This window comes from Notamacropus eugenii, chromosome 2 (assembly GCF_028372415.1).
Source record: "Notamacropus eugenii isolate mMacEug1 chromosome 2, mMacEug1.pri_v2, whole genome shotgun sequence".
In the NCBI taxonomy this organism is placed as follows: Eukaryota; Metazoa; Chordata; class Mammalia; order Diprotodontia; family Macropodidae; genus Notamacropus; species Notamacropus eugenii.
The window spans coordinates 25,524,251-25,594,831 of NC_092873.1; the positions used below are offsets into that span (position 1 = coordinate 25,524,251).

The following is a 70,581-nucleotide window of genomic DNA, read 5'->3' on the forward strand; positions in this document are numbered from 1 at the left end:
CCAAAGAAAGGAAGACTGTAATGATGAAAATGAAGAGATAAAGGAGGGTGAGTTGAGTTATGGAAAGACTGATAAATGGCCTTTCTCACAGCAGAGGTGGAGGATGGATGTACATACCCATTATCAGGTCAGGTTCTCAACCTGGTGTTTCTTCTCTGTCCCAAGGGAAGGTTCAATATGGAGGGGTAGGGAGGAAAATGATTCTGAGGTAAGGCCAAAAAACATCAATAAAGCATGTGTTTCTTCTGTTTTGTTTTGAATTCAGAACTGAGATAGTTTCTAGAGCCTCTGGTTAGATCAGGATGTTCCCAAATGGACAGCAATCACTTTGTCAGGAACAAGAGGTTGACCAGATTGATTCAGGTCCAGGGCTGCTCACCAAACTTCCTTTTTCTTGAGGTGCCTGAGGTCCCCCTTGCCGACAGCTGTGTTTGCCTAGATGAGGGAGCAGGGAAGCTGCAGACTTGGGGTTCCCTCTACCTGGGAAATCAGGAAGATCCTAGAACTATTCTTCTCGTGGCATGGCCCTCTCTGGCAGACCAGTGATGATGGGATACAGGCTCTGGAAACCCCCTTGAATCTTCCCACCTGATCTGGCATTCTGGCTCCCTCCCACCCTTGACCCTATCTAAACCCCATTCTCTTGGTTCTTGGCCTCTGACCTCTAGTCACCCCAGCCTACCGGCCACTCCCATCAAGACCCTCCTCCAATCACCCCAGACTACTTGGTCAACCCTAGATCCCTCCGACAGTCTTTCTGTATATAAGATCTATCTTGTTTCCATGCAGGTGCTCAGATTCAATCCAGCCCGCTTATGTTAGTGTTACAAATTCTGAGATTCCTTAAGAGTCTGGCCAATATGGCGAATTTTTAATAAACCTTGTTTGTCTTTGGCTGAAAGAAGGCTTGGGGTCAAATTCATTCGGGCAGGACCTATGTGTCACTATTCTGGGGTTCCAGTATCCCGAAACCTCATCAGTGAAACCCAGGAGCCCCTTCTCACCATCATGTTTTTAAACTCAAATAATCCTAAAAATAAAAATGCACAAAATCACAAAGGAAACTCATTATATTGAAATCCAGTTGTCAAAGATGGAAGTTCCAAGGCTCCCCTGCAAACTACTCACAACCCTCCAGAGTCCCAGAGAGCTCAAGCAGAGACTCCCCCTAGCATGTTGAGTATGGGTGCTGGATTATCTGGAGAGGAGGGGCCAGAGAAGGGCAGGGAGACCTGGCTAAGCTAGCCACTTGGTCAGCTTTTCTGGCACCTTGAAGTTCATCAGGACTCATAAAAGTCCTGAGAGAGAGACAGTATCATTGTTCTTTTTGACAGATGAGGAAATGGAGACTCTAAGGAGTCCCACAGGGAGTGGATGGTGGCAAAGCTCACCTCCAGGCGCTCCCTGAAAGCCACAGGTGGCCAGCAGCCTTCCAAGCTGTCTGCTCCTGCAAGGAGCCTGCCTCCATCCTCAGGCAGGCTCCTGCCAGGGCTGAAGGAAGGAAAGAGGACCTCCTGTATTGGCAACAGCCCCTGGGTCAGCCTGAGCCAGGCCTACTGAGTGGTCAATGTATATCGGCCCTTTCGGTCCAGGTTCCTGCCGTAATGGATGGTCAGCCAGAGGAAGGACGTGAGGAACATCCCATAACCCTAAGGGCAGGAGAAAGAGGGAGTGTTAGGGGCCAGCTCCGGTTTGAGGGGGGTGTCCTGGCCTTCTGTAGAGGAGTGCTGGTCTGAGGTAGGAGGTAGGTCAGAGGAGGAAGGGGAGTCTCTGCCCTCTGCTGCTTGCTCTCTGGGGGCATTCTTGGGAGAGTCCCTCCAGGGTTGGACAGCCCCTTGTAATGGAGGTCCCTCCCACCTCTCAGTCCTAGGAGCTTTTTCTAGGAAGGATCCTTGTGGCCTTTGGCAGGGAGGGAGGGAGGAAAGAAGGAAGCAGCTGAGCCCTGAGCCTCTGGGCAGCTTCCCAGGGGCTGGAGTTGGGCATGGGCCTGGTCGGCCTGGGAGCATCTCCGTTTCAGCTCACTGGCTTTGGAGAAGGTGTCTGGGCCATTCCATTTCTCCGAGAGAGAGAAAGAGAGAGAGAGAGAGAGAGAGAGAGAGAGAGAGAGAGAGAGAGAGAGAGAGAGAGAGAGAATTCTGAGGATTTAGGGCCAAGAAACCTTAGAAATCAGGCCTGTCCTCATTTTACAGAAAAGGAAACTGAGACCCAGGGGAGGGGGTTACTGACTCTGGGTCACACACAGTAAGTGGTCTTCAAACATCAAATCCAGGGGCCACTCACTGGGAGTCAGAGGACCTTATAGCCTCTGTGACTTTGGGCAAATCACATCACTTCCCGGGCCTCAGTTTCCCCACCTGTAACATGCAGGAATTGGGTCTGATGGATGATCTTGAGGGCCCCCAGCTTGTGACTTCTTTGATTTAGAAGCTCTCCCTCAGCCAGAGGGTCCTAACCAAGGGAAGAAGGCAGGCTGAGGAAATGGGGGTGGGCCATGACGGACTTCTTCATAGGCAAGGGGAAGACAGGCCATCCTCTAAGCCCAGACCTAGGGGTCATAGCCCTTTACTCTGGGCCAACAGGTGGTAGGGTGGGTGGCAGAAAGTCAAGGTGGGTACCATGAACGCCAGGATGATGATGAACAGGAGGGTGACTAAACTCAGGCGCTCCCTCACGAAGCTGCCAATCTCCTGGAGGCAGCCCTGGAAGACAGAGACAGGCTGAGCAGAGCAGAGGCTGGCCCACATCCACACCCTGTGGGAGTGGCAGTGCCCACTGCCCTGCCCTCATCCCAGTATCCCAGAGAGGGGTCCCCAGACAGCCCCTGCCCTGGCCTGTGCCAGGCCCTGCAGCTGCATGCCCGCCACCCGCCTTGACTAGGGCCTGGGCACCTGGGGCTGCTGGCTGGCTGAGGCGTGCCAGGCACTGACTGGGCATTAGGTCATCATAACATGTAGTTCCCAGGGCAGAGAAGGCTCTGCGGATTCTGGAGGCTCTTTGGGGGTGGGGCAAGGCCACTAAGCATCAGCAGAGACGCTGAGGCCTTACGTGGGTCATGGGGGGCAGCAGGACTGTCCTGGGGAGGGGGTCAGCCTTGCTCTCTTGGCCCCAGGGAGAGGGAAGGGTGGGGAAGGGATCAAGAGGCAGGCTTCAGCAGGTAGAGTGGCCCAAGCTGGAATGGAGCACCCCCTCCTAGGAGGCCCGGACACCCCTTGGCAGGGGCACCGAAGGGCTGACCCTGGCTCAGACATAGGTCTCTGAGCCCCAGAGAACCTGGGCCTGGCTACGTCCAGCTGTGTATCCCAAGCCTTTCAGGTTTTGATCCTCTCCAGGACACGGCCTGGTGAGGCATGGCATCCAGAGACCTGGGTTTGGATCCTTACTCACTGCATGGCCCTGGACAAATGGCCATGGACAAGTCACTGAAGGGCTTGGAGTCTCAGTTTCTTCATCTGTAAAATGGGAACTGTACTTGTACCCCCTCCCTGGGAGGGCTGTGTGTGATAGTTCTGGACCGGGGCAGCCAGGGCAGGGTCCCCTGCTTCCCCCAAGCCAGGCCCAAGTCTTCCATCCTCTGTACCTGTCTCTGCTGGTCTCCCCTACACAAGTCCTTCTCCTCCTGCCCAAACCAACTGAGAGGCGAGCTCTTTCCACAGCAGCCAAACTGAAAATGGTGGAGAGGCCCTAGTGAGAGGGGAGCTGGGGGGGCAATCTGCAGATGCCTGGTCTGTCCTTGCCGGGTTCATCTTGGCTGGCGGGGTGAGGATAATGCTAGTCTTCTGTCCCCAGCCCTTGTCCAGGCCCCTTCATAAGACCCCCACCCCCACCCCCACGCCTTGAGCCTCAGTTGTTCTCATTTCAGAGGTGGGCAAACCAAGAATGGGTTGGAGAGAGGGGAACTTTGAAGGGTCACCTGGGATTTAGAACAGGAATCCAACCATTTCTGTCATGGACTCTCCCCTTAGAGAAGCTCCCTTCCTCTCCTTCCCAGGTCCCTCCCAGTCTAGGGCTGGTCCTCAGCACACCCCGGGCTCACCGTGTCATGGATGGCTACCAGTCTCTCCCACCGGACGTCAGAGACATTCCTCATTGCCTGTTCATAAGCCAGGTCGTAGGCGTCAAGCATGATGTTCTCCACCTGTGGAGACGCCACCAGGAAAGCCCTGAGACTGGAGACTCCTCTGGTCTTGCCCTCTCCCCCCATCTCTTCCCATTGCTGGTGAGCCATCATCCAGCTCCTGTTATCACCACCAGTGATCCCCATCTGCCCTCAGCGCTCCACAGCGACTCTTTCTATCATCCTCACACCTACCAACGAACTCCATCCTTCCTCATTCTTTGAGACCCAACTTCGGGGCTACCTCCTCAGGGAAGCCCTCCCTGATTCCCCTAGATCAGGACTGGGGAACCTGCAGCCTCTAGACCACATGTGGCCCTCTAGGTCCTCAAATGTGGTCCTTTGACAGAATCCAAACCTCACAGAACAAATCCCCTTAATAAAAGGATGTAAGCGATCTTTCTTGGACGCTGTGGTGGCACCATAGTGCACAGAGTACTCACTGGGCCTGGAGTCAGGCCCAACCCCTAATACTTACTAGCTGTGTGACCCTGGGCAAGTCACTTAAACTCTGTTGGCCTCAGTTTCCTCATCTGTAAAATAAGTGTCATCATAACAGCTGACTCCCAAGATTATTGTGAGATCACATGTGTTTGTAAAGCACTTAGTAAGTTTCTGGCACATAACAGGCGCTGGATAAATGCACATTACTATTATCCCCTCCTTATCTCATATTATACTGATCTGTGTGTACAGCCCATCTTTAGGCCCCGGCTTTGTCCTCAGGAATGGTGCCAGGCACACAGGGGATTACTGACTAGAAGATGCTCCTGGCCAGGCAGGGTTGGGCCTCCTCTGGTCCCTCCTGGCAGCCTCTCTCCCATTAGGAGGTGGAAGGGATCATGCCTGGGCCCTGGGAGACTTCCCTGGCAGGGCCCTGGAAGGTCCTGCTGAGCTTGGGAGGCTATGAGGGCAGTGCCAGGATGGTGAGTGGGGCATTCTGCCTTGGAGCAGCCCCCGAGCCGCAGACACCAAGACTCACCTTGGCCACAACTCGGGACAGTTGTCAGTGGGGGCAAATGAGGGCAGAGCATCTCCCCAATGTCCCAGGAAGAGAAGCCTGGGGCTCTTTCCTTTCCTCTGTGGGCCCCTCCTCAATAGATCAGGAGGGGCAACCCAGCACCTCCCTTTTCTCTTCTGTTCTCCCAAGCCCAGGCAGGACATTTTTACTGTGACTTCTCAGAGATGGCAGTACTCAGGGCAGACAGCCCAGCAGCGCTCCTGCCAGGGGGACATCAATGGGCCAGGCAGCCTGAGGAAGCTTGAGGTGAGAGCCACCTTCTGGGAGCTGGTCTTGGCATTCAAGGTCTGCCACAGCTCAGCTGTTCTCGTTGGCTTCTCTGCCCTTGCCCCTCCATGCTGGGCTCTGGGCCCACACATGCAATGCAGATTCCCACCTCCACACCTTTGCTCACTACATTCCTCTTGTAAAAATGATCAAAAGCCCAGCTTAGGAGCATGGTCAACACCCTGTGCCTAGTTCAGTCTGCTGCATGGAAGTTTGGTGAATGTGCTTAATGCATAATGAAGCCTCTGCAATGTGCCAGGCACTGGAGATGTAGAAGCCAATGACTAAGACAGATCTTTCCCTACAGAGGCCCCCATGCACAGGTTCCCCTCTGACTCTATTTCTCAGTCGCGTTGTTGAGCACGTGGTGGGGACGGCCCCTCAATGGGAACCTGATCTCCCCATCTGGGTTCCTGTGGTCCCCTCTGTCCTTCCCTGCTCTTGGAGACAGAGGGGGCGCAGGGCATGCTTGGGTTTGTCTCCAGCCCTGAGGAGTGACTGTCTTGATCCCAGGATGTGGGTCCAACTGAGCTCCATTTGGGAGGTAAACCTGTAAGGGCTCACGCTTTGTAGCAGTCCACTCTGAGCCCCTGTGCCCAGGCACCGAGGGGGGAGAAGGGAGAGCCAGCCACTCTGGAAGGAGTCTTGGCCCCCTGGACTGAGGTCCGGTAGGGTCTCCTTCCTCACTTCTGCCATGCAGAGTCCTTTCCTCCTCCAGGCCATCCCTGGCCCAAGCTCTTGATGCTGGCCTTGTCTACAAGAGCTATTGATTTATCTGCCACAGGGCGCTTCTCCTCAGTAGAGTGGTAACTCCCAAAGAGTCTGTCTTCATATCCCCAATGCTTGGCACACAGTAGGTGCTTCACCAAACTTTCTGTTGAAACTTACTATAATGATAATAAGGAATAATATCTAGCATTTATATAATTCCCACTGAGTCCTCATAAGAGGCTAGCCAGCACCCTAATCAGGAGCTGAGGTGCTCCCCTTCCCTGGGCCTTCCTCATGTCTGGCACTGGGGACCCAAGGAGGAGGAGAGAGCAGTGCAGGAAGCAGGTGAGGGAAGGCAGAGGAGAGACCCCCTGGAGCCTTTGGGCTCTGGGTCACCGGGTGTAGGCACACAGAGGACCCCTTCCTCTCCCCCTGCCCTCAGTTGGCTTATGTCTACAATGAGATGGTGACCTTAGAGGGCTTCTCAGATCTGTCAGCCAGTTCTCTTGTCTCTCTTATGTTCTAACACACACACACACACACACACACACACACACACACACACACACACCTGCATCATATCACAAAGCCTGTGAAATCCTTCAAGACCTTCTGCTTCTCCCCTCTCAGTCCCTCCCCCCCAAGCCCTAGTCTCCCTGTGGAGCATAGGAGTGAACAAGCCATGGAGTAAGAGCATCTGGGGCTGGGTGTGGCCATGACCCTGATAGGGAGGGAGGAGGACAGGCTGGGGCTCAGCCAGTTGTGATCCCCCCATCAAGTTTATAAAATCCCAGTTGTGGACACAACTAGGGGTGGGTGGGGTGGGGGAGGATGAAAAGTAGCTTCCTACCCCCCTCCAACAAATCCAGGAATTGGGTTCTAAGGGTGAACGGGTCTCTGAGGTTCTTGTTCCAGGCCAGGCTCAAAATTCCATCCACTGGCGGACCCAGAAGTCAAGCCCCCATGCAAGCCTTCATCAAGCCCCTCCTATGTTCCAGGCATCGGGCACCTTAGAGATCACCCAGTCCAACCCCACTTTGTACAAATAGGGAAACTGAGTCTCAGAGGAGGTTCACGACATGGCCAAAGTCCAAGGCTCTATGACCTCATTCAATAAAAATTCATCTTCCTGGAAATTTTAGTGTAGACTTTGTTTCTGTAAATGAAATTGTCCCCGAAGTGGGTGAGTGGGCAGGGAGGGGCCGGGAAAAGCAGGGGGATGCAAGGGCTGAGAAGTGGACAGCAGCCCCAGCTCTGACCAGTCAGTCTGCAGGGTCTGAGGTGTGGCCAGGTAGCTCCAGGATCCCTTCCCCAAGAGCCTTCTTCTGCCAGCTATGGGGGGGAGGTATACGTGTGCCTTGTGCGTGTGATCTAGTGTGTACATATGTTATGTGTGTGTTGTAACACATGTGAATATGTGCATATATTTATATGTGCAAACGTAGTGTGTATGTGCGTTGTGTGTTACATGTAGATGCACATGTTGTGTGTGTGTGTGTATTGGAGGGGGGCAGGGCAGAAGGCCTGCTCACTCTCTCCCACGCTCCTCAGAGAAGGAATGATGGGGCAAGGGTGGGGAGGTTGGCAGGAGGAGACCTCTCTGTGGAAGCATCTTTTTAAAGAGAGTGAGTGTGTCGAGAAGAATCCAGCCCCCAACCACTGCTCCTCCCTCCCCACACACCCCAAGCATTTCCTGAGAGCCTGGGAGGGAGGGCTGAGGGCTTCCCTCCTTCCCTGGGCAGCCCTGGCCCCACAGAGGGCCGCCTGGGCTTGAGCTCTGCTTCCAGGAGACCAGCCCCAGGTCTCTTTCTTCTGGGACATTCAGTCTCCTCTTCCATAAAATGGGGGTTAGGAGTGCAATGAGGCTCAGCTGAGTCACAGCCTCGTCCTGACTGATCCCTGATGTGCTGGAGCTGAGAGCCCTGGAGGGGAACCAAGAAGGCCAAAGGGAACACCGCCCTTAGCCCCTGGGGGGGGGGGGGCGTCCTGCTCAGCAGCAGCAGCCGGGCATGGGAGGCAGTGTCAGCCCTCAGCCTGCCCCGGGCACCCCAAGCAGGAGGGCCTGGGCCTGGGCCCTTCTTAAGTGGCCTCCACTGGGCACAGCCCACCAGGGGACACGGTCAATGTTCGCTTCTTTACATCAAACCTACAATGGCTGCCCCCCCAGAATCCCAGCAATTATTTCTGAATGACTGCTTCATTTATTCATCAAGGGGGCTCCTTGGACAGTGCTGGGCCTGCAGCGAGGAAGATTCAAGTTCAAATCCAGCCTCAGACACTTGCTAGCCAGGTGACTTTGGACAAGTCCCTGAACCACTGCCTGCCTCAGTTTCCTCATCTGTAAAATGGAAATTACAACAGCAGCTCCCTGCGGGGTTGTTGTGAGGACTGCATGAGATCCTAGTGCAAACCTGAGGACCCACCACAAATCTGGTCCTTCGAAGCCTTGCTCTGGGTCACTCTACTGGAGGCTGAGGGGGCAGGGAGCCAGTTCCATGTGCCCCCAACGTACAATCGTCCAGTCAAGCCATGCAAGAGTCGGGTTGTTCTCCGGCTCTGGGGGCTGTAGCTTAGCTGAGAGGGGCCTGCTGTCCATGCCGCCTCTCCGGGGGTACCCCTACCCTTTTCTACAGGTCTGCTAGTCACCCTGGGAAGAGCAGGCACAGACCGTTTGTGGAAGCTAAAGGCAGATTCACCGGCCCAGACTTCCTAGACTTGCTTTTCTGTCTGAAACAGGGGAACATCTCTTTGTCTGCAGGCCCCAGAGCCGTTCCTGGCCTCTGTGGCTCCAGGACCCCTCTGTCAGTGAGTCCTGGGCCTGGTGACCATCCCCCTGAAGGGCAGGGTTGGCTCTTAGCATTCTGGCTGCCTCTTCTGTCCTGAACTCTCCTTTGCAGCCCAAAAGGTTTGCTTCTTGGCCGAGAGGACAGAGGAAGGGGAGAACTGGGGTGCTCTGCTTTCTTCCTCCCAGCCCCCAGCATCATGGTCTACCTCCCGCAGCGGCCCTCCCCTTCTTTGCTCCTCTCTGCCAGGCCTGCTGCTGGTGTCCTTGGCCCCAAGGGCCCCCTGAATGGGGCCACACTCTTGTGTCTGCTGCTGTCACCTCCCCCACTTCCACCTTGTCCACGTCTTTGAGACACACAAAGGTTGAGGGCCCAGCTAGTGGCATCCTCTGTCTCTTTGTTTCAGACAACTTATCCCTTTTCCTCCTTATCTCAATGTGTATCTGGAGCATTTTTTCTTGAGTGCATCCCAACATTCCTGGGCTGACTTTCCCTGGGATCCTGCTTATCCTTCCTCTGAAATCCAGGGCACACGACAGACTGAGCCTGACTTTCCTTTCCTTTCCTATCACAGACTCAGACATGGATGAGGGTGTCTTCTCTACCCCACCCCAGTTTCCCTGATTTCCCCTACAGTCATAAGAGAGAGAGACAAAGAAACAGAGATGGAGAGACAGAAAGGGAGAGACAGACAGACAGAAGGAGAAAACAGAGACAGAGAAAAAGAGAGACAGACAGAAAAAGGAAGACAGAAAGAAGGCAGAGATAGACAGAGTGAGACAGAAAGAAGAGATAGAGACATGGAGAGTCAGAGACGGTGGGGAGAGAGGGCAGAGAGAGAGAGAGAGATGGCTGGATAACTGAAGACTGTTTTCTCTCCTCCCTCCCCCTGCCCAGGACAACTATGCACCCTGGGAGGAGGGGTGACCCACCAGAAAACCTTGTGGCCTGAGCCCACAGCACTCACGCAGAAGCTGCCCTCACTAGACCTGCTCCCTTCGGGTGTGGCCACTCAGTGGAGGGGTCGCCTCTCCCCGTGGCTGCTGCCATCTCTCTTTTCGCTTACAGCCCAGAGGCAAAACTTTAGGTCTTTAAGAATGGCAGGACACTCAAACACTCAGTCATTCTGCTAGAGGACACTTACTTTCTCTGCATCAGGAGGGAGAACCACCATTACCTAAAGCCTTGGCCTGCTGGGATCACGCTCTCTTAGAACAGACCCAGCTGCTAATTAGAGCCCCTTGCCTGACTTAATCTTCTTTCTCCTCCTCCCAGGATGGAGGTCTCCATACCCGGCCTCTATTTGATTTAAGATTAGAAAGTCCTCATGGCTCCTGCTTAATCTTGTAGGGAAGTTTCTAACCCAAAAGTCATTTGAAGGAGCTTTAGCAGTAAAGTCTTGGAGGAACTCTGCATTTGAAGCTCTGTGGTTTGTCCTGATCCCTCAGAAGCCTTTGACCTTTTCATACAAATGAATGGATGAGGGGAAAAGGCAGTCCCACGGCGCGACTCTCCCCTTAAATCTCTATCCTTGTGCCTTGTGGGGCAGCTATGTGGTGCAGTGGATAGAGCACCAGCGCAAGGGTCAGGAGGACCTGAGTTCAAATCTCACCTCAGACACTTGACACTCACTAGCTGTGTGACCTTGGGCAAGTCACTTAACCCCAGTTGCCTCATCCTGGGTCATCTCCAGTCATCTTAATGAATATCTGGTCACTGGATTCAGATGGCTCTGGAGGAGAAGTGAGTCTGGTGACCTGCACAGCCCTCCCTCACTCAAAACAAAGTCAAGTCACGTCATCATTTCTCTGATGGCATGGTCTTCTTCAGCAACAAAGGACAAACACACAACCTTGTGCCAAAGTTCTACCTTCTACATGCAAATGTGGCTAACAACCTGACTTCATGTGCTTAAACTAGCCCCCATGCCCATGTCTGGCATGGCACACCAATCCCTCCTGGAGCCCTAGCCACTGTGATACCCTATGGCTGAGCTGGGCCTGTCCTTTAGCTACGGCCTCTTTTTGTCCTGGGCTATCTTGTATACTTGCCTCTCTTTTCGTCTCTCTGTCTCTACCATGTACATCCCATCCTGGGCCTGGATTTCCACCCCTAAGCATATTCCTTTAATATATGATGTACCCCCCACCCCATGCCCACTCCCTTTGCTCATCCTCTCACTTAAGCATACCCCAGACCTCTTCCAATCACAAGTAGCATCCAGTAAAGTCTGGCTTCTTTTCTTTGAGGCAGGGTTAAGTGACTTGCCTAGGATCACATGGCTAGAAAGTGTTTGAGGACAAATTTGAACTCAGGTCCTCCTCTCTCCACTGTCCCAGCCTCCTCCCCTTGAAGTCCCCATGAGACCTACAAAGTCAGATTTGCCCCCTGAATTAGGTCTCCTGTTCATCTTCGTTGTTTGCTCCAATCTGTGCCAATATTTTAGGCATGGGCTGGATTCTTGTCTCCTCTAGAGTCTCTAACTTGGTAAATACTCACGGGCAGTTTTCTCCCCTTCCCATATTTTCCTGCTTAAAGTGTATTTAGACCAAATTCTCGAGACTCGGTTTTTCAGGATTCACTGGGTCACTCCATCCCTGATGAGGAGCGTGGGCTTCCCATCATAGGTTGAGATATGTAAACGTTTGCCAGTATTGTTTATTCTCTTTTAGTGGCAGCTAGGCGGTGCCATGGAGGCCTAGAGGCAAGAAGACCTGAGTTCAAATGTGACCTCAGACACCCGCTAGCTGTGTCATCCTGCAAGGCACCTGAGTTCTGCTTGCCTGAGTTTCTTCATCTCCAGAATGGGATCATAACAGCATCTGCCTCCCAGGGTTGTTGTGAGGATGAAATGTGATAACACATGTACAAGCCTTTGCTACATACATGTTGACTATGAAGGGATGATATCCAAAAAATAAAATGAAGGGGGGACAGAAGCCTCTCCCCACCTACTTTCTGGTGCCCCACCCTTGGTGAGGGACATGGCCCTGATCTGTTAGGTCTGGGGGCAGAGCCTCACCTTTTCTCACAATGGCGGCTCTACAGAGTTGGGTTCCCCATGTTCTAGACTGGGGCTCCCTGAGGGTTCCTCAGCACTTGGATTGGGTCTCTAGATGTCACGTGGACCATGACTGCAAAGCTCCAGACCAATCTCACCATGAATGTTACTGGACTGTGTAGCCTTCCCTCCAAGGGGAGGCCAGTTCATTGAGAGGTGCCACAAGAGGCCATCCTAGCCAGGACACATGGCAGCTTCAGAGGGCCAGCATTGGCTTCCTCTAGGACCATGCTGGGTCAGGGAGTGACCCCAGCCTAGGAGTGGCCACACATGGTCAGGCCTGGAGGGGGCTCTTCCCTGAGCCCCAGCCCACCCTCTCCATAGAGTCCTTGGTCAGGGCCTTTCCTAGGGCTGGGTCACATCACTCTCCTCTCAGAGCCTCAGTGCTTTCAAATGAGCAATGGGGTTGTTGCGGGGAAAAGCTTTGAAGCCCCCCAAATGTGCCAGAAATGACAGTTATGAGCTTTTTCCAAGTTAGCGCTGGAGCGTAGGTCTGGGATCTCACTGACAGAGGGGACTCTAAGTCAGGAAGGGCCCTCTCCCAGGGCAGGCTTCCCTGGGAACTCAACTCAAGCCTTCCTGGCCTTGAGGCCAAATGTGTCTCTTGGTCTGTCTCTGCTCTCTCTGTCTCTCTCCATCTCCCTCTCCCCTCTGTCTCTCTCTCCTCTGTCTCTGTCTTTCTCCATCTCTCTCTGCTCTGTCTCTCTCCATCTCTCTTTACACTCTCTCTGTCTCTCTCCATCTCCCTCTCCCCTCTGTCTCTCTCTCCTCTGTCTCTGTCTCTCTCCATCTCTCTCTGCTCTGTCTCTCTCCATCTCTCTTTACACTCCCTCTGTCTCTCTCCATCTCCCTCTCCCCTCTGTCTCTCTCTCCTTTGTCTCTGTCTTTCTCCATCTCTCTCTGCTCTGTCTCTCTCCATCTCTCTTTACACTCCCTCTGTCTCTCTCCATCTCCCTCTCCCCTCTGTCTCTCTCTCCTCTGTCTCTGTCTTTCTCCATCTCTCTCTGCTCTGTCTCTCTCCATCTCTCTCTACCCTCTGTCTCTCTCCATCTCTCTCTACCCTCTGTCTCTGTCTCTCCTCTCACCCCCTTTCTTCCCTGCCCCCTCCCTCTCCACTATGTCAGCTGTCTCTCCAGTTGTCCTCCTCCTCCTCATTACTGTTAATCTGCTGATTTCCTCAGTCTTCTATGCCCCTCCCCCCAGGGGAGAGAGCTGCCAAGCAGCAGGGAGTGGGCTCTGCCTGTGCCACCCAGAGCCTGGCATTGCCCCCCCAGCTCTCGCCAGGTTGGCGGCAGGAAGCTGAGAGTCTGTTGGTGCAGAGCCTTGGCTTGGCGCCCTTGGGCCCATCACCAGTTCCAGGAAGGAATCCAGAGCCAACTCAAGATACACTTCCCCTCTCTAGGTTGGGGGGTGGGGGGAGGATGTGCTCCTGCCCCAGCAGCGGGTCCAGACCTCTGTAGAGTTGGAAGCTGGAGTCAGACTCCTGTGTTCCCTCCCAGCTTCTCCAGGTCAGCACCACCTGAAGCCACAGCCATCACTTCCCCTCCCCTCACCCCCCATGGGTTAGCCTTAGAAAGAAGGGCTGGCCTCCCTCCTCCTGCCTAGTCTTTCCATCCCTCCCAGCTTCCTGGACCTTGTGGCTTCTCCAGACACCTAAGGGTCCAGTCAAGATGGGCTGCACCCTCACTGGTGCACCATCACTCACACTGTAGGTGTGAACACCTACAACTCAGAAATCAGAGAATGCTCCAAATCCAGGCTTGAGGGACTGTTTGTGGATTGTCTGGACTTAAGAATGTAATGAAAAATATTAAGAATGCAGACTAAACATTCCCCCAGAGAGCCAATGGTTAAACGTTTACGAGCAGACAGAGTCCAAAGCTTGTTTGAGGAGGTGAAGAGGCCTCACTCACCTTAGAGGGCTCCCGATATCTCCAGAAGGTCACCTGCACTGCCACGAAAAACACCAGCGTGAAGGAAACAAAGCCCTGGGGAAACAGAGGGAAGGCAGAAGGACATTTGTTCAGCAGGAGGAGGAGGAGAAGATCTGAGAGGCCCCCCAGCCCAGAGATGTAGGGATGACTTCCTTCTTTATCCTTGGGTCCCCAGAACCTGGCACCATGCCTGGCACACAAGTGGTGCTTAATAAATGCTTGTTGACTGAGATCTGCCAGGTGGCAACCTCCCTCGCCAGGCTCCACACAAGGATGGGCATGGTTCCTTTAGTGAAATGGTCTCCATCAGAGTAGAGAGGCCAGACCTCTGGATGTGAAGGCAGCCCCCACCCCTTCCAGCCCCACAACTGAATTCACTCTGTGACCCTCTCCCTCAGTTTTCCCATGTGTAAATCCCAGGGGTTGTCCTGGCTGGCTTCTCCCAGCTCTGACACCCAGTAAAAGAAGGGTGGTAGCCAAGGTTGGTGAGGATAGCCCCAGGAGAGAGGAGGTGGCCACCCCTCAGCTGGAGACCCTCCCGTCACCAAGCCTGGACGCACAAGGTTCTCCTATGCAAGGAAAAGGGATGAGACTCAGTTGTGGAGTCCTGCCTTTAGCTTTAAAAACAAGGAAGTTGCAGCTAAAAGGTTGAGACGAACCTCTGGGCCAGCAGTCCCAGGACAGACCCTTCTCCAAGATAAATAGGAAATGGATGCTAATCTCTATCCAGGAACCAATTCTCAGGACAAAGGGGTCAAAGATGAGAACAGTTTTCAAAAGGAGAAATGCAACTATCCATCGTCATATGAAGAAATGTGACCAGAAACGCCAATTCCACCAAGCTTGGTGTTTGGTCAGGGCCTAGGGGAAGGTGGGCCCCTGACTCAAGGTGCTGGGCAGGGCCCAACTCCTCTGGAAGATGACCTACACCCAGGCCTCCCATCCCAGGCTTCTACCCCAAGGGGGCTGGAAAGAAAGGTCTCTAGAGGAAGCAGCCCCCAGCCCCACACAAAGTGGGGCCAGCTCTGGGCTCTGAGGGGGTGACTGGGAGGGATTCAGAGGACATCCTATGAACCGAGGTGTCGGGTTAAGATACAACAATCTGAACAGAAATGGCAAAGCTGCCCCTGGGCCCAGGGTGATAAAGAGACCCAGAGGCCATAAGGATCCCAGCATTTGGGGAGAATCAGGGAGCTCCAGAAGGAAGGCACAGGAGTTGGGTTCTGATCCTGCACGGCTGCTTGGTACCTAAATGACTGATCCCCTCTCTGGGCCCCAGGAACTTAACTTTAAAAAGCAGGGAGGGGGGTTGAACTTGACCTGAGAAGCTCTCTTCAGCCCATTCTATGACCCAGGACCCTCAGGAGCAGACAGCTAAGGCAATATGTGGTCAGCCATAGGGCCTGGCAGGATGGGCAGTTTGGTTTGAATGATCGACTGTTCTGAGGGGTGCAGGGGAAGCGCACAGACATAGGCTGTGGGCCAGATAGATCTTCCTGGCAATGGGAGTTGGCTCAAAGAGGCAGGTGCTGCCTTGAAAGCGAGTGAGCATCTCACCCCTCAACACCTTTGAGAACAGCTCGGAGGACAAGGTCCAGTATTTGGTGTTGAGGGTTCTGGATCAGGTCTGGGAGGGGCTCACTGACCCCCAAGGCCTCTTTCAGCCAGGACAGTCTATGATATAAGATACCCCGGACCCAGCATTTCCAGACTCACTCAGTCTCAGTTCCCTCATCTAGGTCATGGGGGCTGGCAATCCTCAAACTGCTGACCTCTCAGGGATGTGGTGAGCAAATGCTCTACAAACCTGAGGGTCCAAGATAAGAGGCAGGCACCGTCTTTTCCACCCTATCACATACGTCTGGCTGGTGCACAGGGGAGGCTGGGTGTGTGTGGAGGTTGGAAAGGCTTTTACTGACTGGCCAGAGGAGGGCTTCTCTCTGGGGGCTGAAGGATTCCAGGCCCAAGAAAGGTGAGCAGTGTGGCAGACTAGGGACAGTTCCCTAGGGGTTACTGGAGCCTGCCAGAGCATCCCTGTGTCCCCTTCCAACCCTGCTATCGGATTCCCCTTCCCAGGTGACATGATACTAGGAAATAGGTCCTGACTGGGTGGCAGCTAGAACCAGGCCTGCAGGGCTTCTAACCTCCAGCACAAACTGTAAATTTGTGGCTCCTGTCTTGGGTAGCAGGGCCCAGCCTCCTAGGGTCCTGGTGTCCTAGAGTAAGCCTGGCAGAAGTTGAAGAGATCTCAAAGCTGAGACCCTGGCCCTGAGCATCAAAGGTGCTTGAGGACCTTGCCCCATCACCTTCTCTGCCCCAGAGCCTTTGGCTCATTGGTGCGTTCACCAACTACCTGGGCTGTACCCAAGCCAGCCCCCTTGTGTTTTTGCCAGGACCCCATTACTTCTGTGGACCTACATGCCCTGCCTGCCAAGCCCCTATCCCAAGCCATGCTTAGTCCTTGGGCCAGGCTGTCATTCTCAAACCTTCTCTGGGAAGTACTGAGGACCAGAGGGCAGTGGTGAGGCCACTGGCAGCCGAGAGTCCACTGCCCGCTGGAGGATGCTTCCAGCAGCCTCTGTCTCTGCCAAGGCCCTTAGGTTCATAGGCCCCAGAGCTTCAAGGACTCTTCTACATTATCTGGTCTAACCCAATGTGGAAAAGGAGGAAACAGGACTAGAGGAAAGAGGGGCTTGCCCAGTCACCCCTTGGGATGGCCTCCTCCTGAGTTGCCTCTAAATGTCTATGCATGGGGAGAGGTGAGAAGGTGGGCACCTGAAGTGTCGCCCTGCCCCAGCCCTGCCAGGAAGGCTGGCCTCCGGTCCATCAGGAGAGCAGCAAAAAACAGCTAGGCGTCTTGAATTTGGGACCTGGGGTCAGGAAGCTCTGGGATCCAATTCAGCCTCAGACACTTCCAAGCTGTGTGTCTTTGCGCCAGTCACTTGTCCTCCAGCAGCCTCATTTCCTCATCTAGAAGGTGGGGGTCCTAATGGCCCACAAGGCCAGGCTTGTTGTAGGAACCAAATGAGAAACCTGTGAAGAGCTTAATGCAGTGCTGGCGCATGGTAGGCTCTCTGTAAATGCGTGCTGTTATCATTGTTACTAGGGAATATTTGTAGAGACGTGTTGTAAACTTTGAAGTATGACATGAAAGCAAACTATTGTCATAGATGGGAGAAATGAGACCTGGGGAAGGGAGCTGTCCAAAGTCTAGAACCGAGATTGGAATTTAGGTATTTTATTCTCAAGTCCAGGGGGCTTCCCACTAGGTAGGACACATCTGTGTCTTCTCGATGAGGAAAAAAAGGAAGCCACAGACACCCCCTCATGTCCCCCGCCAGCCAGACCTGGGGCAGACAATGGCACCAGGGCCACCAGCCAGGAGCTCATCTGGAGACATCTGCCCCTTCCCCCAGCAGCCCTGGGCTTCTGGGGCAGGGGAGGAGGTGGGGCAGAGCAGAGGAGGGGTGTCCTTCCCTGCCCCTTTGCTGCCCACTCTGACCCCATCCAGAAGCCTCCGGGGCCCAGGGGTGGCTGAGGGATTGCTCCAGCCCCACCAAGGGATCCCAGCAGAGAGAGCTCAGGGTCCCCACTGGGGCCCCGGGGTAGTGGGTGCTGGGGCAGGAGGTGGGCCCAGACCTATCCTTCCCTTCTAAACCTAAACAAAAGCAGTTCAGTTTTGTGCTTTTCTGGCCCTCAGCCCTCTTGTCCTTCACCCTCCAAGGTCTTTCATTTCCTGAGGAACTGACCCCCTGAGAGGAGCAGCCTTGAGAGGTCAGGGCAGGAAGTTGAATGAAAGGCACCCCACCCCCACAGACGACAAGCTCTTCTTTTCTGGGGCAGGGCCAGCGCCCACTGCTGAAATTTTAGAACACCAGTGTGTGTGTGTGTGTGTGTGTGTGTGTGTGTGTGTGTGTGTGTGTGTGTGTGTGTGTGTGTGTGTGTGTGTGTCTGAGAAGAAATATTAGTGACCAAGAAGAGTTGGGGAGAAAGGATACATATGACGTTTTGGGTACCTTGGCCCACGCAAGAAACGGGGTCCTGGGGGGCCCTGGACAGGTCCACAGTCCCGGGGGACAAAGGAAGCACAGATCTCTTCCCTGTCTTGCCCGGTTCACCAGGTCACTCACTGAGTCCACCTCAGCCTCCCCCACAAGCTCATTACCTCTCGTCCCTGGGACCCCAGGACACAGGGAGGCATGCGGGGGTAACAAGATTATTGGGAACAAAGGGAAGGGAGGGATATTTGGACTTGGAACTTCCCAGATGTAGGGAACCCCTTCTTCCCTGCAGACCTGGCACCCTGAAGAGGCTGACTCATCCACTGTCCATAGCTGGGGGCACACTGATTTATTAACTGGATAATTAATTCTGTTTGTATCACAATCACTCCCATTCTCTAGGCTTTTTGAGCGCTTGCTGTTAGCACACCCATTTCCCAAAGTGAAAAAGTGAAGTTCAGAGCTGCTACTCCAAGCTGACTCCTGGTTTGTCCTGGAGCCTCTGGAGAGTTGGATGAGGGGGGTGCAGAGTCCAGTGCCCGGCCCCAGGGAGGCCTGGTCTGCAGAGCTGAGCACCTAACAGCCCATCCACATGTCTATGCGCCTATAGTGCGCAGCACTGGGGATATACCAGGGGATCCCCCACTCCCACCCCCACAGAGGCTCCGCTGATCTTTGGCCTCTCTCCTGATCACTGTCCACTACCACAACACACATAGGATGCTGCAGATCTGATCAGGGCAGCGGGGGAGGGGTGGGGAGGTGCTGGGTCACCTCACTGAGCAGTGGGGCTAAGGGTGGGCACAGCCAGAGAGAGGGGTTGGCTAGGGCCCAGAACACTTTCTCTCAGCACAAATACCAGTGTTCTCTTTCCACGGAAGGAGGAGAGCTGAGTCTTAGCTCTCATTGGCCACCTGCTGCCTCTGCTTTGACCCTATCGCTTCCCCTCCTTTGACCAGCTTGTCCGTCCCCTTAGTCTGTGGTCCAGACAGGAGGACTGCAGACCCCTCCACTCAGCCATGCGCTGCCTCCCTCTCTGGGCCTTAGCATCTTCATCAATAAAATGGGGACAGAGTTCATCCCCCTCTCATAGGGTCTTATTAAAAGAAGTCCTTTGCAGAGCTAAAAGCATGAGAAAAATTAGAGCCTGTTAGGACTCAGCATCTTTTTTTTCTTGCCAAAACTGTGTGTGTGTGTGTGTGTGTGTGAGTGTGTGTGTGTGTGTGTGTGTGTGTGTGTGTGTGTGTGTGTGTGTGTGACAGAACATTCTCGGGTCTGCGCTCCTTCCTGGAATGGAATCTGGAAACATGGCCAGGGTAAGAAGCACTGACCCTTTAGGACTCAGTTTCCCTCTCTGTAACATCAGCAGTCTCTCTCTAAAGGGCCCTTCCAGTCACGTGCCCAGCTGGGCACTGCCCAGCCTTCCCAGGGCCCCCTGGAAGGCGGGCACACAAGGAGCTATGGGGCCACTCCTAGCTCAGGATGGGGATGGGACAGAGGAGGAGGGGGCGGTAGGGGGGACAGGCTCAGGCTGCCTTTGCCAGGTTCTGAGCTCCCCTCCTGTCCTGGGCACTGGGAGGATTGGGGGACGCCTTGTGTCCCGGCTAACACGCAACAGGCCTGGTTGCTCACAGAGGCCTGGAAAGTCGGGTCCCAGACAGCACAGGGCTGCCAAGAAATCTGGGCTTTTTCTTTATTACAGGCTGGGTACAGGCTGGCAGCCAGACACAGAAGCTTGACTTTCGGCGTCGACGCGCCCCTTAGTGGTCAAAGACGATGATGCAGCTCTCCAGGCGGCCTCTCTGGCCCTGGATCCATCCAACCATTCTCTGGCTCCCACAGTTAACCCACATTCACCGTGTGCTCCTGACGCTCTCCTCCACGTCATGCTCCGTGGAGCTGACAGACTAAACAAGCCCTTGCCCAAGACTCAGTTTCCTCCTCTGTGAAACACGGGGGCCACAGTTCCCCAGACGCTGTCTTACAGGCTTAGGACTTTCATAAGCTTCCACCGTCTAACTAGAAACTAAGTTATCAGTGTCAGCTGGGCACCCTGGCTTCTGGGTCCACCCTCTCCTCCCAGCCTCTGAGAAGAGGGCTCCAGGAGTACAGAATTACCAGCATCCAGGGAAGCAATCCCCCACTGGTGTATACACACACCACACACACACACACACACCACATATACACACAGAAACCACACATACACACCACACAATACACACACCACACATATCTCAGCCTCTTAACCAGGCGTTCCTTTAGGCTCTGTCCTGGGCCCTCTCTCCTCCCTTCTCAATGATCTCATCAGCTCATATGGGTTTAATTATCCCCTCTGTTGATGACTCCCAGATCAACAAATCCAGCCTGAGTCACTCTCTGCAGCTAAAGCTCTGCCTCACTAACAGTCGGACATTTCCAACTAGATGTCCTGGAGACACCTCCAGCTCAACAGTCCCAACCAGGACTCTCTCCCTACTCCCTACTCCAAGCTGTCCCCTCCTCTGAACTCCCCAAATTTCATTGAGGGCACTGCCATCCTCCCAACAGTGGTATCAGCCTTGACTCTTCTCTCCATCTATCTAAACAACTGCCAAATCTTGTCATTCCACTCTCCATGACAACCCTCCAGTCCACCCATCCTTCCTTCCATCCCCTTCCATGGTCACCTCTCCAGTTTGACTGCCTTTTGACTAGACTAGTAACCTTCAATTTGGTTCTCTCCTCTCTAACTCATTTTCCATGAGATTACTAAAGTGAACTTCTAAAGTCCATGGCTGACGAATCACTCAGCAAACACCAATGGCTCCCATTCCCTCTAGAATCAAACTATAAATGCTACAGTTTGGTGCTGGAACCCTTCACAATGTGCTGCCATTGGACTCCTTGGCTTTTCCCACATTTCACTTCTCACATGCTATGGTTCAGCTAAACAGATCTTCCACATGTTCCATATACATCTAACTCCACTTCCCACCACCATGCTCACGCTTGGGATGATTGACTTCCTCTCTGATTCCTTTAAGGCTCAATGCCAGGACCATCTCTTTGTCCTGATCCACCTAGCTACCAGGGCCCCCATGGGTCCCCACACCAGATTATCTCATAGCTAAGTTATTTCTATTTTATATCTTTTCCCACTCCTGGGAGGGCTTCCCCCTCTCAGGACCACCATACCTCAGCTGCCTGCTCACCCTCGAGCTCCACACTGGCTCCTTTGTCTCACTGATGAGCTCCTTTGGGGGCCTCCATTTTGGGCTGGGGCTCAGACTGACCTTCATCCATTCCCTTTCAGACACTGAGCAGAGCCACAATGAGCCCTCCCCAGCCCACCCCTTGGAGTTTTTCCAGGATAAATATTCATAGTTCCCTCCACCTGACCTCATACATGGCCCTTCCCTCTCCTGATTTCTCTCCTCCAGAGTCTCTGCAGGGTCTTTCCTCAGATAAGCTGAACCAAATCCTTTCTGCATAAACTTCAGCCAGAACTGAGGGCCAGGGGCTTTCTCCTGGGAAGCAGCATGAGACAGGGAATGAGGAGTGACTACAGAAGGCTTAGTCTCATCCCTGAGAGAGGCCTGGAATCCAGGACTGGGGGAATCACAGGCTTCTGGAACCAGCCAGAATGGGCTTCAGAGCTCTCTGGTCTAATGTCCTCATTGTACAGATGAGGAAATGGAGGCCCAGGTCAATAGAAAGAGAAAGGTGAATGCCTCCCCAACCTGGAATTAAGTTATAAATCCTGACCTGGGCCATGAAGGATGAGTATGATTCTGAGAGGCTAAGAGGACAGGAAAGACCTCCCAGGCAGATGAAGATCCCTAGCCAACCTGGCCTTTTGGTCAGCCCTGGCACCTAGCATTCTGTCACAGAAGCCAGATGTCATGGAAGGAAAGAACCTTCTCTAGGCTTGAGGTCTAGCTTCAGTTCTTGCTAGATGAGTGACCCTGGGCAAGTCTCCTGTGAGCCTCGGCTTGCCCCCTTGCTCTTGTGAGTGGCTGAGGAGCTTCCTGGGTCCTGGGTCATCACACATTTTCATGAGTTGAATCAAATCTGCCATCCCTGCTGTCCCAATGCTGTTGGAACAGTGTGTGTCTGGAATGGGAAGCAGACCTGGCAGAGAATGGTCCAATGGCCACTACTCACATCTAGGGACTCATGAGGGGACAGGAGACATCATCACCAATAGGAAGATATAGAGCACAGGAAGGGTTAGGGAATGGGGGTAAGTTGCACACCTTGGAGACACAGCTACTGCTGAATTCACCTGCCAATGGAAGGTAGGAAAGGCAGGCCAGGTCATCACCTAGGAAAATGAGGCATGTCTGGGGTTTGAAGGTCTGGACTAGGGCTTAACATACAGGTAGGAGGGGCTTTCAGTGAGGAATGGAGGGTAGCTTATGAAGGCCAGTTAGAATATAGTCCTCTGATTTCTCATCACTAGGCTTGAAGCTAAATGAAGGGGGCAGAGGAAGCATCCTCATGCAGACATGACAAGGTTCATATTGCAGAGAAGACTGGCCTTTATCCTGCCAGGATGATAGCCCAGGAGAGGACCAGGTGATGAACAAGAAGGGATCAAGGCCTCACATATGCCTACATGAAAATGCCTGAGATACAGCAATAGAAGCAGCCCAGAGAGTGGAGACGAGGCAGGAAGCTGCCTGAGCTCTCCACAATTCCCCTCCAAACAATTTTCAATCAAGCCTCAAAACAAAGCCTAAAGTGGAAAACCCACAAAAGGATGGAGTCAAACAGTTTTCCTGCCCAAGGTAACTTAGAAGGAGTACCTGTAAAGGTCTTGGGTAAAAGGGGGAGCACAGCCCAGCACAGGCAATGTCTGGGCACACGAATGGGAGGCTCTTTGCTACAGTACAGTCCACACTCAGCAGACCAGCAGCGTAATGGGTCAGCAATGAAGCAGTCATCCCTGGCAGCAGGCTAGTGGCCTGGCTCAGCTGGTGAGCCAGCCCTCAGCTCTGGAAGTTCTAGTGCATTAGGCATGACTAAGCCAGGCAATCTCAGGGGAGCATGTTAGCCACCAGCCTGGGAGACCCCAGCACAGCAAGCCAGAAACCAAGCCCCTGAGCCCCTGGGCCCCTGGGCCCCTGAGCAAGAAGCTTGGGACAATTCCCTCTGCACCCCAAGAGAAGAGCTCAACTTTAAAAGTCATGAAAGAGGCTGGAAAATCAAATCAAAACAAAAAATCCCCAACCATAGAAAGCTACTATGGCAACAGAGATCAAAACACAAATTCAGAAGAGGACAACAATGTCAAAATGTTCACATGTGAAGTCACAAAGAGAAATATAAATTGGTCTCAGGCCCAAAAAGACCTCCTGGAAGAGCTCAAAAAGGATTTTGTAAAATCAAATAAGAGAGGTAGGAGAAAAATTGGAAAAAGAAATGGGAGTTATGCAAAAGGATTGTGAAAAAAAGTCAACAGCTTGGTAAAGAAAGCACAAAAAATAGGTGAAAATGTACAAATATTCACTGAAGAAAACAACTCCTCAAAAAGTAGAACTGGTCAAATGGGAAAGGAGACACAAAAGCCAACTCAAGAAAATAATTCTTTAAAAATTAGAATTGGGGAGTTGTGAACTGATCTAGCCATTTTAGACAGCAATTTGGAACTATTCCCAAAGAGCTATAAAACTATGCATACCCCTTTGACCCAGCAATACCATTTCTAGGGATGTATCTCAAAGAGATCATAAAAATGGGAAAAGGACCGGTACTTACAAAAATATTCATAGCAGCTCTTTTTGCTGTGGCCGAGAATTTGAAATTGAAGTGATATCCACCAACTGGGGAATGGCTGAACAAGTTGAGGTATCTGAATGTAATGGTATACTATTGTTCTGTAAGAAATGATGAGCAGATGAACTTCAGAAAAACCTAGAAAGACTGATGCTAAGTGAAATGAGCAGAACCAGGAGAACATCGTTCAAAGTAACAGCCACATTGTTTGATGACCGACTTTGACAGACTTAGCCCTTCTCAAATGCAAAGATTTAAGACTCATGGTGGAAAATGCATCCCCATCCAGAGAAAGAACTTTGGAGTCTGAATGAAGATGCTGCAGACTATTTGTTCTCCTTTTCCTTTGTTGTTTCATTTTCCTTCTTCTTTTTCATGGTTCCTTCCATTGGTTCTAATTCTTCTTTACATCATGACTAATGTGAAAATATGTTTAATATGAATGTATATTTAGAGCTTATATCAGGTTGCACGCTATCTTGGTAAGGGGACAGGGGAGGGAGGCAGAGAAAATTTAAAACTTATGGAAGTGAATATTGAAAACTAAAAACAAATAAATAAAGTTAAAAAGTTAGAATTGGGCAAGTGGAAGCTAACAATCCTATGAGACATCAAGAAATAATCAAACAAAATCAAAAGAATGAAACAAATAGAAAAAATGTAAAATGCCTTCTTGGAATAATAACTGATCTGGAAAATAGACCCAGGAGAGAGAATTTCAGAGCTATTGGACCACTTGAAAGCTATAATCAAAAAAAGTGCCTGGGCAACATCTTTCAAGAAATTATCAAGGAAAACTGTCCTGATATCCTGGAACCAGAGAGTAAAATAATAATTGAAAGAATCCAGTGATCACCTCTTGAAAGAGATCCCCAAATGAAAACTCCCATGGATATGACAGCAAAATTTTAGAGTTCTCAAGTCAAGGAGAAAATACTTTGAGCAACCAGAAAGAAACAATTCAAATATCCTGGGGTCACAGTCAGGATTGCACAAGATTTAACAGCTTCTACATTAGAGTACAGGAAGGTTTGGAATGTGATATTCTAGAAGACAAAGGAGCTTGGATCACAACCAAGAATCAACTAGCCAGCCAAACTGAGCATAATCTTAATGGGGGAAAATGGAAATTCAATTAAATAGGAGACTCTCAAATATTCCTGATGAAAAGACCAGAGTTGAACAGAAAATTTGATTTTCAAATACAAGAATCAAGAGAATCATAAAAAGGTAAACAGAAAAGAAAAAAACACAAGTTATTCAGTCAGGTTAAATTGTTTACATCCCTACATGGGAAGATGATATTTGTAACTCTTAAGAACTGCATTTCTATAGGATATTTAGGAGTATACATAGACAGAGGGTGAGGGTATAAGATGATTTTGATGGAGTGATATAAAAAAATTAAAGGGTAAGAAAAAGAATTTCAGTAGGAGAAGATGGAAAAGATAGGCAAAATGGGGTAAATTATATCACATGAAGAGACACAAAAAACCTGCTACAGTGGAGAGGAAAATGTTTGAACCTTACTGTAACTGGAATTGGCCCAAAGAGGGAATAACATACACACTCAGATGGGTTTAGAAATCTATCTTATCCTATAGTAAAGTAAAAAGGGACAGGGATAAGGAAAGGGTGGGGGGGACACTAATAGAAGGGAGAGTTGATTGGGGGAAGTGGTGATCAGAAGCAAAATACTGGAGAGAAGGGAAAGGGTGAAAGGAGAGACAGAGACAGAGACAGAGACAGACAGAGAGAGAGACAGAGAGAGAGAGAGACAGAGAGAGAGAGAGACAGAGAGAGAGAGACAGAGACAGAGAGACAGAGACAGAGAGCCAGAGAGAGAGAGAGACAGAGAGAGACAGAGACAGAGAGACAGAGACAGAGACAGAGAGAGAGACAGAGACAGAGACAGAGAGAGAGACAGAGAGAGAGAGAGAGAGTGTAAAGAATAAAGAGGGGGAATGCAGGATGGAGGGAAACACGTAATAATCATAACTGTGAATGTAAATGGGATGAACTCTTCATTAAAACAGAAGCGGATAACAGACTGTATTAAAAAACCAGAATCCTACAATATGTTGTTTACAGGAAGCACATTTGAAGCCGAAAGATACACATAGAGCAAATGTAAAAGCCTGGAGCAGAATATGCTTCAGCTGAAGTAAAAAAAAAAAAAAAAGCAGGGGTAGTTAGCAATCCTGATATCAGACAAAGCAAAAGCAAAAATAGATATAATTAAAAGAGACAAGGAAGGAAACGACATCTTATTAAAAAATACCATAGATAATGAAGTAAAGTCAATACTAAATATACGTACACTAAATGGCATAGCATTCAAATGTCTAAAGAAGAAGTTAATTGAATCTTAGGAGGAAACAGCAAAACTTTACTCATGGGGGACCTTGACTTTTCCCTCTCAGAACTGGATAAATTTAACCAAAAAGCAAACAAGAAAGAAGTTAAGGAAGTGAATAGAATTTTATCAAAGTTAGATATGATAGACCTCGGGAGAAAAATTGAATGGGAAAAGAAAGGAATATACTGTTTTCTCAGTGGTACATGGCACCTACAGAAAAAGTGTCCATGTGTTAGGGCATAAAACCTCACAATCAAGTGCAGAAAGGTAGAAATATTAAATGCATCCTTTTCAGATCATGATACAATACAAATTACATTTATAAAGGACCATGGAAAGATAGATTAAGAGTTAACTGGAAACTAAATAATCTAATCCTAAAGAATGAATGGGTCAAAGAACAAATTCTAGAAATAATTTAAAATTTCATTACAGAGAATGACAGTAATGAGACAACATACTAAAATGTAGGGGATGCAGCCAAAACAGTACGTCAGGAGAAATTTTTTTATCTCTTAACTCTTCAACAAAATAGAGAAAGAGCATATCCATGAATTGGACATAGAACTTAAAAAACAGAAGAAAAAAAAAGAAAATCCCCAATTAAACACGAAATTGGAAATCCTGAAAATCAAAAGAGAAATTCACAAAATTGAAAGTAAGAAAACCATGGAACTAATATATAAATCTAAAGAAAGCAATATATCACAAGCATCATACATTATGACAAGGTAGGATTCATACCAGGAATGTAGGGCTGGTTCAATTTTAGGAAAACTATCAGCATAATTGACCATATCAATAACAAAACCAACAGAGATCATATGATTATCTCAATAGATGCAGAAAAACCTTCAACAAAATACAACACTCATTCCTACTAAAATACTGGAGAGCATAGGAATAAAAGAAGTTTTCCTTAAAATGATAAGTACCATCTATCTAAAACCATCATCAAGTATTATGTGTAACGAGGATAAGATAGAAGCCTTCTCAGTAAGGTCAGGAGTGAAACAAGGATGCCCACTATCACCTTTATTGTTCAGTATTGTACTAGAAATGTTAGCTTTAGCAATAAGAGAAGACAAAGAAATGACAGGAATTAGACGAGGCAATGATGAAACAAAACTATCCCTTTTATAGCAGATGATATGATGCTATACTTGGAAAACCCTAGGGAATCAACTAAAAACTAACTGAAATAATTGACATCTTTAGCAAAAATTGCAGGTTATAAAACAAGCCCACGTAAATCATCAGAATTTCTAGAGATGACCAACAAAGTCCAACAGAAAGAGAAAGTCTATTTAAAAATAACTGTAGATGATATAAAATATTTGGGAGTCTACCTGCCAAGACAAACCCCAGAACTATATAAACACAATTATAAAACATGAATAAAATCAGATCTAAACAACTGGGAAAAAATATTAGTCGCTCATGGATACATTGAGCTAATACAACAAAAATGACAATTCTACCTAAATTAATTTACTTATTCAATGTCATATCAATCAAACTACCAAAAATTATTTTATAGAGCTAGAAAAAATAACAACAAAATTCATCTGAAAGAACAGAAGTTCAAGAATATTAAGGAAATTAATGAAAACAAATGCAAAGGAAGATGGCCTAGCAGTAAGAGGTCTAAAACCATATTGTAAAGCAACGATCATTAACACCATCTGATACTAGCTAAGAAATGGAGTAGCAGATCAGTGAACTAGATTAGATCCACAAAACGCAGCAGTAAACGACCATAGTCATCTATCTAGTGTTTGATAAACCCCAAGACTCCAGCTTCGGATGAGAACTCACTATCTGACAACAACTACTGGGGAAACTAAATAACAGCAGGGCAGTGAGCAGGTATAGACCAATATCTGACACCATATACCAAGATAAGGTCAAAATGTGTGCAGATTCAAGACATAAAGGGTGATACCATAAGCAAGCAAGGAATAGTTTACCTGTCGGATCTCTGGAGAAGAGAAGAATTTATGAGAAGACCAGAGACAGAGAGCATCATGAAATACAAAATGGATCATTTTGATCACATAAAAATTTAAAAAGTTTTATACAAATGAAACCAACGCAGCCAAGATTAGAAAGAAAACAGAAAGCTCAGAAACAATTTTTATAGCCAACACCTCTGATAAAGACCTCTTTTCTCAAATACGTAGAGAACTGAGTCAAATTTGTAAGATTATAAGTCATTCCACAATTGATAAATGGTCAAAGGATATGGACAGGTAGTTTTCAGATGAAGACATTAAAGCTATCTATAGCCATATGAAAAAAATGCTCTAAATCACTATTGATAAGAGAAAAGTAATTTAAAACAATTCGCCTCACACCTAACAGATTAACTAATATGATAGAAAATGAAAATGATAAGTGTTGGAGGGGATGTGGGAAAATTGAGTTGTGAACTAATCCAACCATTCGGGACAGCAATTTGGAACTATGCCCAAAGGGCTATAAAATTGTGCATACCCTTTGATCCAGCAATACCACTGCTAGGCCCGTATACCAAAGAGATTATAAAAAAGGTAGAAGGACTCACATGTACAAAAATGTTTATAGCAGCTCTTTTTATGGTGACCAAGAACTGGAAATTGAGGAGATTTCTTCCCCTCCTCCCCCTCTTCTGCCCAGTGCCCCAGGTCCCTGGCCTTCTGGCTGTTTCACAAACCGTTCCATCTCCTGGTCCTCGCATTCTCTCTGGCTGTCCGCCACGTCTGAAAGGCTCTTCCTTCTCTACTCTCTTGACCTCTCTGGTTCCTTTTAAGCCCCAACCACCATCCCACCTTCCGCAGGAAAACTTCCCAGCCTTTCCTCATTCCAGTGCCTTCCCTCTTTGAATTATTTCCAGTCTATCCTGTATATAGCTTGTTTGTATCTATTGTTTGCAGGTTGTCTCCCCCCTCCCCCCAGACGGGGAGCTCCTTGGGTGCAGGGCCTGTCATTTCCCAGAGTGTCTAGCACACAACAACGCTTATTGAATTGGATTGTACAGAAGGAGGAATGAGATCAGGAGTTTAGGAAGTAGGGTCACAAATGTAGTAGAGAAGCATGACCATCACCATCATGTTAGGGGATCTGAAATACTGTCCATGTGCTGGGGCTCTTCTCTGTCTCTCTGTCTCTCCCTCTCTTCCTCTCTCCCTCCTTCCCTGGGGATCTAAGCTTGACCTTAGATACTTAATGTTTCTATCATGACTGGAATAAAGACATAGATGGTACAAATTTAGGAGCATCTAGCACCTAGGGGACAGGGTCAGGACACGCAAAGGCCCAGACAGGTTGGCTCAGGGATGTCAACGCCCTGACAAAGCTGCCCAGACAAAACCAGGGCTGCTGAGCCAGAATCAGGATCCCCGTGGGCTGCATGTTAACTTAGTTTTAAATGTGACACTATCCATCTTTTATTGGGTTTTCACTTATTTTGTTAAATGTTTCCCAGTCACATTTCAATCAGGTTTGGGTCACACTCAGGAATGGTTTTGCTGCATGAGGCCCACTCTTCACTGGACAGGATGAAATTCAACAGGGACAAATGTAAAGTTTTGCTCCGGGGTTCAAACAATCAATTACAAGTACAAGACTAGGAGGCCTGGCCAGACAGTGGTTTGAGTCTAAGGGATGACTTGTCTGGTACAAGCAAGTGCCCCAGTGGTGAAGGAAGCAACATTGAGAGACAGGGATTTGTGGCTAATGAGGTGCTGGCTCTACTGTTCAAGGCCCACCCCGGACCACAGCTGGGCTTGGTTTTAGGCAACAGTGTTGAAGAAGGGCATTGGTAAAGCAGAGGGAGGTGACCAGGATGGAGAAGGTCCTGGGAACTGAGGCCCTCCTCCCCACCCTGGAGGTTTAGCCAGAAGACTCAGGGGCAGGGACTGGTATGAAAGGGAAGAGGAGCTTCCTTTGGCTTGGCCCCGGGCACCAGTCAGGAGCAGGCAGAGTTAGGCCTAAGGACATATTTTCTAATCATCAGAATGATCAGAAGGGAGAAGGGGCTGCCTCAGGAGGCAGTGAGCTCCCAGTGGCTGGAGGGCCACTAGACAGAAGGATAACATATGGAAAGTGCTTTACAAACCTCAAAGGGCATGTAAAACCCAACTATTATGGTCAGCCTTGTTTGAGGACAGGTTTGACCACACCTAGCAAGGACATCTCCCAGCCATGGGCTCCTCCACTCACTGACTCTGGGAGTCAGGAAGGGCCCTGGGGGGCATGGAGAATGACAGACCATCCCTGGGCAGCTGGGCTCCATCCTAGCTCGAATGCCTTTGTCTCCCCTTCTCCTCCCCCACCCCCCTCTGCTCTCAGGGTCTGAGATGGGGGGTCAGGGCTGGAACCATTGTTATCAAGGAGAATAAAGGGAAGGGCTTGGCTCATGGTCAGCCAGCTCCAGTCCCTCTCAGAGTCCCGAGGTCTATCCACTCCTGTTTAGACCCCAGTGCTTCCTGCCACCTCATCCCTTGGCTACTCACCCCAGCCATGAGGCCCTTGGCTTCCCGAACCACACCCAGGGTGCTCAGCACAACCCCCAGGGTCAGCATCGAGGTCAGGAAGATGCCCAGAGAGAAAGCTGTGGGCCAGAGGATGTGGAGAAATTTCAGTCAGGAGAGGGAGCTGGGAGGGGAGGGGATGGTGGGGAGAAACTGGGGAACGAGCTTGGTGGGGGAGGGGGGAACAGTCAGGGGAAGGGGCTTCTGGGAGTGGGACAGAGAGAGTCTCCAGGCCCCTGGCAAATCCCTTCAGCCCTCAGCTTCAGTTTTCCCATTTGTTTTAGCACTGACTCCCACTTTTCTTGCCCTTTAGGAGCCATAGAATTCCTTCCTCAGAACAATCTTGAGACAGTGTTACTGCCCCATTTGACAGACAAGGAACTTGAGTCTCAGTAGCGGACTACATAGCTAAGTGGCAGATCCTGGGTGCCCTGGCACCCAGAAGAGAGGTGCAGCTTGGCATATGAGAAGGCCCAGGACAGACCACAGGAGGTCGGAAACCAGAAGAGACTTGAGAAACTGTCCAGTTCAACCTCCTTATTTTACAGCTAGAGAAACTGAACCCCAGACTTCTCCAAAGTCACACAGGAAGTATCAGTTACTGTCTTTCTCTTTGCAAAATACCCTGCTTGCCCTCATTCAAATCTTGTCTTTCCTTTGTGCCTTAGCTTCCCTGAAACCCCAGAACCTTAAAAAAATCCAGAACTTGCTGGGTGAAGTCAGTCTGTGTCTATGCAGCAGGAGGCCCACTTGTCCAGAGCCGTCCTGGCCCTTTGAGGAGCACCAAGAACCCTGGAGATCTGGAGTCCAAGGGTTCAGTAAAGTATGAGGGTGTGGTCATGAGGGCTTGAGCCCTAATGCTTCACTTTGCAGCTAGAGGTAACTGAGGCACAGAAAGGTAGCAAGGGGTGTGGGTACAATTTGAGCCCAATTCTTAATTAATTCTTAATAAGAGATCCAACATGTCACCCTGACCAAGTCCCTCATTTTACAGAAAAGGAATCAGAGGCTATCAGAGGAGAAGACACTTGCTCAGGGTCAGACCTGGTCTCTGATGCACCCAGGACGGATGCTCTGGGCAGGGAACTGATGGGGGGGACTCACCCCAGTGGTACATGGGCCCATAGGGGTCGTTCTCTGGGGAGACGGAGTGGATGATGACAAAGTGGTCCCCAAATCGGGTGAGGATGGTCAGAGTGCCCATGGAGAGGCCCAGCAGCTTCAGGGAGACAGCAAAGGAGAGAAAGTAGTTGGTGGGAGGGGAGCTGATGGGGGTGCCCCCACCCTAAGAGAGACAGGGTCCCCTAGCCTCCCCCATGACAGGGCTCTAGCACCACCGACTATGGCAAAGAGAGGGAACTCTTGGCCTCCTTCTTGTGCTGGGGCCTTGAGAAGTCACTTGACCTCTGTGGGCCTCAGTTTCCCTCTCTGAACAGTGAGAGGTAGCCACTGTTCCCTGCCTCCCCTTGAGGCGGAACAGAAGCTTTGTCATAGAAAGTATACTTTCTTCTCTTGGAGGAGGAGGCAGAGGAAAACGTAGCAGCTGCCACCACCAAACAGGCCTCAGAGCCCTCTGAACAGTGCCAGGGGCCTCTCTGCCCCAGCCCACAGGCTCAGTCTTTTTCTCAGCTGAGCCCTCTGACTCTGAGCTGGGCCCAGGCTTGGGGTGGCTCCATCTCTGGGCCAGTCTCTCCCTGGACTCAGACCTGACACCTCTCTGCCTCTGCCAGCCTGACATTCAGCTCAGACTCCTCTGCCATATCTGCTTCTCTCTGCCTCTGCCTCTGGCCCCGGGTGCAAGTACCTTCCTGCCCAGTGACAGGCCAGCCTGGCAGGCCACTGATAACTCGGTTTCTGGACGCCTTGATAAGGCCTGGCTCTCAGAGTCCAGCCAGAGTTCTTAGCTTTCCTGCTCTGACTTTGGGAGATGTTGGGGCCCAGCCTGGGGACCCTATGGTCCAGCACCCCTACCAACCCTTGGGCCCCACTAACCCGAGCCACGGAAATTACCAGGGTGAAGAAGCAGGTGGCCAGCAGCTGGCATTTAGCAAAGCGCACACGACCAGGGGAGCCCATGGTGGCAATCCCTTCCTCTCTCCCAGGACTTCAGAGACAGAGGCCAACCCCAGCAAGCCCCAGGCTGTGGTTTCCAGCAGAGCCAAGGCCCGCAACCACAACATCCTCTGATGGGCCGCAGGGCACCGTGGGAGATGTAGTTATTGTGTGTGAGGGGGATACAAGGCTTGGCCTGGGGAGCCTCCACTGGGAGGGGGCCTGAGCGTCCAGCTATGGCCTCTAGTCTGAGGAGAGGCCCCAGCCTTGAGAAGCCTCCACTGGGAGGAGGCCTGAAACTCCAGCTATGGCCTCCAGTCTGAGGAGAGTCTCCAGCCTTGGGAAGCCTCCAGATCTAGCCTCCAGGTTGAAGAGAGGCCCTGGTCCCTGGGAACTTTGCTCCAGGCTTGGAAAGTTAATCAGCATAGATTCCACCAGGTCTCTTACCTAATTAGCCAAAATGACTTAAGGGAGGAAGCATGTCATACTCCTGGCGGAGGTCTCTCCCAGGCCCTCAAGAGGTAACTCTGAGGGGTCTCTGCCATCTCAGTCACCCCCAGGCCTGGCCTGGCTTCTCTCTCCAGACATGGGGGGAGGGGTGGAATCCCTTTGGGAAAAGAAACAGAAAAATCAGGGCTTCTAGAACAGAGCTCACTTGTAAGTGTGTGTGTGAGAGACAGACAGAAACAGAGAGAGAGAAACAGAGATACAGGGAGACATAGAGAGGGAGAGAGAGACAGCGAGAGAGAGAGAGAAGAGACAAAGGGACACACACACACACACACACAGAGCCAACCAGAGAGACAGAGACTCAGTGAGCATGCTAGCTCTTCCCTGCCTCCAGTTGCCTCCTAACCTATACACCCCGTGGCTGGACTTAATGTTCTCCCTCTGCCCACCAAAGGGTGGGATTTGTAACCTTCAAACCTGCAGACTCTGAGCTCCAGTCTTCTTGGAGATCATAGAATCTAAAGCCATCTTTGGATTTCGACAAGTAAATGTCTTTACTTTTTTAGTACCAACAGCCATGAACGTTTAAACGTAGGGTACCAATGGAAAAAGGAGATGCTGAGGTGGCCCAGCTGGAGTCTGGAAGGCCTGAGGTCAAATTGGATGCCAGACCCTGACTAGCTGTGGGACCCTGGCAAAGTCACTTCCCCTCTGTCTGCGCCAGAGGCCTCCACTGTAAATAGGGTCTGATAGCCACACCCACACCAGGGTTGTTGTAAGGATCAAATGAGGTAACCTTTGTAGGAGCCTAGCTCTGTGTTTGGCACATAGTAGGCACTGTATGAGTATTTTCTTCCTATATGAAATTTTGAATTTGTCCTACATAGTTTTTTTAAGTGTATAGTAAATTAGAAGCAACACTAGCAGAACCTGTCTTGCTTGTCTGGGGCCACCTCACTTCCCTCCATCCCCTGTCTTCTGGGTGGCTTTTTAATGTTATATTGATGCGATTTTCTTTCCTTTCCTCCCCCCACCAGGTTTACCACTCACCATCTGCCTCCCCAGAAGCCCAAGCAGGAGACCTCTGATGGGAGAAAAAGCAAATAAACCCATTGGTGGCCAGACCATGTTCCCCTCCTCTCTTCCTTCTCCCCTCCCATCCCACCCCACCCTACTGCCTCTTTCCACAGCTGTGGTCCTTCCAAAGTCCCTCCAAGGGGTTCTGCCTGCCATCACTGGGGTCACTGGGACAAACATGCTTCTGGGTCTGTCCCTGCCCTTCCTCAGTTTGTACAAATGCTCTCGGGCAGCCCTGGAGCTGACCTGGTCCCCTTTTCTTGGAGACAGTCACATTCCATCACTTTCATAGAACAGGATTGGTGCAGCCATCCCCTTTGCGATGAGCACCCCTTTGTTTCCAGCCCTGTTACAATGGAAAGAGCTCCCTATATCCTTTTGTACACCTGGGGCCTTGATCACATCTCTTTGGTGTGTCTGGTAGTGTTGGGTCCAAGGCATTCCTCCACTGTGACAGCTCCAGTTTCACTTCCCCTGGCTTCTCCTTTCCCTCTTTTGATATCTCCTTGAGGGATGTGGGACAAGTTCTTTCCCTAGTCTGAACTGCTTCTCTATATCAGGAAAATGAGGGTGTGCGCAGCGTAGTCTCAGAAAGGGGCTGGATCCAGAGTGGTCAGAGGACTGGGCACAATCCTGGCTTTGCCACACCTGGGGAGGGGAGGGGGGTGTTGAAAGAGGGGCTGACCTGCAGTCCTAACCCAGAGCCTGTTCTGTCTCTAAAGGAACCAAACAGATTGGGGAAGAGCGAGTAACTGGGACAAAGCAGGGGTCACATGGGGGACTGGGACAGAAACTGTTGGGTTGCTCTGCCAAGCACCATCCACAGTAAGTTCCCACTTTTGCCCAAGTTCAACATGGAGTCAATCTTGAGGGGGTTCAACAGCCAGGCAGTGCAAGAAGACATGGAAGGGTAGGCCTTGCCTCTCAAGGTCTTCAGGGGTCCTGCTGCCACTCTCCATGCCCAGGCACGATGCCACCCAGGGAAGGCTCCAGAACAGGCCCAGGGTCCAGGCCCTTTATGCTAGGACTGCGGCAGAGACAGAGACAGAGATATAGAGAGAGATAGAGGCAGAGATAGTGAAACAGTGATCCCAAAAAGATGAAAAAAAGATAAAGGACACATGTATGTGTATGTATATATATGTACACACACATACATATATATACATGTAAATAATGATCAGGCCGATTTCAATAAAACCTGGAAAGACTTCTATGAACTGATACATAGTGAAGTGAGCAGAACCAGGGAAACATTGTACACAGTAACAGCAACATTGTAACAATACTCAACTGTGAATGACTTAGCTCTTCTCGGCAACGCTGATCCAAGACAACCTCAAAGAGCCCAGGATGAGAAAGAGCTGACGGGGTCTGAAAGCAGACTGAAGCAAGCTGTTTTCACTTTATATTTTTTCCTGGATTTTTTTGGTCTTTGTTTTCTTCCAGAACATGGCTAATATGTGTTTTGCCTGACTCCATATGTATAACTGATATCAAACTGCCTTCTCATGGAGAGGAGAGGGCAAGGAAGGAGTGAATGTAGAACTCCAATTTAAAAGAAAAAGAATGTTAAAAATTGTTTTTACGTGTAGTTGGATAAAAACTAAGTTCCAGATTCTCTCCCTCCCTCCCTTCTCTGCTGTCCCCCTCCTTGAAAAAATAAGCAATTTGATTTGGATCATACATGTGCAGTCATACAAAACATCTTCCCATTAGCCATGGTCAACTAGCATTTATTAATCACCCATTCTTCTGCATCACTAGACCAATAAGATGGAAGACTAAACATTTCCTCTGTTCTCTACAATCTCTCAAACTTCTCCAAAACAGAAAGTATGGGTCCTCCTGTCTAGGACAATTGGAACCCAAAAGATGATTAAATATACCAACATGTACAATATATACATTTTATATATAAATACATAAACAAACCCATGAATTAATGTCCACCTTGAGTGTACTCTGTACCTCCTCCTCCATTACTCACCGCCCACATACCATACATTACTGATATGGAGGCTGGGGTAGCCAGAGGAGCACCACAGGGCACAGGGCAACTGACCTGGTATCAGAAAGACTTGAGTTCAAATCTGACCATACCTGCTTCCTAGCTATGTGGCCCTGGGCAAGTCACTTAGCCTCATTTGCACCCGTTTCCCTATCCATGGGTATAACAACAGTACTTACTTCACAGGATTATTGAAAAGATCAAATAAGACAATAATTGGAAAGCACTTAGCACGGTGCACATAGTACTATCTAACTGTTAGCTATTGCTATTGTTAAAGACTAAGGTAAAATAACTGAAGGAACATAATACTATGTTTACATCAGAAATAGGAAAAGATAATAACTGGAAAAAAACTAATATTAGAGCCGGTTAGAGGAAAGTATAAACCTAGCTCTCATAACCTTAACTGTGAATAGATAGAACAATCCAATTAAATGAAAAAATTATGGATTGAATTTAACAGCAAAGAAGAGCATCCTACAATCTTTTCCTTACAAGAAACACATTTAAAAAACAAAAGCATACACAAAATAAATCTGAGAGGATGGAAAAAAAATTTACTATGCATCACACGAAGCCAAAAAATCAGGAGCTGTAATCATGCCATATGACAAAGCAAAAGTATTCAAAAAATAAAAAGAAATAAGCAAGGAAACTATATTACACTGACAGGAACCATAGGCAACAAAACAATATCAGCCATAAGCTGTATACTTCAAAAGTCTTAGCATCCTAATTCGTAAAGGGAATATTATTTGAGCCACAAGAAGACACAGACAGTAACATAGTTGCAAGAGTGTTGGGGTGCAAGCTCAGTTCTCACGTGAACAGTTTTGGGCAGGTAAAAACGAAGGCTTCTTGATTGAGAGCTCTCATGAGGCCCCCCAGGAAACAGCTGGGAATTGAGGCGTGAAACACAGCTATCTTGTATTTCCACCTCTTCTCAGTGGAAGCTTGCTGGGGAGAGCATCCCACCCTTGAGATTGGTCTGTGGTCTGAGCACACCTTTTGGTTAATTAGCTAAGGGGCTGAGAGCATGCAAGGTATCCACCTGCGAACTATGCGGCTGGGAAAGCTTAAGTGGGGACAGGAAAGCCTGAGAGGGGTCCCTCCCCTCTTCCACCCCCATCCTCTTGCTGTGTGATCCTTGTTCCTTGAGGAGGAGGGGGGTTCCTTTCTCCCGGGGAAGAACTCGCCCTGCATATGAACACGTAACTAAGATCCTGAATAAAGCCTACCACTTGTTTGACTCTGGAAAGTCTCTTCTCTCGATACATTTATCCAGCTGGCCACCGAAGACCTGGGAAAGGTAAGATGACTCGGGCAGCACATGGCAATTAGGCCGGAACACAAGGGAACACTTCAATACCTTTTTCTCAATTTTGGATAGGTCTGATAGAAAAATAAGCAAAAGGGAAAATGTGTAACTGAACAAATTGCTGGAGAAACTAAAGTTTAAAGTTAAAACACTTATGGTATCTTCTAAATGGGATCTGCAAAAGAACATACATATTCCTCAGCACCATATGGAACTTTTATGTGCGTGTTCGTCCTTCATTGCCGAAGAAGACCACGCCATCAGAGAAATAGCGGCATGACTTGCACTTGACTTTGTTTTGAGTGAGGGAAGGCTGCACAGGTCACCAGCCTCACTTCTCCTCCAGATCCATCCAAATCCAGTGACCAGATATTCATCAGGATGACTGGAGGTGACCCAGGATAAGGCAATTGGGATTAAGTGACTTGCCCAAGGTCACACAGCTAGTGAGTGTCAAGTGTCTGAGGTGAGATTTGAACTCAGATCCTCCTGACTCTTGCACTGGTGCTCTATCCACTGCACCACTTAGCTGCCTCAGAACTTTTATAAATATTGATCACTTATTAGGATACAGAAATACTGCAAACAAATGTAAAAAGGCAGAAATGGTTCATTCCTTTTTTAACAGACTGTAAAGCAATAAAAATTGTTTAAGAGAAATAACAAAAAAATACAGATTTAAATAGAAACTAACAATAAAGTCCTAAATAAAGAATGGATTAAAGAGCAAATTAGAGAGACAATAACTACGTAAAAGAAAATGATAATGATGAAACAATAAACCGAAACTTTTTGAATATAGTCCCAGGAGTAAAGCAGTCCTCAGGAATCCCTAAAAATATACATTAACAAAACAGAAAAATAAATAAACTGAATAAATATATATGTACATGTAATTTGAAAACCAATAAATAAACCTAAAATAAGCTCAAAAGAAAAGATGTTAAACATTAGAGGGGAAATAGAAAAATTATAGAAGTGATAAACACAGAACAACCAAAATCTTTGAAAAGCCTAATATAATTGATAAACCCTTAACTAATCTATTTTAAAAGAAGGCAACAGAAAACCAAATCAATAAAAAGGCAAATGAGAAACATGAAATCGTACTAAAAGCAGAAGAAATCAGAAGAATAAGTGCACTTATTTTATGCTAACACAACTGAGAACAGAAAAGAAATAAGAATATCTTTAAAAAGTACAAAGTCCCCAAAGTATCAGACAAACAATTAGAGATACCAAATAACCCAATCTCAGAAAAGGATCTAATTTGAAAGGAACTACCAAGTGGAATGGGCAAGGAAGGCCAGGAAATACCAAGTGGGAGGGGAGTCCGGATCCTAACGGATTCACAGGTGAATTCCATCAGCCTTTTAAAGAACAGTCAATACCTCTACTTTACAAATTATTCTCAAAAACTGAGAAAGCACTCTACCAGAATCTTCCTATGAGACAAATATGGTCCCCAAACCAGGGCAAGATAAAACACAGGTTAAAAAACAAACAAACAACTATAGGTCAATATCATTAGTGAATATTGACTCAAGAATTTTAAACAAAATCATGTCCGATAAACTACGGATTTATCCAAGAAATTGTTCATTATGATCCTGCGGGATTTATACCAACTATGCAAAAATGATTTAACCTTAAGAAAACGATCAACATAATTAATCAAATTAAAAACCAAAACATCCCAAACCACATGATCAGCTCAATGCAAAAAAAAGTACAACGCTCTTTTAAGCTAATAAATCTATAAAATATGGATACAGAGGGCTCTTTCGTTCGTATCATAAAAACATCTATTTAAAACCAAAAGTAAATATCATATAGGATGGAGATACACTAGATCCTTTTCTAATAAATATGGGAGTGTAGCAAGGATGCCCACTCTCCCCACTATCATTTTATTTGTGGAAACGCTAGCGATAGCAAGAAGAGAGAAAAAAATTAAAGGAATAAAGATCACTAAAGAGGAGATAAAACTATTCTGTTTGCTGGTGATATGATGGATTACTTGAAAACTCTAAGGAATCAGCAAAAATACTAAATGAGACAATTAATAGCTTCAGCAAAATTTCATTCTGCAAAATAAATTCTTAAACACCAAGAGAATTTCTATATAATAACAAAACTCAAGAAGCAGTAATAGAAAGGGAAATCCCATTCCAAATAAATGGATAAAAGATCTGGAGATGAACCTCTCAAAACACACAAAAGACTTTTATAGCTTTAATTACAAAACTTCCTTAAGGAAATAAAGAGTATCCTAAATGTTCTTGTTTAATCACATCTGACTCTTCATGACCCCATTTTGGGTTTTCTTGGCAAATATCCTGGAATGGTTTGCCATTTCTTTCTCTAGCTCATTTTACAGATGAGGAAACGGAGGCAAACAGGACTGAGGGACTTGCCACAGCTGTCCGAGGCTTGGATTTGAACTCAGGGAGATGAACCTTCCTGACTCCAGGTGGAGTGCTCTATATGCTATGGTACCAACCTAGATGCCCTGTATCCTTAATAGCTAGAGGAATATTCAGTGCTCATGGATAGGTCGTGCCTATGTAATAAAAATAACAATATTACCAAAGTTAATTTACACTTTTAACTCTATACCAATCAAATTATCAAAGGGATGATGCATAGAACTTAATAAAATAATAACAAATTTCATTTGGAAAAGTGAAAGATCTAGAACACCAAAAGAAATGGTAAAAAGGACAAGGGGGGAGTCCAGACCTCAAACTATATTATAAAGTCAAAGTCGTCAAAACCCTCTAGTAAAGATCAAAGAATAAAGAGAGAGGTCACTGGAACACAGCAAAGGACATTCAGAAAAATTAGAAGTCAGTAACGATGTGTTATAATACTAAGTTTTGTGACCTTGAAACGACTCTGACAGTCTCCCCTTAAGGAGTCTGAAAGCTACAGAATATACTTATGGAAAATTACTGACAATAATCTTTTTCAGAGCTTGGTGCTGCTGATAATATTTTCTCTACCATCAGCTTATTTTCGCTCCCTGATGACAACCCTCCCCAATAACATTTTGCCCTAACCTCTGATACGTAAGCTGGCCTGCTGGGGTGGGGCACCCAAAGAAGCCCCCTCTCAGAATGGCACACCATCCCTTCCCACGGGAGTGCCTCCTTCCTGCACATTGGACATGGTGCCACCCTCTCGTGATTCTCCTCTCTGAAAATATGCAGCACATCAGGTGTCTCTTTTCTCACTCCTCTTCCCCTTCATCTCCACAGCTTGCAAGAAAGCTTTCTACTGAACTGATCCCCATTGCTTTACATGGGATTCTAGGCATCTGCATTCATTAAAGGGTTGTTTTCCCCAAGGTGTCTGACTGGCCCATTGGCCTCTCCGTGGGCATAAAATGGGTACCTGGCCAAAGACTCGGGGGAACCCTTCATCCTTCCATGAAGGACTCCCTCATGCCAGAGGGCTGTCACAAAACACCCAGTGTCTGATGAAATGAAAAACAAAATGTCCAGGAAAAAACTCCCTCCTTGATAAAATCTCCTGGGAAAACTGAAAAGAAATCTGGCTTAAACCAATCTCTTAAAATATCTTCTTCAATACTTAAAATGAATGAATGACCTCAATATTAAAGATCATACTACAAAAAATGTAGAAGAGAAACAGATCCTATGGCTCTTAGGCGCAAGAGGTAAATTCTTAACCATATAACAGATAGAAACAATTGCAAAAGACAAAATTGCTAACTCTGATTACTTTAACCCGAAAAGTTTCTGCACAGACATTAATGCAACAAGGTTAAGAAAGGGAGTGGTGTAATGGGAAAAAAACTTTATATCAAATTTGTCTGATAAGGGTTTAGTATCAAAGATCCATAAACTCTATATTGATTTCTAGCTTTCCTTTCTCTAGCTTTCCTTTCTCTTTCTTTCCTTCATTTTTCCTCTAATAGCTATTCCCAAATAAAAAAATGGTCAAAGGATATGAAAAAACTGCAAAGTATTTGCAATCACATGGAATAATGTCTCAAATCATTAATAGCAGGGGAAATACACATCAAAACCATCTTGAACTTTTACCTCATACTCTGTAAATTGCCAAAAATTGCAACAGGCAGTGTTGGAGGGGTTGCAGAAAGATAGGCACACTAATACATTGTTGGTGGAGCTGAGAAATGGTAGGACCCATTCTGGAAAGCAATTTGGAATTATATAAATAAAGTGACTAGAACATATATACCCTTTGAGCCAGGAACTTCATTACTGAACTTATGCCCCTAGGAAGTCATTGATAAGAAGAAAGTCCCCCTTTACTCCAACTTATTTAAAGCAGCACTTTTTGTGATAAAAAAAAAAAAAAGACTGAAAACAAAGCCGATGCCCATCGATTAGGGAATGGTCAGACAAATGGTGGTCCATAAATGTAACGGAACATTACTGTGCCATAAGAAATGATGTGTGTGACGGATGCAGAGAAGCTGGAAAAGTCTATATGGATCAATACAGAAGGAAGTCAGCACTGTACATGGTAGAACAGTGTTGCCAGCATAGTAAAATGATAAAGGTCAAGCCAGAATTCAATGAAGAGATAACAGGGCTCTGGCCCTAGCCTTTTGTGGGGGTGGGAAGTCCACAGGTGTTACACACAGCACAGATTTTCAGACTTTTTAAATGTATTGATCAGATGTGTTGATTTTTTCTCTTTAAAAAACAAAATTTGTCCCCAGTTGATAAATGGTCAAAGGACATGAACAGGCAATTTTCAGAGGAAGAAATTAAAGATATCTATAGTCATATGAAGAAATGCTCTAAATCACTTTTGATTAGAGAGATGCAAATCAAAACAACTCTGAGGTACCACATCACACCTATCAGACTGGCAAACATGACAGAACAGGAAGATGATAAATGTTGGAGAGGATGTGGGAGAGTTGGAACACTAATACATTGTTGGTGGAGCTGTGAGCTGATCCAACCATTCTGGAGCGCAATTTGGAACTGTGCCCAAAGGGCTACAAAAATCTGCATACCCTTTGACCCAGCAATATTGCTTCTAGGACTGTATCCCCAAGAGATCATAAGAATGGGAAAGGATCCCACATGTACAAAAATATTTATAGCAGTACTCTTTGTGGTTGCCAAAAACTGGAAATCAAGGGGATGCCCATCAATTGGGGAATGTCTGAACAAGTTGTGGTATATGAATGTAATGGAGTACTGTTGTGCTATAAGAAATGATGAACAGGAAGACTTCAGAGAGGCCTGGAAGGACTTATATGATCCGATGCTGAGCGAAAGGAGCAGAACCAGGAGAATTTTGTACACAGCAACAACCACAGTGTGTGAGGATTTTTTCTGGTAGTGTTCGATCTTCATAGCAATGCAAGGACATGAAAAAAAAATTCCCAATGGTCTTCTAAGACAAAATGCCTTCCACATTCAGAGAAAGAACTATGGAATTCAATTGCAGAGTGTAGCAGATCATTTTTGTGTGTGTGTATTACGTTTTGGTTTGTTATATTTCTCCCATTCAATTTGATTCTTCTACATAGCATGACTATAGTGAAAATGTATTTAATAAGAATGTTTGAGTAGAACCTATATAAAATTGTATGCTGTCTCAGGTTGGGAGGAGGGAGGTAGGGGGAGGGAAAAATAATAATCTAAGTTATGTGGTAGTGATTGTAGAACACTGAAAATAAATAAAATTAATCAATTAAAAAATAAATTTGTCACATGGGATGGTGCCCTGGGAGCAGAGAGAGAGGGATACTCAAGATGCTGTGGCAATGTAAGAAACAGAAAGTAGTAATAAACTCATTTTTAAAGGGGGAAGTAGCCCTTCTCTTCTGTGTCCCTGATGCCCCTCCCTCCTTGCCTCCCCCCTCCCCTGGCAGAAATCACATCCCTCAAACATAACCTTTTCCAAGCAGCTGTCTCCTTCCTTCTGCTTCAGATAGCCAAAGTCTCTTCCCTCCTTGAGGTACTTACACTAAACCCTACCATCTTCTCAGGCATTGGCCTCTGTATCTCCTCCCCTTCTGGGTCAAGCTCCTTTTAGATCCCTTCCTCAATCCTCTCCAGGTGCCCTGGGCTTCGATGCCAAAGGCCCGGCTGTTCAACCCCCTCCCAGCCCCATTTCTTCTGGTTGCTTCCCACTCCTAGAAAGCTCTCCCTCCTCACCACCATCTCCTGGCTTCTGTGACTTCCTTCGAAGACAAAACTCCCCCTTCTACAGGAAGCCTCTCCCCAGCCTCCTGAATGAGAATGTTGCCTCTCGGTTGATTATTTCCCATCTGCCCTCTCTACAGCTTGTCTGTATGCTGCCTCCCGCATTAGACAGGGAGCTCCTCGAGGGTAGGGACGTTTGCCTTTCTTTATCTCCTTAGCACCGTGTCTGGCATGTAGAAGGTGATTAATACATGCTTAACTTGACCTACTTGACTTGAAAAATGCCTGCACTTGCTGGCTGCAAGTACTACTTCTGGCTCTTCAGACCTTTGCCATCTGGCTTCTGTCTTCACCCTTCATGGAACAGACCCTCCCACAGCTGCCAGTGATTGCTGAGGCTGGCAGTCTTTTCTCCATCTCCATCCTTCTCTCTGCTATACTGACAATGCTGACCACCCTCTTTCCTTTGGTTTGGTCCTCCTATCTCTCTGATCTCTCAGTCTTCTCTATGGGCTCATCACAGACATCACATGGCCCAAAGTTCCCCCTCATAGACATCACACATAACCCATGGCTCAGTCCTGGGTCCCCTTCTCTTCTCCCTCTGTCACCTCTCTGGGACCTCATTTACCCCCATAGGCTTACCTATCAGCTCTCTGCAGATGCCTGACTCCTCCAGCTCTTTACCTGCTGCCCCCTAACCCTCAGGTTTTTGCCTACAGAACATTTCAAACTCAGTGCCTCAGAGGCATCTTTAAACTCAACACATCCAAAACTAAACTCATAGCCTCTCTCCAATCTCCCCCCTTTCCCAAACTTCTCTATTTCTGTTGCTTCCCACTATCTTTTGTGGCCTGGATTCCCAATCTCAGCATCATCCTGGGCATTCATTCAGTGGTCAGGTCTTTCCCTCCTCCCCCACACAGCCACCATATTGGTGTAGGCCTAGGATAACTGTCCTGAAGCTCAGATCTGACCTGTGACTCTCCTCCACTAACACCAGTGACCTCCACTAGAACAAAATATAAACTCTTCTATTCAGCTTTAAAGTCCTTCATAACTGGCCCCAACCCATTTTTCCATCCTTTGCCAAAGGGCAGCTGGATGGGACAACGGATATAGCATGGAGCCTAGAGTCAGGAAGACTTCAGTTCAAATCTGACCTCAGACACTTCCCAGCTGTGGGACCCCAAACAAGTCACATTATCCTGGAGGCTGAAATGTTAATTACTAGGCTATAATGAGGAGGCTTGGGCTGGGGTAGTATCAGGGACTCACCCTGATCAGGGACTCACTACTCAAGTGAGAAGGGGCAGATGCTAGACACAGGGAGGGAGGAGGAATGGGAAGGTGTCTACCCATAACTCCACAGCCTTGAAGCTGGGTGTCCAGGTAGGAGGTGGCACCCTCCACGGAAACAGGGAGTCAAATGTGGGATCCTTGAGAGGGGCTTGTGGGGAGACTGGTTTCTTGAACTACTTTTCTGGGCTGCACCTCTGAGACAGGCCTCCAAGTCCTCTTCCAGCTCTCAATATTCTGTAGGCCTCCTTCCCTGGACACTGCACCAAACAGAGGAAGGAAAGTGTCCGTGTAGGCCCCACCCCACCCCAAACTGACCTCCCCTGTCTCCCGAGGAGAAGGATTGCCAAGCACTTTCCAGACTGGAAGTTCATTTAAGCCTCCTACAGAGAGACTTGGGGGATGAAAAGGGAGGCCTTAGAGTCATCTGTGTGGAGGGCCTGAGAGTCATCTGTGGATTTCTAGCTGGGGACCTTTGAAATCATTTAATTCCCTCATTTTATGAAGGAAGAAACCGAGGCCCAGAGAAAGCAGGGAATGGGAACATGGTCAGGCTTCTTGTGTCCTGGAAGTTAGGTAGGACAGTGGGTAGAGCACTGGGCTTCCAGTCAGGAAAACCTGAGTTCAAATCCAGCCTCACACATACTAGCTACATGACTGGGGAAATCACTTAGCCTTTGTCTGTCTCAGTTTCCTCATCTGTAAAATGGGGATAACAGCACTGGCCTCTCAGAGTCCTTGTGAGGATCAAATGATTGTGAAGTGCTTAGCACAGGCACATACTGGGGACTTAATAAATACTTGCTTCTTTCTTCTGTCAGGTCAGTGATCATTTTCATTGCATTACCTGCTCCTCAGAGGAAGGAGGAACCCAGAGAGGCCTTGAGGCACCAGAGGGAAGGTCAGGGGAGTGGAGGGGCTCCAAGGCTGTGGACAGCCTCAGCCACCAGTGCTCTCAGCTTCAACTATCCCAGAGGAAGAAAATATGATCAAAGCCTGTGGGCAGACTCCAGACTCAAGACTATCAGGCTGGTGTTCAGATTCAGGTCCCTCCTGACTCACCAGAGGCTCACCTCACCACCTGCCACTGCAGTCTACATGTATTAGAAGACATTCTTGTCCTATCTCCCCTCATTTTCCCCACAACTGTTGGGCGGCAGGAGGCAAACACAGGCACCTCCAGTCCTCTTCTCAAAGTTGATTCAGCCTGGGCCATGAACAATTCACTTGAGAAGGGAGGGAGAGAGAGGCAGGTAGGCAGAGATACACCTGAGCCTGAGACAGGCTCCAAGGGGAGACATGAAAGAGAAAAAGACTGATTGGCAGCCACAAAAACACAGAATACAGAGGAAAGGAAAAGTGCGACAGAGACAGATCCACAGAGGAAAGAGTGGGAGAGACAGACACCCCAGGAGAGACAGACAGACAGGTACACACAAGGAAGATGGACAGTAGGGGAGAAAGACAAACCCAGAGAAGGTGGGAGAGGGCTTGGGGGTGGAAGGAGACAGAGACAAAGGCAGAGAGAAACAGATATATAGGGACAGAATGCGAGACAGCCAGACAGCCAGAGAAGAGACAGAAAAGAATGAGGCAGTCGTGGAAGAGACAGACAGATTAGCAGACATGCAGACAAACGAAAGAGGGGGTCAAAAAAGGAGGACGGGGGCGGGGGGAGGGGTGGCAGTCGCCTTGAGCAAACAGTGCAGAGGAAAGAGAGAGGCCGGAGAGAGCCACAGAAGGCAGACTGTATACGGAGAGCGCTGGAGAGGTCCGGGGGCCTCATGCGACCCCCCGGATTGCCGCACCCCAGGCAGGGCAGGGCAGGGGACCCACAGCCTGGCGAACCGACTAAAAGAACCCAGGGCGGGGAGGGGGCGGTGCACAGGTGGGCAGAGGGCGGCAGAGCCCTGACCCCGCCCCCTCCCAGGTGAGCGCGAGCTGAGCCCCCCACCCCTCTCTCAGGGCCAGACCCCAGACCCAAGGGCCAGGTATTGTTTGCGGAAGCTGGGCCCGTAGCCACGCGCCGGAGCCCCGATCTCCCTGGGGTTGGACTTGGGCGGAGCGGGGGGAGCGGGAAGGGGGGGCGGGCCACTGCTATTGGCCGGGCAGGCTGGCGGCGATTGGGGGAGACCAATTGGAGAAAGGGAGGAACGAGCCGAGGAAGGGAAGGGGGGCTGCGTGGGGGTGGGTCGGAGGCAAGGCTCGTGCGGCCGCCCCGACAGCCGCCTCCCTGCCTCCCGCCCCGCCCCGCGCGCGCCCAGCGCGTGGAGATGAAAAAGGGGGCCGGGAGGAGGCCGCTTGGACAGCGGCCAAGCCCGAGGGGAGGGGGAGCAGGAGCAAGGCGGGAGCGCCCGCCCCAGTGGGGCTCCGCACGTTGGGCTCCTAGGGGGGAGGGCGTTGGGGCTCCATGTGCATTTAAAAACAAGACTCCGCGACCGGGAAGAGCGCACCAGCCAGCCAGCCAGCCCGCGAGCAGGACAGCGGCCACCGACTGCACGCGCGGGACGCGAGGGGCCCACGCGCTGCCACCCGCCTGGTACCCGTCGACCCCTCGGTGCGCTGCCCCTCTCCGCGTCCGGCCGCCGCGCGTAAGCATTGCCCGCGAGGGAGGTGGCCTCGGCAGCCCTGGCCGGGGCCGCGGCGCGGACGGGCCGGATGGACATGGACAGCTGCGGAAGAGCGCGGAGCCCGCCGGTGCCCCCCGCACGTCCCCTGGACTCTGGCGGTGTGGTCGCCGGTGCCTACTCTCCGCCCGCCCCCGCGCCTCCCCACGCGTCCCTGAGGGCTGCCCGGCGGCGGCGACCTGCGTCCCCCGAGCTGCTGCGCTGGAAGCGTCGGGCCGCTCCCGCGCCAGGGGCCCCGGGCCCCGTGAGCCTGCAGCTGCCCCCGCCGCAGCCCCCGCAGCCCAGCCCCGACTCGAGCCCCGGGGGAGGAGCGGCCGCCGTGGCCCGGCGCAACGAGCGCGAGCGCAACCGCGTCAAGCTGGTGAACCTGGGCTTCCAGACGCTGCGGCAGCACGTCCCCAACGGCGCTGCCAGCAGGAAGATGAGCAAAGTGGAGACCCTGCGCTCGGCCGTCCAGTACATCCGTGCCCTGCAGCAGCTGCTGGCGCAACAAGACGCCGGGGCTGCCCCTTTCCCTGAGGGCCTCCTGGGCGCGGGCGCCGCTGCCTCGACCGGCTCCCCGCAGCCCCCCGGGGCCGGGGGCACTGGGGGCCCTTGCCCCTACTCCGGCTCGTACGCATCGGGCTCCCCTTCCTTCGACTCGTCGTCCCCTGTCCGAGAGGGCAGCTCGGTGCCCGGCTCTCCCCGCTCCCCCTACTCGTCCGACGAGAGTGGTTACGAGGGGGCACTGAGTCCTGAGGAGCAGGAGCTGCTGGACTTCACCAGTTGGTTCGGGGGCTACTGAGAGGGGGTGGCGCCGCCCCCCGCCACAGGTAACTCGAAGCTATGGACAGGTGGCCACCCCCCACTCACACCCACCGGCCCGACGTGCCCTCCCCAAGCTCACGCGCTGACTCTGGCCAACATGCCCCCTCGCCTCAGAGCAGCCCGACGGGGGTGCAGTCCGCCTCTTCCTCCCCCCACCCCCCGGGGACTCGTCGCTGCCAGGGCGGCCTTTGTTTGAGCCGGTGATCTCCTAACTTCCTCTGGATAGTTGGGTCGGCCCGAGGAGCGGGTGCCCCCCACTCTTCCCAGGCCGCTCCCTCGGGCTAAGAGCGCTGAAGGCGGGTGACTTTGCAATGCAAATGGGTCTGCCGAGGGAGAGGCCCTGAGTCACGGCAAAGCGGAGCCGAGGTTGGCTTTGAAGTCCCCGCCTCCGGCGCGGGGCCCTGGCCGTGGAACGGCGAGTTAACTGTGACAGTGAAACTGCCGAGCTGGTTGGAGGGGGCGGTCTGGTCCGAGCTGCATCCGCAGGGTCTGGGGGCCCCGCGGGAGGAGGGGAAGAGCTGCCTGCTTGTCTGGGGGGCCCCGGGGTGGGGCCGAGGCGGGCCGGGGAGCACAACTGGTTCTGCCGGCTGGGCTCATTCTTCGTTTCTGTCCCTCGAAGCGGCACTGAACGCCGAGAGCACCCAGTCTGCTTCCCTGTCTGTGAAGGAGCTGCAGAAAGCCTGATCTTGTCATAGACCAAGGATCCACCCTGGCTGCTGGACGGCGAGGGACTCAGGAAGCCTGCGATTGGAGCCCTGGCTGCTGGAGCCGGCTGCGGAGACCGGGGGGTGGGGTCTGTGGGGGAACCCCAGGACAGGCTGGGGACTTGAGGGACAGTGGAAGCTGCCGTCTGTCTTTTACCTTCCTTTCTTCCTGCCTCAGACTTTTTTAGGGGTTGAGTGTAATCACCCCTGCTCCTCGTTAGGGGGGAGGGATTCCGAGGACAGAGAATCTGGTTTTTTATGCGTGGAATTGTGTCCCAGAGAATGGTGTCAACAAAAAATGTATTTTGTACCCAGGAACTGGTGTTTGGGAAAGGAGTAAACATGATTATGGGGAGGTGGGGGGCTATCCTCAGCCTGAAGCACGGACCCCCTTCCCAGCCCCACTCTGGCTCCAAGTAGACTGGCCCGACCCTGGCTGCCTTCGGTGAAGGCAAGATTGCAGGCTTGGGCAGATGACCTTGTATGAGGGGCTGTCTGCCCTGTACATAAGAATTACCCTATTTTATGGAAAGTGGATTTTATAAATAAAACAATCTATTTATAACACGACTGTAAAGCTCAGTGCTGGCTCAGAGGGAGGGGTAGAAACTGTCCCAGGAGAGAAGAGGTGCCTATTAGATAGATGGGAAAGCTGAGGTGCCGAAATGAGCCCTGCGGCCCTGTGGTATGTGGAAGTGGGCTCCTCTTAACAAGACACAGGACTCCTAGGGCCCAGGAGAAGGATGGGCAGCCCTTGCCCCTGTGGTTTGATCTCTGGAAGGGGAGGGGATGTGGGCACTTTCCAACTTGGGCAGATGGCACAGTGTCAAGTCCAGGCTGAGAAGAATGACTGGAGGGGAGAAGAGACCTAGTAGGCATGATGCCCTCCTCCTCCCTGGCCTGGCTAAGCAGCCCTTTCCTTCCCTCCAGTCTGATAAGTAAGCTAAGAAATCACATCAACTTTGAGTATCCCAGAGCACCTTTCCTGGGGGAGGGGAGAGAGGGTGGGGCAGCTGCTGGCCAGGAAGCCCCAAGGCTACTGAACCAGAGGAGGCTGAGCTGGCCTCTCACTGGACGCCAACCTTGCCCCTGGAACCTTTAGGCCCAGCCACCGAGGGCTTTTAGGAGGCAGTTCAACCTCCCGCCTCACAGTCTGTGGAGAATCAGGGCTGAGCTGGGGTGTTCCCGGCATAACCATTAGCAAGGAGCACCCAGGAATCCTGGCCCTGGGCAGCATGGGGAAGAGCCCCAGCAAGCTGAGGGTGGGGTGGGTGGAGGCTTTGCGGAGGAGGCACTGCCCAGAACTCTCCCCTCAGGCAGCTTCGGGCTGGGCACGTGCAGAGCAAGGCCTTCTGGGCACCCTCTGGCCAATGCCTCTTTGCAGCTCTCCGCCATTCAGTTCCAGTCTCCAGTCCCCAAAGGACTGAGCTCTCTGCTGATCTCGAAACTCCACTGGCCATTAGCCTCCTGGAACTGGTGGTCCTGTGGAAATCCCACCTGAGTCAGGGAACCTCGGCAGATGGCCTCCCAAAGGCCCAGTGTGTATCTTTGAGGGCAGTCCCAGGCTTGTATTCCCAGTGCTTGGCCCAGGGCCCAGCACGCAGTAGGCACTGTTTGTAGACAGACAACCCCTCCCCAGGTCGTCTTGCCCTCCTCTCCCTCGGAAGACTTCTGTCTCTTTGCTCCCAGAATTCCTTATCTATTCTCAACTCACTCCACAAGCATTTACTAAGCACCTACTCAGTACCAGGCCCAGGGCTTTGTGCTGAGTAGTGCTGGGGACCCAAAGAATGTCCTAGAAGTGGTTCGATTTCACCGAGTCACCCAGGGGAGGTGGGCTGGAAGCCAGCAACCCCACAGAATGCAGAAAGTGAATGGATGATAAATGTCTCTATCTGGGGTCTGGGCCTGGGCTGGGATTTCACCAGTTGGAGGCGTCTTTGAAATGAAGAAACTTGTGTCAGGCACCTCTTTTTGAGGCTTTCTCCAGGTCTCCTAGCTCTATCATCCTCACCCCCCTCCCCTATCTCCTCTACTCTGTTCTGCTCTCTGTCCCTGTCTCTGTCTGCCTCTGTCTCTCTGTCTCTCCTGTGTCTACTGCTGAAGTCACAGCCCAGTCCAAGGCTGGGGTCAGGCCTCAGTCCAGTTCTCTTGAAGATCTCTGAATGAAGCCTAGCCTGGAGAGACTAAAGGGTTAGTCTCTTTCTAAAGGGTTTCCTGACTTATAGTCTGATAGAAGTAGCAACTTCACCGTTTTTGTCACTTAAATCTCTTACAAACCTGGGGGACAAGAATACAGCAAGAGATACCCAGAGCCACAGTGTGTGACCCCAGGCTGCGCAAGGACAGATCACTGGGGCCTGGAGAGGCATCACCATACAGGAGCAAGGTCTTTGGGGTTGGACTTGGTTTCAGAGATTCTGGGCTTCCAATCTTGCCTCTGTGACATTGGGCAAGAGAAGGATGCTCCCAATTAGTTTCTCTGGAATTCAGTTTACTAATCTGTAAAATGGGGGAATTGGACCTGGCCATCTCTAAAATTCCCTCTCAAATGTAACCTCTAGGATTCTGATAAGAGGAGGTGGGGCTTCAGCTGGGCCTGTCTAGATTGGGAGACCAGAGCCATGCTGGTGAAAGGTAGGGTGGTGAATGAAAGCCCCTCCCCAAGGGAGCCCCAACTCATTTGGACCAAATTGATTTAGAATTGGGGATAGATAAGAACCAAGCTAGACCTTTGTATTTCCATGAAGAGAGGGTTTGCTACCTGGACCTGTGAACAAGATTGCAGGGGGAATGTTTAAACTACTGAAGAAAATAAACTGCATTCAAGTCCTTGGGAGACTTGAGAAGCGCCTGAAGTAAAATTGGTAAATATACGTATTCTCTATTTTTTAAAGCAGATCCTTTCAAGAACTCCATTTTGTTAGCCTCAAAGGCTATCATACTTTTCTCTACAAACATTCAGGGCTTTCCACCTGTCGATAATTCTGATCTCAAACTCCCCCCAATATTAGTCTACTCTGTGTAGTGGGAGGCAAGAATGCTGGATTTGGAGTCAGGAAGACCTGAATTCAAACCCTGCTTCAGATGCTTACTGGCTTCAGCATTTAGTCTCTCTCACCCATCCATGTAGTGGGAGTAATGTTACCTACCTCACGGGGTTGTTGGAAGGCTCAAATGAAAAACCTGAAAATGCCATAATAATGTGAGCTGTTACTCCTGTTTGTTTATTCTTAATAAGTCTGGTTGGATCACCATCATGTGCTGTCTAGAACTCAGGCCCGAAGGTGAGACCTGTGGGCTTCCTGGCCTGCCACCTCCACAGGTGATGGGCCATCTAAGGGCAAGCCCAGGCTGAACCCACAGAAGAATGCGGAGGTCATAACCACACTAGATCTTAACTTTTATCATAAAGCAGCAATCTTCAAAACTACTTGGTACTGGCTAAGAAAAAGAATGGTGGATCAGTGGAATAATTTAGGTGTACAAGACATAGTAGTCAATGACAATAGTAATCTACTTTTTGATAAACCAAAAGATCCCAGATTCTGGGATGAAAACTCACTATTTAACAAAACTGCTGGGAAAACTGGAAAATAGTATGGCAAATATTAGGCATAAACCAATATTTTATGCTAAGATGAGAATGGGTACACAATTTAGATATAAAGGCTGACACTACAACCAAAATAGGAGAGCAAGGAATAGTTTACCTTTCAGATTTATGGAGAGAGGAAGAATTTATGACCAAATGAGATAGAAAACATTATGAAATGCAAAATGGATGATTTGGATTACATTAAATTGAAAAGTTTTTGCATAAACAAAGCCAATGCAACCAAAATTAGAAGGGAAACAGAAAGCTAGGAAATGATTTTTACAGCCAACGTCTCCGATAAAGTCCTCATTTCTCACATCTATAGAGAACTATATTTCTCAAATATATGGAGAACTGAGTTAAATTTGTGAGAATATAAATCACTCCTCAATTGATAAATGGTCAAAGGATATGAACAGGCAGTTTTCAGAGAAAGAAATTAAAGCTATCTATAGTCATATGAAAAAGTTTTCTAAATCACTATTGATTAGAGAGATGCAAATTAAAACAACTCTGAGTTACCAGATCACACCTATCAAACTGACTAACTTGATGACACAGAAAAATTATAAAAGTTGGAGAAGATATGAGAAAATTGGAACACTAGGAGTTGTTAACTGATCCAGCCATTCTGGAGAGCAACTTGGAACTACAAAACTATTCCAAAGGGATCATACAAATGGGCAAAGGACCCACATGTACAAAAATATTTATAGCAGATCTTTTTGTGGTGGCCAAGAATTGGAAATTGAGGGGATGCCCATCCATTGAGGAATGGAACAAGTTTAGCATACGAATATAATGGAATACTATTGTGCTATAAGAAATGATAAGCAGGAAAATTTCAGAAAAACCTGGGAAGACTTAGATGACCTGATGCTGAGTGAAGTAAGCAGAACCAGGAGAACATTGTATACAGTTACATTGTTTGATGTCTGACTTTGACAGACTTGGCTCTTCTCAGCAATGCAAGGATCCAATTCAATACCAAGAGACTCATGGTGGACAATGCCATCCACACCCAGAGAAGGAACTCTGGAGTCTGAATGCACACGAAGCAGACTATTTGCTCTCCCTTTCTTTTGTTGCTTTGTTTTGTTTCTTATTTCTTGTGGTTTCTCCATTAGTTCTAATTTGTCTTTACTGATCATGACTACTGTGAAAATAAGTTTAATATGAATATAGAAGTAGAGCCTATATTAAATTGCATACCTTCTTGGGGAAGGGGGAGGAGAGGATAGGGGAGGGAATTTAAAACTCAAAATTGTGTGGAAGTGAATGTTGAAAACTAAAAATAAATAAATTATTAAGAAAAAAAAAAAGGATGTGGAGGTCAGAAAAGCTGACATAGTCTTAGACTGGGTTTCCCAACGGAGTGTCCCAGGCCAGGGAGGTGCTAGTCTCAGGTGCAGGCTCTGCCCTGCTCAGACCATGACTGGAGGCTGTGGGCCACAGCTTAGGAAGGGCATAAAGGACTTGGAGAGAATCCAGAGGAGGGCAGCCAGGGTGAAGAAGGGTGGGCCTCCAAGCTGTGATGTGGAAAAGAGAAGACTGGAGGGGCTGAAAAGGCAACAGCTGTTCTCCAACCTTGGAAGGGGGGTTGGGTTTGTTTCGTGAAGTGGGGTTGGGGTGGGGAGAGATGCAAAGAGGTGAATTTAGACCAGAGATCAAGAAGGTTTCCTGAGACTTTGAGCTTCCCAGAAGTGGACTGGGCTGCCTTAGAAGGCTTCCAAAGGAAGGCTAGATGCCCCAGTAGAGAGGAATCTGTGTGAGTTGGGTTGGATGCCTTCAGAGAATCCTTCAGCCACCACCCTTGGAATTGTCGGTCTCAACTCCCTTCTTCTTCCTGGGAGGGGCAGGAGAAGGCACAAACTGAGTCCTCCCCTAGCAGCCCTGGGACCCTAGCATAATGTCATGGCTTCTGCTCAGGCCCTGGTGAAACTTGGAACTACCATTAGCACAGGCACACGACACCCTTGCCCGCGGGCCACTGGGTACCTGACAAAATATAAATAAACTCCAATTACATAAAATAGGACAACACACCCTAACAACTGGCCCTGAGCCAGCACACTGCAACGTGAGGGCCAAGGAGAGAGCCATGTGAGCTCTGCACCAGCTCCCCAAAGAGCCTTGGTGACCTCAGAATCCTGGAGCAGAGCAGCCTCCCTAGAGACAGAAATGGGGCAGGATGAGTAACCCCTGCCCCTCTCTGGGCTACCCCAGCTCTTTCCTCTGTAAAACAAGGAAAACCCCTGGCAGCTCTAAATCCTGGGGTCCCCTGGCCTCCAGAACCCCAAAGCTCTGCTAGTGTAGAAGGGGGGTTGCCTTACATTGTGGTTCCCAGGAACCATTTCTTAGATAGGCCAGGGTGGGTCTGGAGAGGGGCAGGGTAGGAAGGTTAATGTGTGTATGTGGGGGGGGGGGGGGTTACCTGGTGAATCTAGGCTGCAAATAGAGTTGAAATGTAAAATATATACAACCATGCATTGTGGAGTGTCTGAGTCTTGGTAAAGTGGGATCTAGGGGTGGGAGAGAGATGGGAAATGAGACAGAGACTGAGAGACAGAGAAGACATTTAGAACCCCAGCAGGACAAACTGCATGAGATGGGCTAAACACAAGAAATAGGAAGAAGCCAGAGAAGGACAAAGGCAGGGATGCTCTCCAAAGGGAACTGAGTGGTAGGCACCAGGCTGCCAAGGACTCCTCCTGCCCTGGTTCCCAGCCCCGACCACCCCCACTGTCCACCTGCTGCGCCCCTACTCCTAAGCTGCTGAAATGTGAACAGAAACCCTTCTGAAGAGGCCAGTGGGCATTAGAGGGAGAGCCCATGTCCAGCACCAGCAACGATAACCCAAGGAGAGCCTGAAAAGCAATGTGAAGGGGCCCAGGGTCAACCAAGGTTGGTTACCCTTAATAGACTCTCAGAGCTGGGAAGGAACTCAGAGGAGAGTCAGTTTAACCCCAACCTAAGCAAGACTCTCCAGGGAAGTGCACTGGCCTCCAGTGGAGGAGAAACTCCCACTTCTTCAAGCTGCCCCTTCCACACTGAGATAACTACCATTACTGGGAAGTTCTTCCTGACCACCGGCCTCATTTGATCTCTCTGCAAACACACCACACACACCCATACCGCATCCACATCCACGTCCACCTCCACACACCCCCATCCTCATGCCAACGCGCACATTCACATTCACCCACCCACTCAAGCATCCACCCACAAACATACACTGATCCTAGTTCTGCTTTCTGGGACCAAGGAGAACAAAGCTTATCTTGCCTTCATGATAGTCCTTCAAATATTTAAAGACAGCTGCGAGTCATGACCCCCGAAACCTCCCTTCTCCAGGTTAAATCTCCTTGGTTCCTTCCACTGAATTCTCTCTTTAAAGATCAAAGTGGAAATAGTTCACGTATTACTCGGTTTTATTCCACACATTATTTTTCTTGAGAATATCAATCAAGAATCAACAAGTCCTCATCACTATGTGCCAGGCACTGTGCTAAGCTCATTGGGAGGGGCACCATGCAAAGAGGTGTACACCCTAGATCTAGATGGGGCAGTGGGAGGGATTGCAGGGCGGAAGAAGAGAGAGTCCAGAAAGGTCTCCTGCACAAGGCCAGGTCGGAGTTGAGTCTTGAATGGAAACAGAGAAGCTAGGAGAAGAGGAGTGAGATCATTTCAGGCATGGGGACAGGGCAGAACAGACCCAAGAGGTCTCTGAAGGCTATTGCAGCCATCCGGTGCACCATGATGGGAACCCATGCCTAGATGCTGACAGTGTTAGAGAAGAGATGGCCATTATTTCTTCTTAAAAAATATTTTAAAATAAATTACACAGAACAATTGTGGTCTTGAGTTCAGATACTTCTGAGGTCATTGAGGGCTTAGTGCTCGAGGAAAACTTACTGAAGGAGATACTCCTTCAGCTGAGTCTTGAAGGCTGAAGGAATTATAAGGAGAAGCTCAAGATTGAGGCTAAGCATAGATATTTTCTAAGGCTCTGACCTGAAGAAACACTTTTCTCCCCTCCCTTCCCCTCCTCTCCCCTCCCCTTTCCTCCCTTCCCCTCTTCTTCCCTCCCCTTCCTTTCCCTTCCCTCCCTTCTTTTCCTCTCTCTTCCCCTTCCCTCTCCTTTCTTCTGTCAGTGATATTATCAGCTCTTATTAGTTCAGTTGGTTGCTATCCTTCATATTTGAAGAGGACCAAAATGACATCACCAAGATAAAGTGAAATTTCATTGTGTCTGACTGTGACTGATCAGACTGATGCAAGCTTGGAATGCTCTACCACAGACTGGACACAGATAGCCCTTGTGAATATTTGGGGTGGATATCCCAAATTTGCACATCCTACATTTCCTTTGTGCTGTCTCAATTCTGCTTTGCTCATAGAGCACAGCACCCTTTCTGATGTGGGCACACAATGCTGAGCAGTCCTGTGCCAGTGTGTCCCATGTTGCACAGTCAAATCCAAAGTTCTTGAGAGAGACCTTGAGAGTGTCCTTGTATCGCTTCTTCTGACTACCATGTTATCACCTGCCCCATGTGAGTTCTCCATAAAACAGTCTTTTGGGCAAGCGTATATTTTGCATTTGAACAACGAGGCCAGCCCATCAGAATTGTGCTCTCTGAAGCATAGTTTGAATGCTTGGCAGTTCAGCTTGAGTAAGGACTTCAGTGTCTGGTGCCTTATCCTGCCAAGTGATCCTCAGAATCTTCCTAAGACAGTTCAAATGGAAGTGATTCAGTTTCCTGGCATGGCCCTGGTAGACATGTTTCACAGGCATACAACAATGAGGTTAGTACAACAGCTCTGTAGACCTTCAGTTTGGTACTCAGTCTAATACCTCTTCTCTCCCAAACTTTTCTTTGGAGCCTCGCAAACACTGAGATAGCTCTGGCAATGTGTGCATCAACCTCATTGTCAATTTGTACATCTTATCCACAGCATTCAAAACTTGTCCATTTGTTGTAATTGATGGTTCCATGTCTTCCCCATTTTCCCCAAGGGCTGCAGTGTCCTTCAGTCACTCAGCTTTGCCACCTTGGTACCACTCTAACCCTTCCCCGTCCTTCATCTCTCCTAGCCGATCTGTTGCCAAGTCCCTGTTCCTGCTTTCATCTTTCTCTTCTCTCCCTATCTCTTTCCCTTCCACCCAGCTGCCTCTGGAGGTCAAACCTTCTCCTCATCTTCTTTGGAGTATTGTAGTGACCTCATCATTGGCCCCAATGCAAGAGCCTGACCACATCTCATCCTTCCTCAAGAGCCCATAAGACCCTGAGTGCTTTATCTAAGATATCCCAGTTGGCCATTTCAAGTCCTGTGCAATGTGACTTGTACCTGCCTTTCAAGTCTTCTTTATGATACTGTCCTTCACATACTCTAATTTCCAGACACCCTGGCCTACATTTACTGCCTTGGATTCTGCATTCCATTGTCTGCTCCCATCCCCAAGATGTGCTCCATTCTCCCCTGTGTCTCTTACAGTCAGTCCCAGCTTCCTTCAAAGTTCACCTCAGTGAGTCCTTTCCTGAGCTTCTCAGGTGTTAGTGGTCTCTTTCTCCTCAAGTGATCTCTCAGATTTACTTGCATGTTATTTTGTGCTTTGTATGTTCTATCCTCAAGGAGAGGAATTATCTAATTTTTATCTTTGTGTGCCTACTGCCTAGAATAACATCTGCCTCATCATAGATGCCTAACAAATATTCCTGTCATGGAAGAGTTGTCCATCAGTTGGGGAATAGTTGGACAAGTTCTGGTTGCTAAATGTGATGGAGTACTATTGTACTGGTATCAGAAATGATGAGGGAGACGATTTCAGAAAAGCCTGAGAAGGCTTACATGAACTGAAATAAAGTGAAGTGAGCGGAGCCAAGAGAACATTGTTTATACTTAGCAGCAACATTGTAACAAAGACTGAACTACTCTGGTCAATACAATGATCCAAGACAATTTCCAGGGACCCATGATCAAAAATGTTCTTTACCTCCAGGGAGAGAACTGATGAACTCTGAGTTCATCCTGAAACCTACATTTTGACTTTTTAAATTTTCTTGCTTTTTCTTTTTTTTCCAACATGGCTAATATATGAATTCATAGGTATACTTGATGTCCTACTGCTTGCCTTCTCAATGGTTGGGGAAGGGCTGGAGGGAGGGAGAATTTGGAACTCAAAGTTTGAAAAATGAATGTCAAAAATAAATGAATAATTTTTTTAATTTTAAATTATTTTATTTGTTTTCAGTTTTCTACAATCACTTCCATATATCTTAGATTTTTTCCCCTTCCCTCCCCACTCTTATATAGGTTCTACAATACATTTCTATTAAATACATTCTTCATCTTAATCATGTTGCATAGAAGATAAATGAATAATTTTTTAAAAATGAATTATCCCATCAATCAAGTAGCAGACCAGCAAGGCTTTATGTGTTATGTACTGTATTAAGTGCTGAGGACGCAAGGACAGAAATGAAATCGTCCCTTCTTCCAAGGAATTCTCTATCGGGGGCCAGAGAATGTGCACATGCAAAATAAACACAAGACGATGGAAAGGGTGGCTTCATGCATGTGGGATGAGCTTTGGAGGACACCAGGGATTTCTAAGAGGTGGGAGTGACACTCAGCTCTCTAGATCCAGTCCTAGAATGGCTTATATTTAAAGCTAAAAGCATTTGGAATTCATTAGAATTTATTGAGATGGGGTTACATAATCTTGAGATCTGGGAACCATCTTCCCATCTATGATCAATGAACTCTTGAGAGTCAATGAGGTCACCAAGGGGATATGTAGAGAGAGGAGAATTCCAGGAAACAGTCGGACACTCACAAATTCTACTTTCCCTTCCTTTTGACTGGACCTGTGACTTTATCGGTAGGGAGCTTCTGTGGGGCATTGCCCCGTTTGCCAGGGCAGACAGGCATGTCCACAACTTAGTGACTTAGCTGCCAGGGAACAATGATTGGCTACGCTTTGCCTGAGGGCACACAGCCAGTGAGAGTCAGAGGAACCCAGGTCTTCCTAATCCTGAGTCTATAGCTCTATCTACTAGTACACACTGCATTTTATGAGTTGTTGTTGTGTTTCTTCTTTGTTTTTGAAGAGGTCCATGACATCAGGGAGGTGATGACATGACTTGCAGTTGACTTTGATTTGAGTGAGGGAGAGATATGCAAGGTCACCAGCCAAACTTTCTCCTCCAGAGCCATCTCATAAGTAGTAATGACATGGAAGAGGAGGAGAGAGAAGAAATGCTATGGAAACCCAGAAAGGAGAGAGTATCCAGGAGGAGTGGATGATCCACAGGGTCAGATGGTGCAGACCTTGAGAGGTTGTGGGTTCAGGCAAGACCTGGGATCTGGTGATTCTGAAGCTGTTGGTAACTGGAGGGAGCAGAGACAGTTGAGGGGTGAGGCTGGAAGCTAGAAAGTCTCCAGAAGTGAGTCGAGGCAACCGGTGGAGATTGCCTCTTCTAGAAGCTTGCCTGGTAAAGGGTGGAGAGATGTAGGAAAATAACTCAGTGGTAGCATCTAATGAGGTCGTTTTTATTTGGGTTGTTTGATTTTTAGGATGCAGGAGACTTTGTAAGCAGCAAGGAAGGAATCAGTAGATGGGAGATATTGAAGAAGAAAGACAGAGACAGACAGAGAGAGGACAGACAGAGACAGAAAGAGAGAGGACAGATAGAGATAGAAGGAGACAGAGAGACACACAGAGAGACAGACAGACGGAGAGAGACAGAGACAGAGGGAGACAGAGACAGAAACAGAATGAGAGAGAGACATAGAGAGGACAGACAGATGGAGAGAGACAGAGAGAAGACAGAGACAGAGAGGACAGACAGAGATAGAAGGAGACAGAGAGAGACACACAGAGAGACAGACAGATGGAGAGAGACAGAGAGAAGACAAAGAGATAGAAACAGAGAGGACAGAGATAGAAGGAGACAGAGAGAGACATACAGAGAGACAGACAGATGGAGAGAGACAGAGAGAGGACAGAGACAGAAACAGAAAGAGAGAGAGACATAGAGAGGACAGACAGATAGAAAGAGACAGAGAGAGACACACAGAGAGACAGACAGATGGAGAGAGACAGAGAGAGGACAGAGAGAGATAGAGGGAGAGAAACAGAAAAGAAAGAAAGAGAGACAGAGAGAGAGAATGATTAAAGAGACAGTCAGCTGGAAAAGACAGGAGGGGAACAAGAGCACATAGAGAGGACATCTTGGTAAAGAATGGGCCAGCTCTTCATCTGACATTGGAAGTGTTAGGACAAATTGAAACCATGGGTTAGAACTGGATTGTAAGGGATTTAAAAGTTAAGCCAAAGAGTTGTTTTTTTTCTTTTTTTTCATCTTAGTCGTATTAGGCAGCCAGTGAAGTTTCTAGAGCAAGGTAGTGACACAATCAGATTTTAACTTAAGGAAGCTACCAGCAGCCAAGCGTGGAATGGACTGGAGTAGGGAGATTTGCACACAGAGGGTGTTGGGTCCTGGAAGACAGCAAAGATAGGACCTATCTGACTTAGGAATGTCCCCCCCTTCCTGGGCCTCAGTTTCCTGCCTTCATTTCTTGTTCTTTCTTTTACAATAAGGGGGTCAGACCAGATGGTCTCCTCAAGCTCTAAGCCCTGTGGAGAAGGAATTGGGAGGTGTCTGACAGACTGAGCCAAAGGGAAGAAAGCCCAGCTGAGCAAGGAAGCAGAGGTATGTGTGGCCAGGTGCCAGCCTGTGCCAGTGTGTGGCAGATTCCCATAGGGGGGTGGAGTGGGGCCTCCATCAGTCACTCCTGGAAGCATCAGATGCTTTGAACTTTCCCAAGGACAATAGGAAATCCCCGGGGTTTCTGGAGGCTTAGGAAGTAGGTGATGTTTGTGTTTGGTGATCCCATCTCTTCCTCACATCCTGTCCTCAATCCCACCCCAACCTGACCCCTAACTGTAACCCTGACTCCCTAGGGGAAGGACCTAGACGTGGGGAACCTGTGACCTCAAGGCCAAGGGCCACACTTAGTACCTAGAGGGCCACATGTGGCCTAGAGGCCACAGGTTCCCCACCCCTGAAGACTCCTTCCCAGAACTCTGAACAGTGGAGTTCAGTCTTAGAGAGCCTTTGGTAGGGAGGGGAGGTGTCCCATGGACTGAGAGGAGGAGTGACGGAGGTCAGAACTTTTCCTGAGGGTAGGGACAAAGGGAGAGGCCATGGGGACAATGCCATAGAGTAGGGGAAGGGTTCAGGAGGGCCAGTGTGGACCACATCTGGACCTATGCCTCCTCAAGGGAGTATAACCTGTGTGCCAAAGTCAGTGGGAAGAGGCCTCAATTCAGAGGTAGAGGACTTGGGTTCGAATCATGCCTTTAGCCCCAAAGACAGTGGGGAAAGGAGTTGTCTCAGAAGCAGAGGACCTCATCTGAGCAATGAAGGGGTTGGATCAGATGTGTCTCAGGTCCCTGCAGGTCTAAATCCACAACCATAAGGGGCCTCTCTTCTGTCCTAGGCTGGCATCAATCTTGGGGGCATCTCCATCACCCTGATGGTCTAGTGCCCTGGCCAAAAAGTCTCCCCAGAAACCTTGGAAGCTGATGACTCCTCCCTTGCAAGCATCAGGCTGCCAGGGTAGTAACCGAGGTCAGAGAGGTTTGTTTTGGATCTGACAGACGTGAAGGATCCACTGAGGCTAGGACAGTGATGGCATCAGACACTGCCCAGGAGGTGCAGCTAGATGGAGACAGACAAGAGAAGAAGGGGACACCAGAACGAAGGCCTCAGCTCCAGACCAAGGGCACTGCCCAGAGCCGGAGCTGTCCAACAGTGGAGCCCAGAGCTGGCAGGAGCTGCCAACTCACCCCTCCTCATTAAACCAGGCCAGAGCTGAGGCCCAGCCTGGCTGAAGTTCATGTAAGTAGCAGCTCAAGGCTCTCCACCCCCCACCCCCACAGGCTAGGTCACCAAGAACCAAGGATGGGATTCAGGTGGAGGGTGGACTATGCCCCACGTATGCCCCTTTCCTGACTCTGCCCCTGGCCCAAGCAGAGCAGGGCTTATCCCTCTTCCCAGGACCTCTGGGGACAGCATCTCAGCATCTTGGTGAGGGGCCCAAGCAGGCACAGCTCTGCCAGTCTGGGGGCTCGCAGACTTGCCCTTCTCCAGGGACAGATGTTGAGATGGAGCCTATGGAGGGCGAAGAGCTTGTGAGTCACTGGAGTCTGGAGAGTGGTTAGAGTCCTGCCTCCAGCACCAACTAGACAAGTCACCCTCCCTCCACCCCCTGACTCAGTTTCCTCATCTGTGAAATAGGGATCTTGGCATTACTTATATCTCAAGGTGCTGGTGTAGAAATGCTTTGTAAACTGCTTGGGCTGCTCTTTGTGACCGTGTCCACCATGTGGGCAGTGGACTTGGTCTGGGTCTGCGGAGCCAAGGTTTGGATTCCTCTGACCCCGCCCCCATGCACACTTTGTTTTCAGTGTTCCACCCAGACCCTTGAACTCTGGTTTCCAGACTCTGAGGAGGAATCAAGAAGGGCTTGGCAGCTTGGGCAACCAGGGCCTGTTCTAGGTGGCCCTGGGAAGCTGGGTCCTGGGAACCAGTTGGCCGTTTCAGGGTTGTTGTTGGAGGGGGAAGGAGGGAGGAGGAGGAGGGTGTAGGGGAGGAACCTTTGCTGCCAATGCCCCTCCCCCAGCAGGTATAGGGCACGGAGCCACATGCCAGTCTATCTGACCCCTTCCCTCCCACCAGGGTCCCCCAACACTCCCCTCAGTCTTCTGAAGGGCCCTATTACTCACCCCCACCCCAACTGTGGGACGGTGATTAATGGGACCAATCAACCAGGGGCCCCTGAATACAGCAGGGCCCTTGGAAAGAATCCAAACCTGGCTTTGTATCCAGCAGCCCGGCCCCCTGCAGTGAACAGTCCGGCCTGCCCAGGGAAGAAACAGCCTATTCAAAGGGGTCCCCAGCCAGGCTGGGATTTTCCTATGGAAATGGGGGGCTTTCCGTGGTTCTCTGGCCACAGCTCAGACCACAGGTCCAGCGTACTGTGTTGTGGCGTGTCCAGACTCCAGGTGCAGATGTAGTGGGGGTTAGTTACACAGACTTGCATACTCACATACATGTCTACCCAGGGTTGTCCACACAAGAATATATGCGCCCATGTGCAACATATACCTAACACATGTATCAGGGCTGTATGCACACACACACGTGGCTAAGTTACAGTCCATCCATAGATTCATACATGTACAATTCACACACAGCTTGAATTACTCACACATGCACACAAACATGCCAACACAGGTATCTAGGGGTATATTTCACACTACTATCCATACCAAAGCTGCAGGACCTCCACAACACACATGTGTGACACATACGTATAGTCACCATGTCCATGGAATGATAAGGGCTATCATGCACACACATGTTACATGAATATAGACACCATGAGTATTCCCCAGTACATGCACACACAAGACAGATGCATGTAACTGGGGTTGCATGTTCACATCATAATATGTGCACATGCATGTTGAGTAGCTCATGCCTTTAGACACATACATAGCTTTTAGGTTACAAGTTCATACATGTGTGTGTGAGGCAACCCCACTGGGCACATAATAGGGAAGAGGCAGAAGGCGCAGGGGATGCCACCCCCCTGTGATTCTCAGTCCTAGGCTGCCCAGGCTGGGCAGCTCCCCGCTCCTTCAATACCCTACCTGGTCCTGGTCCCCTTGCCAGGAGTTCCACCATTAGGGGTGGTTTCCCCAATGCACAGTTTAGACCCAAGGCTTCCTTGAAAGCCTTTCTGATCTTACTACCTGCAAACACACACATGTACACATGGATGTATGATGGAGTTGCAATGTCATGCTATAAGGGATATATGCATGGATATGTGTGTTCTCACAAGGTGTCTTTCAGCCTTTACTTGAAGACCTCAAGGACTGGGAGCTTACTCCCTCACAGGATCCCAAGGGGAAAGGGTTTCAGAGTAGCAAGTTCTGAACAAAAGAAAGGCAGACTTTAAAAGTGGAGAGTGAATCCATCGGGACCTGGTGCTTTGGGTGGGGAGGGCAGCCAGGAGGGCCCAAATGCTGGGCCACAAAGGACATTCAAATCAGAGACAAATATTTGAGGTTCAGAACCCTGGCTTGGCCCCCACTGCCTGGCCCTCATTTGGATATTAATTGGATTCCGTTTGGGAATTTGCATGTGTATCAATGAGGGGCCAGCAGGACTGGGAGTGGGGATGCCAGCATGGCCAAAGCTTCCAGCCCCTTAGGCAAATGAGAGGGTGGGGCAGAAAGAAGAGGGGGAGGGGAGGCCAGAGACCAAGGAGGGGAAGCTGGGGACTCTGGAGGTCTGGGGAGAGAAGCAGCTCTAATGGGGGCATCTCAGGCAACCTACCAGGCCTGGGCAAGGGTGAGGAAGGAGGTCTTTGTGAGTCTCCAAGGAGAAGGCCTACTGTACAACAGGTGTGTGAACAGCCCTCAGAACTCGTGTCTCCTTACACTGCCTTTGCCCAGACTCCGAGGCCCAGCATTGAACTGGAAGCTGAAAGGGGCCGGAAAGTGAATGTTCCGGGATTAGACCTCAGTGACCTTTAACAGCAGAAACCCCTCCCCAACTTGGCTGCTGAGGGACCCCAGAATCTGCCAGGGGCCCCCTAAAGGCAATGGAGAAAGGGGAGAGGGAGGGGAACGTTGCAGGAAGCTGGAGATGACAGATAAAGGCATAGATAGATAACTTGCTTGTTAAATGGACAGATGAATGAAGCTGGGAGGGACAGCTAACCCAATGGAGGAAGGAAACAGCAGTCAGGAAGACCTGGAGGGGATCAGTAGGAGGTCATATCTGCGTTAGAAAATTCATTGTCACAAGTCTTAGAGAAACATATCTAGAAAATAGTTTCTGAGAAAAAGATCTGCGGATCTGACTGAACCACAACCATGTGAAATGGCATCCAGAAAGTTCAACAGGATATTGGGCTACATTAGGAGGGACCCCACCTCCAGGCCTCCAGGAATGGTGAGGTGATGCCACTGCTCTTTTCTGACCCCGTCAGACCCCAGCTGGAAGGGCTGTGTGCCAGGGACTGGAAAGGCCACTGAGGAGCTGTGGAACATCCAGAGGATGCTAGCAGGTGAGGAAGGGTTTGGGAACCACACGAAGAGTAACTGAGGAAACCCAGATGAGGGGCCTGGAGGTACGAAGTGTCCCTGGGGACAGAGAGTGACCAGGCTGTGATGGAGAAGAGGAGGGCTGTGCTTGGGCCTGGAGGGCAGGGGGAGGGCTCAGATCTCAGCCCCACACCCTGAGCCTTTGGAAGGCAGTTCAGCCCCTAGCAGGCAGCCCAGACACAGGGCACGATGGACCAAAGACATGGGCTGAACACAAAGAAAAGCGTCATCCAATCAGATAATGGACTCCTTTGACTGATAGTGAGCTCCTGGTCCCTGCCCAGTTCCAGGTCAGCCCATAGAGGGGATAGATTCTTACACCAGATTCTAGGGTTTTGTGATTCTGGTCTATGCCTAGGGGTGTGAGGACAGAAGGAGGTAGAGGGGCATCTTCTCTTGTGTCACCCCCAAGGCCTTGACCAACTCCACTAGCTGGTATAGTCAGGTTTAGACTATGTAAGGAGGGTGAAGAGGGGGCGGCTGAGGTGAGCTGGGGCAGATGGCAGCTTCCCACACTTTGCACACCTACCTTTAAGCCCTCATAAAGATTACTGGGACCTTTCACCATGGGTGTGGAGATTGGGCCTGAGGGGATTTGTGGGGTACCCATCTGTTCCTCCCCCTCCTCCCTGTTGCTTTGCAAGATCAAGGGTAGGAGAGATAGGATGGTGGTGAAGCGGTGTGTGGCGACTCATTGACCAGGATGGAGATTACCTGGGCCTTCTGATACAGGGGACCTTTGTCCTAGACAGTCGGCCTGAGCAGGGGGTTGGGGGAGCAGTGGGGGGGCGGGGCTGAAGGGCAGCTGTCCTGGAGCAGAAAGGGGCCAGGGATCTGGGAGGCACATCTGGCAGGGGGCCACCTCTTTAGTCCCTTCGGGGGAGAGGTCTTTCTCTGCAAGTTCCAACCACCTTCACCCCCAACTTCCAGGGGTGCCTCCATTTATCATTAGCCTTCTTCACTTCCAGCCTTAGACCTGACCAGAGATTAGGAGACAATATAGGGCTGGATTTGGAATCTGGCCCCCTGCTGACCACCTGGTGATATCTCTGAGAGATGGGGGGCTGAATTCCATAATGCTAAACAGTGGGTGGACAGAGGGGCCAGTGAGGAGCCCTGGCCTGTTGGGGTTTAGGACTGTCTGGGTGGCATTGGACAAATCAAGTAGGGCGGAAGCCCCTCCAAACAAGAAAAGGCTGGCTTGTGCCTTTTTTTAACTTATGTTTTATTATGAACTTTCCATGAAAAGGGCTAACAGACTGGAAGGTGGGCAGGAGGGATGGGGGAGAAGAGAGATCTGAAAAGAAAACTCCAACAGCTCAATGTGACACCCTGGCACCCAGGAAGGATCCCTCCACCTACTCAGGCACTGGCAGCCTGCCACAGGCCCTCCTTCTATCCATGCCAAAGCTGTTATCTGCTGCCTAGAGGAGGTTGAGGCAGGGGTCAACTGAGAGCTGTGATGCTGATGTGGGGACACACTGGCCTTTTTCTCTGGCCTAGGGCCTTGAAGGGTGGCACAGATCACATGGTCTCCCCTAAATCATGAGTCAAAAGTCCCTCAATCTCTTTCCCATCTGTATGGGGGGGAGTGATTAAATGAACCATTCTCCCAGTTCTAATACACTTTTCCTGATGCTAAGTCCCTCAGTTTGCCCATCTGTAAAATAGGAGGGTCTAGACTCAGTTGTCTCTAAAGCTCCCTCCAGCTCTGCTGCTCTGGTCCTGTGAGGCCAAATTGGCATGGATCCCCCCCGCTTCCATCGTAGACCCCTTGCTTAGGCAGCCCCTCTCCCCTCCCCCAAGTTCTGGGTACCCATCCCCGGACTGGGCTATGCAGTGGGGAGATGTGGGAGGAGAAGCAGAAGCCCTGGCTCCTGGCCTCTGGCATCCCTGGTCCTGGTCTCTCTGCCCCATCTCTGCCCCATCCCTGCCCGGCTCTGACTGCCTCTCTCTGCCTTCCTCCCTTGTCTAATTTGCTTCTTACTCACTCCTCTCCCTACTGGTTCTCACCAAGCCCCCCGTGGGCTGGTGCCCCCCCTTCCCCACCCCCTTCTTCTGCTCAGTGCCCTGGGCAGGCCTTCTGCTCTGTTCTCTTCCCATTCCTCCCTCCCTGATTGGTCAGAATCAGGTTGAACCCAGGGCCCAGGCCTGGTCTCAGGGTCCAGTTTTCTATGGTTTCTGCTCCACTGCCTTTGAACAGCTCCCACCCCCATCCTCCCTCCCTACACCTGCCCTAGTCCTATTCCTTTTCCTCCTGCCTCTGGGGCTCTTTCTGGGACCAGGAGGGTGGGCCCCTTACTGGGGCCTTACCTCACTCCAGTGCACACCCCTGAGGCAGGGGCAGAGACCAGCTGAAGCAAAGTCAGCTCCGGGCCTCCTTGCTCAGGGAGGGGTGCTTCTTGCCCATGGGCCAAGATGTCCCCAGCCACCAGGGCTCACCAAGACCACAGACAGAGCAAGACACAGATTACAGGAATGGGATGGACAGACATACACACAGATCCATGCAGCCCCCAGTGTCCCTCTTCCCTGGGACTCCTCCTGGACCCCCTGCCCCACTACTTCCTGCAGGTTCATTCCTATTATTCAGCACCCTGGGAACAGAGGGCATGCCACAGTCATTGTCTGCATTCCCCAGGTAAGAAAAATGAAGCCTAGAGAGGGAAAAGGTCTCACAGAATTTGAACCCAGAACTCCTGGGTCCTAATGCAATACACACCCTCCCAGGAGGGCAAGGTCAGCCCCCACCTAGAAGTCCTCCTGGGCTCCTCACCAGCTCTCACTGAACCCCATCTTCCATGACCCAGCTGCTGGCATGTTCACCTCCCCCAAATCTCTTGGAAATGGGCTCCTTCTGTCCTCTGACACAGCCTCTGCGTAGTGCACATCTTCACCCCCTCCCAGCTGGACCACTGCAATTGCTGCTGGGGAGGGGGTTTGCCTGCCCCAACTCCAGCCCCAATCCATCCCCTACCCAGTTGTCAAAGTGATCTACCCAAAGCCCAGGCCTGACCTGTCACCCCCTTCTCAACAACCTGCAGTGGGTCCCTATGGCCCTCGGTCAAATACAAAAGGTGTTTGACCTTCGAAGCCCTTGGGAAGCCCTACCCCTTCCTCCCAGACAAGCCCTGGCACCAAGAGGACCCCCCTAGCCATTCCCTCCTGCTCCTCCCACTGACCCCCAGCTTCCTGTAAATCCCAACTGCCTTCCTACCTACTCCAGAGGCTGCCTTCATCTCGGGCTGATAGTCCTTGGCTCTCTTTGCCTCTCATCTCCCCACTGCACTGTGAGGGCATGGAAGGCCCTTTGCCTCCCTTTGCAGCACCAGCACTTGGCACAGAGTGGGGCACACAGTAGGTGCTTACTAAGTACATACTGACTGACTGATTCCCACACAAAGATGCCAATCCAAGCCAAACCAATTCAACTCAACTTGACCCACAGTTTCACTGCCACAAGGTGCCCAGGTGGTGCTGATGGGAGGCAAAGGCAGAAACACAACCGCCCACAAGGAACTTGTTCCACTTAGGGGGAAGCAAGGGTGGCCCTGGTGCACACAGTGGAGAAAGAAGAGGGCTCAGAGGAGGTGCTGGGCCTTGAAGGACAGACCAGCACCCAGAATCTGGGGGTGTAGATGAGCAGAGAGGGACAGAAACCAGAGATGGGGTGTGACCCTGAGCACAGAGTGTAGGAAAGGCCTTGAATGCCATACTAGGGACTTTGTACATTATCCCAGAAGCCCAGAAGGGGCCTCAGTGGCTACCCCAAGGACAGGCACAACATTCCTGGCGAGGTTTGGGGTCACAGAGATTCCCTAATCAGATGGTATCCTGTCCACAGCCCAGGGATACAGGAGGGTATTGACAGGATCTTAGATCAACGTCAACTCTCTTTTTTACAAATAGGGAACCTGAGAAAGAGAACAATGAACAGACTTGCCCAGGGTCACACAGCTAGTGAGTTGCCGAGGCTTAATTTGAACTCAGGTCCTCCTGACTCCAAGCCCAGGGCCCACTTTAATATATGGCATTGCCTCTCATCTGTCCAACAAGGATCTGTGGGACATTATACAGATAGTGAAAATGAGGTCTAGAGACCTCAAAGTTACACAGAAAATTAGCTGCAGAAGATCCCCAACATTCCCTGGGAGTGGGGAGAGGGCACTGCATTCATCTGAGACCAGGGTTAGTTAGCTCTCCCAGCTTTTTAGCATCAGCCTCAAGCTCTGGCTGCTTCGCTCAGCCTCCTGAGTCCTGTGGAGACCAGTGGAGAGGGTGGGCCTTGAGTCTCTACTCATTGACTGCTGGAGCTCCCTGTGTGTCCTTAGGGAGGGCCCTCTCCTCTTTGAGGGAACTGGCTTCATTGGCCACCTTTCTTTCTTGTTCTGATGTCTGCTGAGGGGGCTGGGGGGCAAGTGGTCCTGGGGCACCTTTGACTTAGCTTCTGAGCCTCCCTCCTCCTCCCTCTCCTTTTGCCTCTTCCCCTTCCTCCTTCTTCTTCTCCCTACTCTTCTTCTCTTCTTCCTCCAAGCCCTCCTCCCACCTGGGTAAGCCCCCAGGAAACCTGAGGGATGCCTAGGTTCCTCCATCTTGGTTGCCCCCCACCCTTATGTCTCTTTTATTCAGAGAGGTTTCCTCAGGTGGGATTCAGGTCACAGTTCTCTGGGGAATCTCCTCAGCGTTGCCCATCCCTGGGCAGCTGACCCACATCCCACTTTGTCCCAAAGGAATGAGAAGGACCATGGGTCTGGAGCTAG

At 49.7% G+C, this 70,581-nt stretch overlaps 2 protein-coding genes across 4 annotated transcripts; one reads left to right on the forward strand and one right to left on the reverse strand.

The window, feature by feature from the left end:
- Positions 1-1,052: 1,052 nt before the first annotated feature.
- On the reverse strand, positions 1,053-33,184 carry TSPAN32 (tetraspanin 32). 3 transcript variants are annotated; one of them, XM_072639480.1, is made up of 8 exons: positions 33,025-33,184; positions 31,630-31,744; positions 30,508-30,605; positions 13,871-13,945; positions 4,034-4,135; positions 3,578-3,661; positions 2,616-2,699; positions 1,053-1,649 (listed from the first exon to the last, which is right to left on the reverse strand). In XM_072639480.1, exons 2-8 carry the CDS (start codon positions 31,727-31,729, stop codon positions 1,554-1,556), a joined length of 639 nt encoding a protein of 212 aa, XP_072495581.1. In that variant the 5' UTR covers positions 31,730-31,744; positions 33,025-33,184; the 3' UTR covers positions 1,053-1,553. The 3 variants fall into 3 exon arrangements, with proteins under 3 accessions (XP_072495581.1, XP_072495580.1, XP_072495582.1); XM_072639479.1 differs by lacking the exon at positions 33,025-33,184 and adding an exon at positions 32,536-32,688; XM_072639481.1 differs by lacking the exons at positions 2,616-2,699; positions 33,025-33,184 and adding an exon at positions 32,536-32,688.
- Positions 33,185-47,458: 14,274 nt separating this feature from the next.
- ASCL2 (achaete-scute family bHLH transcription factor 2) lies at positions 47,459-49,583 on the forward strand. The gene is made up of 2 exons (XM_072638305.1): positions 47,459-48,335; positions 48,950-49,583. The coding sequence occupies exon 1, from the start codon at positions 47,555-47,557 to the stop codon at positions 48,305-48,307; it is 753 nt and encodes a 250-aa protein (XP_072494406.1). The 5' UTR covers positions 47,459-47,554; the 3' UTR covers positions 48,308-48,335; positions 48,950-49,583.
- Positions 49,584-70,581: the final 20,998 nt, after the last annotated feature.

Bases quoted from the DNA above. Each gene is read 5' to 3' on its own strand.
- TSPAN32 (XM_072639479.1), bottom strand. From the start codon at position 32,601: ATGGGCTCCCCTGGTCGTGTGCGCTTTGCTAAATGCCAGCTGCTGGCC. The intron at 13,946-30,507 runs GTGAGTAGCCAA...CTGTTTCCCCAG, and splicing joins CCAAGGGCCTCATGGCTGGG to GGCTTTGTTTCCTTCACGCT. The intron at 2,700-3,577 runs GTACAGAGGATG...TCTGTCTTCCAG, and splicing joins GGGGAGACCAGCAGAGACAG to GGCTGCCTCCAGGAGATTGG.
- ASCL2 (XM_072638305.1), top strand. From the start codon at position 47,555: ATGGACATGGACAGCTGCGGAAGAGCGCGGAGCCCGCCGGTGCCCCCC.